This window comes from Apodemus sylvaticus, chromosome 7 (genome assembly GCF_947179515.1).
Source record: "Apodemus sylvaticus chromosome 7, mApoSyl1.1, whole genome shotgun sequence".
NCBI lineage: Eukaryota > Metazoa > Chordata > Mammalia > Rodentia > Muridae > Apodemus > Apodemus sylvaticus.
This window is the reverse complement of record NC_067478.1, coordinates 71,112,180-71,182,093: the sequence shown is the minus strand read 5'-3', so window position 1 is coordinate 71,182,093 and position 69,914 is coordinate 71,112,180. Positions and strand designations below refer to the sequence as shown.

General features: G+C 48.8%; 2 protein-coding genes across 8 annotated transcripts; both read left to right on the top strand.

Annotated features, from left to right (window-relative positions):
• The first annotated feature begins 9,351 nt into the window (after window positions 1-9,351).
• Window positions 9,352-27,851, top strand: Ubl7 (ubiquitin like 7). Of its 7 annotated transcripts, none has more exons than XM_052188212.1 (12): window positions 9,421-9,488; window positions 10,176-10,214; window positions 10,917-11,129; window positions 12,757-12,876; window positions 17,215-17,297; window positions 17,942-18,026; window positions 18,405-18,462; window positions 19,363-19,496; window positions 19,713-19,762; window positions 19,986-20,153; window positions 20,693-20,815; window positions 27,597-27,851. In XM_052188212.1, the coding sequence occupies exons 3-12, from the start codon at window positions 10,946-10,948 to the stop codon at window positions 27,732-27,734; spliced, it is 1,143 nt and encodes a 380-aa protein (XP_052044172.1). In that variant the 5' UTR covers window positions 9,421-9,488; window positions 10,176-10,214; window positions 10,917-10,945; the 3' UTR covers window positions 27,735-27,851. The 7 variants fall into 7 exon arrangements, with proteins under 7 accessions (XP_052044167.1, XP_052044174.1, XP_052044172.1 ...); XM_052188208.1 differs by having other exon boundaries at window positions 10,176-10,290; XM_052188209.1 differs by lacking the exon at window positions 9,421-9,488 and adding an exon at window positions 9,505-9,596 and having other exon boundaries at window positions 10,176-10,290.
• Window positions 27,852-37,845: 9,994 nt separating this feature from the next.
• Sema7a (semaphorin 7A (John Milton Hagen blood group)) lies at window positions 37,846-59,791 on the top strand. Its single transcript, XM_052188206.1, has 14 exons — window positions 37,846-38,074; window positions 50,986-51,128; window positions 51,605-51,646; window positions 51,938-52,030; window positions 52,236-52,323; window positions 52,469-52,579; window positions 53,148-53,287; window positions 53,745-53,929; window positions 54,701-54,809; window positions 54,899-55,097; window positions 57,773-57,900; window positions 58,080-58,234; window positions 58,379-58,440; window positions 58,780-59,791. Exons 1-14 carry the CDS (start codon window positions 37,897-37,899, stop codon window positions 59,139-59,141), a joined length of 1,995 nt encoding a protein of 664 aa, XP_052044166.1. The 5' UTR covers window positions 37,846-37,896; the 3' UTR covers window positions 59,142-59,791.
• The last annotated feature ends 10,123 nt before the right edge of the window (window positions 59,792-69,914 follow it).

Genomic DNA, 69,914 nt, shown 5'->3' with positions numbered 1-69,914 from the left:
GACATCCTAGTGTTTGTAAGAAATGTTACTTATGCTGATTAGTCATAATGAATATGGAAATGAAAACATCAGATATTTCATACTTGTTGGAATCAATAGAATTTAGTGGGCATGGTGGCACATGCCTGTAATCCCAGCATTTTAGAAGACTGAGGCATAATTGCTACTTTAATGCTGCTCAGGCTCCATTACAAGTGTCTTAGTGTGGGGGCTGGAGAGATGGCTCAGTGGTTAAGAGCACTGACTGCTCTTCTAAAGATCCTGAGTTCAAATCCCAGCAACCACATGGTGGCTTACAACCATCTGTAATGAGATCTGAAGCCCTCTTCTGGGGTGTCTGAAGACAGCTACACTGTACTTACATATAATAAATAAATAAATCTTTTTAAAAAAAGTGTCTTAGTGTTTCTATTGCTGTGACAAAACACCATGACCAAAAAGCAAGTTAGGGAGGAAATGGCTTATTTAGCTTACATAGATCACAATCCATCACTGGAGGAATTCAAGACAGGAACTCAAGCAGGAGCTCCTGTAGGCAGGAGCTGATGCAGAGACTATGGAAGGATGCTGCTTACTGGCTTGCCCAGCTAGGACTACCAGCCTAGGGATGGCACCACTCCCACTGATCACCAGTTGAGAAAATGCCTTACAGCTGGATCTCATGGAGATATTTCCTCAGCTGAGGCTCCTTTTTCTCTGATGACTCTAACTTGTGTCAAGTTGACACAGAACACCAGTCAATACAGCAAGTTTCAGAACAGCATTAGGTTACAGAGCAAGACCCTATTAAACAAAACCAAGCCAATAACTTTTAATAATGCCAAGTATTGGTAGACTTTAGAGAAATGGGAGTGCAAACAACTTGGAAAGCAGATTTGGCAGTAATTACTAAGTTTGACCAATTGAATACCCTTATTCAACAACCCAGTAATTAATTTCCTAAGTACTTAGTTTTGTTTCTACTGCTTTGATAAAGACCATGACCAAAAGCAACTTGGGAAGAAGGACGGTTTTATTTGGCTTACACATTTCAGTCACAGTCTATCATAAATAAGTCAGAACTGAAACTCAGGCTGTGGAGGAACACTGGTTAATGGCTTGCTTAGTTTTTTTTTGTTGTTGTTGTTGTTGTTGTATTTTCTAAACCGGGTTTCTCTGTATAGCCCTGGCTGTCCTGGAACTCACTCTGTAGACCAGGCTGGCCTTGAACTCAGAAATCCACCTGCCTCTGCCTCCCAAGTGCTGGTATTAAAGGCGTGTGCCACCACTGCCCGGCTTTTAGCTACCTTTCTTATGCAAACTAGGACCACCTCCCCAGGGGTAGGACTGTCAACTTTGGGCTGGGCCCTCCCACATTAAACAGTAAATCAAGACAAAGTCCCACAGACTTGCCTACAGGCAAATGGTGGTGGCATTTTCTCAATTGAGGATTCCTCAAAGGACTCTAGCTTGTGTTAGTGTAACAAAAAAACCAGCACAACCGCATTGTAGGGTGCAACAGCCATGCACTGATAAGCTCACCCAAACACACACGTATTAGAGTTTTTATTATTCATAATAGCTTTAGGTAGGAAATAATCCAAATGTATACCAACATGAGAAGTATACATTTTATTATATTTGTATACAAAAGCATACTAAATTGTATATTATAAAGCATGAAAAAAGAAAGTGTTAAGATTCACAACGAACTGGAAGCATCTCATTGCCATTGTGTTGCATGTGGGCAGTGCAGTGACAGCGTGCTCACCAGTATGTGTGAGACCCTACATTTGATCTCTTGCACTACAATTAAAAAAATATTGATGAATGAAAGCCAGACACAGGCCGGGCAGTGGTGGCACACGCCTTTGATCCCAGCACTTGGGAGGCAGAGGCAAGCGGATTTCTGACTTCGAGGCCAGCCTGGTCTACAAAGTGAGTTCCAGGACAGCCAGGGCTATACAGAGAAACCCTGTCTCGAAAAAAGAAAAACAAAAACAAAGAAAAAGGAAAGCTAGACACAAAAGTCTATGTGTAAATGGTATTATTCCAGCTAGAACATGTTCAAGAATAAACAAAATAAATGACAGTGTTAAAAGTCATGATCAGGGCTGGAGAGATAGCACAGTGGTTAAGAGTACTTACTGATTGCTCTTCCAGAGGTCCTGAGTTCAATTCCCAGCAACCACATGGTGGCTCACAACCATCTGTAATGGGATCCAATGCACTCTCCTGGTGTATGTCTGCAGACAGCTACAGTGTACTCATATACATAAAAATAAATAAACTTAAAAAAAAAGTCATGATCATTACCCTCCCCTCACTATCTCTTACCACTCATGGTAGGTGCAAAGCTGGCCCTTAGGTCATGAGAGTGGGAGAGCTGGCCCTTGATCTTACCAGCTGCAGCACTCGGGAAAAGGGCCCTGCACCTCCCCTAGGAAGCACAATAAATCTGGCCCTGCTGGTGTGGATGAGGGTGAGCTGATCCCAAGGACATGAGAGCTGGAACTGCTCCTTGCTGGCTCCAGCACTGGGTGAGCTAGCTGGGGCAATGCTCACCCTAGTGGTGTGGGTGTGGGAGACCTGGCTAGCTGACCAAGCACAGCTATCACTCAGGGCTTTGAGTTGGCCCACCTCAACATCTACCTCATTTATGAACTGCTGAAGCAAGTGAAAAGGCTGGTCCTACAGATCGAATTCTGCCTGATCTCCATGACACAGGGCAACAGCAGATCTGAGAGGAGTCCTGGTGAGGAGCCAGTATTGACAGTAGTGTAGCAGAAGCCAGAGGCCTCCAAGCAGACCAATGACTTATTGCAAAGAACATTTGCAAGCAGAAAAGTATGAACAAAAGGGTACTGTACTGTGGGACACACTGGGACACACACACCAGAGCTTCCACAAGAGATTTCTTTTTTCATTAGGAGCAGAGGAGGAGGCTGCAAGGATGGAGGGAGGGATGAAGGAATGGGGAGATGAGTAGAATTGGGGTGCATGATGTGAAATTCACATAGAATCAATGGATTTTTTTTAAATCACGGATCATATTTGCCTTTGATGGAGGCCTGAGTAATGGCGACCGGCAGCATTGGAAGAGCTTCTCAGGTATTAAAGTTCTCTGTTTTTATCTTTGCAGTGATTATATGAATGTGTTCATTTGGTGAAGACTACTAAAATTGGATAATTATAATCTGTTCACTTTTCTTGGCTGGGGCTCCTCATATAGCTACATGAGGTCTGGCAAGCACCTAACCCTAGGGGCCTTTTGCTGGGGCAAATCGGGAGATTTTTAGCTTTCCAACTTGTGTCTTTCTTGTTCTGATGGTGACAGTTGAGATGCAAATGGACACCTCCCAGTGTGAAGTCCTTTTCAAAACTCTGCTTCTATCATATCTGCCAGCAAAGCATTGGCCAAAGCAAGCCACAACATGGGAGGGGATTACGGTGTGGGGCAGAATACTCCACTTATGATGGGAGCACCATGCTTTGTCATATGGTAAAGGGAACAAATATAAAGAGGGTGATAATTTGGCCATCAACACAATCTACCACAATGCAGAAGGAAAGGGAATAATTAAGACAGTACAACAAAAACCACCTAATAATTAGCAGAGAGCACTTGAGGGGCATAGAATAGGGCATGCTCCAAAGTTTGTAGTTCTGAGGATAGAATCCATTATTTCATCTCATATTAAAATTATTCATTCAAAAATGTGTGTGGATGTGTCCCTTTCAGGGCCATAAAAGCTCTAGTTTGTGCTTCATTTCCACATTTCTTCCCTGCCCCCTTTTCTTTCTTTTTTACAGTTCCTGGAACAATGCCTTGCCCAGAACAGACAGGCACCTGGACTTTTTTGGGTAATAAAATGCCACCCAAAAGGCAGTCATTATGTCTTTGCCCATTTTATTTCCAACTCCAGAAGAAAGAGACCCACATACACAGCAAGGCCTGTCTTTGTATTTTATAAACATCTCTGAAATCTCCAGCTTACTTTCAGGCTAGACCCAACCAAAAGAAGAACCAGTAGATCTAGCCCCTGACTGATAAGTGCCATTGCCAAACTCTGAAGAGCTTATGTTCATTGTGTTTCTTTTATAAACATGGTAAAATACACATAACATAAAACATATCATTTAAATAATTTTCGCTGAATAGCAGTGCACTGGCATTAACAGATCACAGTGATATGTTACTGTCACCTATCCCTTCTTCTTCTTCTTCTTCTTCTTCTTCTTCTTCTTCTTCTTCTTCTTCTCCTTCTTTTTTTTTTTTTTTTTTTTTGGTTTTTTTTTCCGAGAAAGGGTTTCTCTGTATAGCCCTGACTGTTCTGGAACTCACTTCAGCCTGTAAGACCAGGCTGGCCTTGAACTCAGAAATCTACCTGCCTCTGCCTCCCAAGTGCTGGAATTAAAGGCATGTGCCACCACTGCCTGGCCTATCCCTTACTTCTAATGTGATTCTGAGGGTTCATATTGTACACTAGAGTATGTCTTGATTTCCAGAAAACAATGGAAATATTTGAGAAATGATGAAACATCATATTTATAACTTGTTCTCAGAATGAATATATCTATATATGTGAGGAGGGGGAGGCCAGGGATGTGGTTTAGTGGTGGAACACTTGCCTAAGATATATGAAGAAAGGATGAGGGGCTGGAGAGATGGCTCAGAGGTTAAGAGCACTGGCTGCTCTTCCAGGGGTCCTGAGTTTAATTCCCAGTAACCACATGGTGACTCACAACCACCTGTAATGGGATCTGATCCCTCTTCTGGTGTGTCTGAAGACAGCTACAGTGCACTCATACACACGAAAGAAAGAAAGAAAGAAAGAAAGAAAGAAAGAGAAAAAGAAAAAGAAAGAATGATAAGAAAAATGTAAAATAGTAACCGTTGGGACTTTGGGTAAAGGGCAGGAAGGAGGTATTTTGTACAATTTTTAAAACATTTTATTTTTATGTGTATGAATGTTTGTGTGCTTTGTATTATGTGGGACTTGTACCTGCAGACATCAGAAGAAGGTGTCAGATCCTCTAGAAGTGGAGTTTGGATTGTTATAAGTCATCATATGGTTGCTAGGAACTGAACTCTAGTCCTCTGCAGGAACAGCAAGTGCTCTTAACCATTGAGCCACCTCTGCAGCCCCCATTATACAAAAATGTATAATTTTTGTAACTTTACTATCAACTTGAAATAACTTGGAAATAGTAAAAGCATCACTTTTTCAAAAGACAATTTCAGCATGTGTGAAAATATTCGAGCTAAGTGAAATATGTAGATTACTAAACAAATGTGCAGTTTAAATTTTGTTGATTGCATATATTTAGTTGGATATATTGCTCATGCATGGTTAGTTCAAAAATATAGTTCATATATATTTTAGGAGCTTTAAAAAAAGTAACAATTGTCATCTGTTGGTAAGAAATAGCCATGCCCAACTTAGAACAAAAGAAAGTTGGCAAGAATTTGTGTTACCAGTTATCAAGGCCTACTTTAAAGGTATGTGGATTGGGGATTGGAGAGATGGCTCAGTGGTTAAGGGCTCTTTCTGAGACGCAGGTTCAACTTCCAGCACCAATATGGCAGCTAACAATCACCTGTGACTTTAGTCCCAGAGGGTCAGATGCTCTTTTCTGGCTTCCTCCAGCACTGCATGCATGTGGTTTACAGACATACAGACAGACAAAAAACATCTGCATGCATAAAATATTTTTAAATATTTCTTAAAAAGAAAAAAGGTATTTGGGCTGGAGAGATGGCTCAGCAGTTAAGAGCACTGACTGGTCTTCCAGAAGACCCAGGTATAATTCCAGAATCCATACAGTGGCTTACAACCCTATGTAACCAATCTCAAGACAGCTGTTCTGTTGTCTTCAGCCCTCCAAGGACCAGGTAAGCATGTGGTGCAAAAACATGTGCAGACAGAACACCAATACATATAACAAAAAATTTAAAAACTCACAATGTTATATAAAATAATTTATCAAAAGTCACACAGCTGTGCTTACAGGAAATCAAGGAAATCCTCAGGTGCCAATGGAAAAAGAGGAACTGAAAAGCTCAGGGAGGTTGAGTTGATGAGACCCTCTCTGGAAGACCCGTGCTTCTGGTCGTCTCGCTTGGGAGTTTTTGGTTTGGGGGCCTGGGGACTTTCAGATCATCTCAGCATGAAGTGGAAACCCTAAAAATATTTGCAAACATTTAGTAATCTGAAAGATCAGATTACTAAAAAAAAAATAATTATGTACTACAAGAAAAGAAAGAAAGTTTTCTCTGCTTGTTGAGGCTTTGAGGATCTGGAAAGGGCCATTGTGTGACAAGGTTCCTCCCTTAGAATGTGAAACCTCAAGCTTGCATTTTGCATAAGTTCGAGGTCAAACTTCTTAATATCATTCAGTAATATCCACAGTTTGTCCCATGGATCTTGACAAACTCAGTCCTCATTCACTGGGACAGCACTAGCAATGCCCATACCATTGAAAGAAGCGCCATAAACAAAAACAGTCATAGAAATAATGGACTGTTTAAAAAAAAAAAGAGCAGGGCTGGAGAGATGGCTCAGTGGTTAAGAGCACTGACTGTTCTTCTAAAGGTCCTGAGTTCAATTCCCAGCAACCACATGGTGGCTCACAACCATCTGTAATGGGAATCTGATGTTCTCTTCTGGTGTGTCTGAAGAGAGTGACAGTGTACTCACATACATAAAGTAAAATTTTTTAAAAAGCAGAAAAATGCATCTCCTCAAAAAATTGTCACCAGGAAAATAATAGTCAACAGTAAAAACTGTAAAATAAATCAATGTAAATGAAAACAAAAGTGTGAAGACACCGATGGAGACAGTAAGCCTCTGAGAGTAAGATACAGCCACTGCTCTTGACCACTGACTTATTTCTGCAGTCCCATCATTTGTGTTTGTAGCAGGAGCTGCTGTAAATGAGTGTCATTCACTTACCTGTGAGGCTCAGAAATCCTCATATTTGTATAAGTTTGTTAAACATCATTTCAAAACTAAAAGTGTTGAGCTGGGGAGATGGCTTAGTAGGTAAAGGTACTTGCTTTCTACAAAAGCTTGACTCCCTGAATTTTAGATTTCCAGAACCCACAGGAAAGACAGAGAGGCAGTAGTGGAATCCCAGAACACCCCTACAAGGGATGGGAAGAGGAATCAGGAGACCGTACAGAAGACCCTGGGCCATCGAGCTGGTTTTCATAGCATTGAGGAGAATCTGTTTCAAACAAGATGCCAAGGTGAGGGTCAACACCTGGAGGCTGTTGCCTGACTCTAGGCTTTTATCAGGGCACACACCCACCTACACCCATTGCCATGGGCACTCATGCACTCCTGCAGAATAATACTAATAAAAATTTAAATGCCAATTCTTACAACTCGTTTCTCAATAGAATTCTTGATTAGGCCAAATAATCTCTTGAACATTTAATGAATGATCATGCATCACTTTCTTAGAGCTGACAGGGACATCAATGTTTCCAAATATGAAGTGGCTAAAGGACCCGGTTTTGGACTCTCTTGCCAAATGTCTATCTTTGTCTTGTTTCCAGGCCTCTCCTTCCTTTCCGAGGACCTGACCTCTGCTTAGGAGCACGGTACTTATTTGCTAACTGGGTTTACACAGAGCCTGTCTGGTTGATCCTAGCTTATTCCTTCATTAATTTGCCCATTTGCAACATCATCATTTTGCAATGAGATCTCCTCTTTCAAGAACAAAAGGCTATATATACAATAAGGCAGTCATATTTGATAAATAGCTTTGGCCTGGATTATTCATTTGAGACCTATTTATTGCTAACCTGCTATGTTTCAGGTAAAGATCAACTATGGAAGACAAACAAGGTGGTCAGGGGCCATTTTCCCATGCAGATTATGATGACAGCAAACCAGAGAACCTCACGAGCATGCTCCATTGTGAGAACACAAAAAGAGGTCGGATTCCTGACATCTCCGGCAAAACAGTTAAGACGTAGTACTGAACAAAATTTGATGAAATAAAGTATGGAGTATAAGTGTCAGTACTTTAGTAGATAGAAAATTGGCTAAAAGGATGGCTGGCCACTTAATTCCTGAAAGAGGGGCTGTATTTAAAAATGGACAGGATAGGGAAGGACTTTGGGAACTGTGAAACTTCTCTACCAGCATGCATATTTTATAAGACTGGGGGTGGGGAGGGGGGTAATTATGTATGTGCAGTCTGCTTTTCCTCTGTCAAGCTATCTTACTCAGTTGCTACCAAGTTCTGTCCTATAGTGGACTGTACAAGAAAACAGCTTTTACATTTATGTACATAGAATCGGTATTTAGCTATTGCGAACTTTTAAAAAAAGATTTATGTATTTTATACACTGTCACTGTCTTCAGACACACCAGAAGAGGGCATCGGATCCCATTACAGATGGTTGTGAGTCACCATGTGGTTGCTGGAAATTGAACTCAAGACCTCTGGAAGAACACTCAGTGCTCTTAACTGCTGAGCCATCTCTCCAGCCTGAACTTTATTTTTTTTAATTACATTTATTGTGTGTGTGTGTGTGCGCGCGCACGTGCGCGTGATTATGTGGTCAGTTTTGGGGAATCAGTTCAATCCTTCCACCATTTGGTTCCTGGGGGATTGTATTAAGGTCCTCAGGTTTGAATCCAAATGCCTTTACCTGCTGAGCCATCTCACCGGTCCCTCACCTTCACAGTTTTAAAGTAGGTTGTTTTGGTTATTGTTTTCCTTAGTTTTGGAATTAATTTTCTGAGATCAATCAGTACTCTCTTGTGTTTAGCTAATTTTAACTTTTGTTTAAACACAATACAATTTGATTGTACGGAAGTTTCTCAGTCATCTAAAACAGGCAGTGTCTCTACAAAAGTTCAGTGGAAATTCCCCTCCCCAAACTGATTCCATGAATGACTGTGTTATAAACCCCATTATTGCATGTTCACGGTGGGCCAGAAACCCTTATGGACTCAACTTTTGGAGCTCTGGTGCCCTGCCACAAGGTAGGTTTCCTGGGAGAAAGGAGCAAGAAGCACAGGAGGCTGACTACGTGGAAGAACTGCGGTTTCATCGGAAGGGCCGCGGGGCCGCCGGTCCACGTAGGAACCAGTCCCCCTCGGAGAAGGTTCGCCCTCCCACCAGGGCCCATCCAAACCCGGGACAGCCAACAGGCTTCAAATACATCCCGGGAGAGCGCGGGAATCAACGGGCTGTTGACTGCTTTCGAAAACCCCACATAGAGTATCCCTACCTCAGGTGGTACAATTTTGTCTGACAGAAAGCTACAGCCTTCTAGCTCCTAGTATCTCAAACTGTTCGAACTTACGCCTCCTAGGAACCAGCAGGAAGCATTGCCCTAGCTACTAAACGGCCATTTATAAGGGGCGGGGCCTCCTGAAAACTATAGCCCCCAGAATGCAGCGCGGAGTTTCCGGTTTCCGGCAAGAGGACCAGAGTGAGTGTTTACACCGGCGGCTCGCTGCGGCCGGGTTCCTTCCGCGGGACGGGTGAGGGCGCTGGGCCCCCTGGGCGCGCGGGGCTCTCGTGGGTCCGGAGTAGCTAACTGGTCCCACGAGAGAGGTGGGGTTGTCAACATTGCCCCTACTCACGACTAGGTATCTGTCTGTGACCTTGGGCCAAGTGACTTAAGCTTTCTGAGTCTTGATTGCTGATCTGTAAAATAAGGATAATGATGCCAGTTTAAGGAAACAGTTGTGAGGATCGAGATCGGTATACAAAAAGTCCAACTCCTTCCTCGCTTTAAACATGAAAGTGGATAGTACCTTAAAGTCGACTGGGTCGCATCACAGCTTTTTCTAAGCCTTTTTACTGCAGGAGACCTCTTTGGAAGAAATAGTGTCTATAAAAGTCTTGTCTTGCGGTGCAAGGCTCTTGCACCCTTTGAGTTTTTAGATTTATTTTGTGGGCGTCCATATATGTCAGGCTTGGGGACAGTGAATTAGAAAATCTAGTCTTGACTTTCAAGACTTCAAGAATGGCGGCGGCGGGGGGGTTGGATGTGGTGCGGGTGTGGTGCGGGTCACAAGTATGAGGGGATCGATGAGAAATTGAGAAGTAAATACGTTTTACAAGGAAAAAGAAAAGAGAAGATAGCTTTTTTAGGTTGGCATCTGGTAATGAAGTCGGCTGACTTCCTCAAATCTATTGATTTCTGTTGCTCTTTTGCCTTGAAGGAACAGGGAATGTGTGACCAAGAAGAGAGCATGGAAACGGTGTGTTTGTGTGGGTCTTGGTAGGAGTTTGCTAAGAGGCCAAAAAGGGAAGAGAACTTATATGCAAAGACAGGAGGTGAGAAGAGTTATATATAAGGGACAACTTTGTTATGAGTATACTTACCTGTGTTGGTATAAAGGGGACAGGACTGGGTCTGTTGAAGAAAGCTGGTAGGAGTCAGAATAAATGGGTTTGTAATCAGGCTGTGGAGTTAACATCTGTTCATAGAGGTGCTTTGGGACCAATGAAGGCGTTCTAAGCAGTTAAGTTTGTTAGATCTGTGCTTTAACAATAAGGCATTGGTTGGCACTATAGATCTCTGATGGGGGCAGGCAGGAGAGGCAAGGGCTCCTTAAAGTGTTGTAATAGCTAAATCAAAAGTTGAAGAAGAAAACCAGAAATCAGTGTGTAAAAGGGAGAGGGGTTGGGTGATCTTGCTTGAACTTCACAACATTCCTGTCCAATTGGTTGGTCTTTTGTGTCCACTTTAAAGGTGAAAAAACTGAGGCATAGAGAAATTCCTTGTTGGCCACCAGAGAAAGAATTAAGGAAGGACACTAGGTTCTAGTTCTAGCCCCTTAATGTTACACCTATGCTTCTCTAGTGGTATTGCTCTGAAATTATCTTTTATTCTTGTTGCAGGGAGAGATGAGTAGGAGGGTGGGTTGTCTTTTAACCGTTAATACCTTACTGTTTTACAGGGAGAAAGAGAGAGCGCGAAAGAGAGAGGATGTCTCTCTCAGACTGGCATCTGGCAGTGAAACTGGCTGACCAGCCACTTGCTCCCAAATCTATTCTTCAGTTGCCAGAGACAGAACTGGGAGAGTATTCCCTAGGGGGCTATAGCATTTCCTTTCTAAAGCAGCTTATTGCTGGCAAGCTCCAGGAATCTGTTCCAGACCCGGAGCTGATAGGTGAGTCCAAGCAAGCAGGAGCTGGCTTGCTGTTCTTGCCTCTGAGAAAGGAGGTAAAAAGGGCTTGTTGCCTCATTCCAGAGTAAGTGTTACATGAGTAGAAACACAAAACATAACAAAACTATTGTTTGCCACTTTAGTCTCTTGTTACACTGAACTTTGTTATTATTTAAGACTCTTCTCTGGGCAGTGGTGGTACAGCCTGTAATCCCAGCACTCTGGGAGGCAGAGGCAGGCGGATTTCTCAGTTTGAGGCCAGCCTGGTCTACAGAGTGAGTTCCAGGACAGCCAGGGCTATACAGAGAAATCTTGTCTCGGAAAAAAAAAAAACAAATCCAAAAAAACCAAAAAAAAAAAAAAAAAAAAAAAGAAAGACTCTTCACCATGATGTTGTTGAGGTCTTTCTCAACATTTGAGAGAACAAAATTAGCAGAGTTGCAGATGAGACAAGACCCTTCAATCTAGCACATAAGACTTAGGGGATAATTAGAAGGATTTTTTTGTTTGTCTTGATGGCTGATTAAAGGGAAGGTAGCAAAATAGAAAATGAGGTTGGCAGTGTATTGTTAGTGGAGGACTTAAGTGGAGTACAGCCAGATTAGATTAGGAACGGAATTTCCGACAGCCAGGGGTTCTCCCCGTGAAGACGTCCCTGTTACAGGTGGATCAGCTCCATCCTTTTTGTTGTTATATTTTCCCCACTTATTTGGATTAAACACTCTCTACAGTATTGATCTCTATAGGAGTTCTGTGGATATATTTCTTAAATAAGCATTTGTACTTGATAAAGTTGTTTTAAATGTTGGGGTTTGTTTTGTTTTGAGACAGGGTCTCACTTTGTAGCTCTGGCTGGCCTGGGACTTACGATTTACTCCAGGCGGGTCCAAACTCACCACTTATATCTGCTTCTTGAATGCTGGGATAAAAAGTGTGTGCTAGCACACCTGGCAAGAATGTATTTCTTAATGTCCCGCAAAACACATAGGTGCTGATTATTGAATCTAGGGTCTTATATATTACCAGTCTGCCACTGAACTGTACCAAAACCCACTATATGACTTTTTTATTTTAAAGCAAGATCTTAATAAATTGCCCAGGCTGGCCTTAAATTTGCTTCAGCCTCTCAAATATCTGAGATTAGAGATGTGTGCCACTGCTCCTGGGAGAGTGTCTTCTTTTGTATGTATGTGGTGCATACATGTGAGTGTGCAGAAGTATGCACTCGTGCATGTATAAGAAGAGACCTGAACAGGATATCAGGTGTCCCCCCTCTCTCATCTACTTTATTTCCTCGAGATGAGATCTTGCACTGAACTGGAAGCTTCTTCCAGTTTAGGTTAGACCGATGGCCTGCAGGTTCTTGGTGTCAGCGTGCTCTCTGCCGTTAGCCACTGGTATTATAGGCATGTGCAGCCGTGCCTGGCTTTGTATGTGGGAGCTGGGGACTTGAACTTAGGTCCTAATGCTTGCAGAGTAAGTGTTCTTTACTGCTGAGCTGTTTCCCTGTCTCCTGAGAGCTGTCTAAATTAAAATAAGATTCTCAGGGGATAGAAACGAAATTGTTTTGAGAAACAAAATATAAATGGGCAGGGTTTTGTTTGTTTGTTTGTTTGTGTTTTCTTTGTAGATTTGATCTACTGTGGCCGGAAGCTAAAAGATGACCAGACCCTTGACTTCTATGGCATTCAGCCTGGGTCCACAGTCCATGTTCTCCGAAAATCTTGGCCTGAGCCTGATCAGAAACCTGGTAAGTATGGGTTTGTCCTCAGTTTCATGGGCAGAACTTTCTAGTATCTCCAAGGGAAGAGCTTGTGTGTTCCTGAGATACAGTAAGTCCTGGGTGATTTACTGAGATGGTGCTATCTTTATCCATATTGGATTAGATTCCCATTAATAAGTTAAGATGTGGCATTATTACTGTCAGCAACACTAATAATAGATGTTTTTGTTTTGTTTTGTTTTGTTTACTTAATAAGTTCATCGACCATTGTTTTCTAACCATGGATCTATTTAAACTCTTTTAACAGTTTATTTTTCAGTAAACTTTACATTCTTTTATTATTTTTGCTCTGTTCATTAGACAGAAGCCAGAAACTTACTTTGTTTTTGTAATGCTACCATTTGTTCTCGGTTACCAAATCTTCCCACAAATTCTCTCAGGTGGTGATCTGTTCAGTAAGTTAACTACTCCTGCTGAGCTCATAACTTATTTGCAGAAATATTCCACCAGCATTCAAGTAGCTCTTGGAAAAACTACACAAAACCGAAAGCCCTTTGAGTTTATTGATGGAAGTTGCTGCTTGGAATTTACAATATAGATTTTGTGTTTGTGTTTTAAAATTGTTTCTACGTATAAAGCTAAGCTATGTAAAAGAGATCAGCTTTGTTAAACTAGCAGTTTGACATATTTTTATTTTGTCTGTGTCTGTTATGAGTAGTTACCAATTTGAAAGTTACCTTTTCAATTCTAAATGTCTTTTGGATTCATATGAGAGGTGAGAGAGGAAATCAGCCTGGCATCCTGGGATTTGTCTGATGCTCACAGGCAGACTTTGGAGCCCCACTGTCAGAAGGTTCACCGTGATCAGTCAAGGACATTCTGAGACCACCATGGGTCAGGTGGGAAATCAGAGCCTTGCTGTTGTTGACCAGAGACAAAGCCTGTTCATTGTCCAAACACAGGGCTGGAGAAATGGCTCAGCGGTCAAGAGCACTGACTGCTCTACCAGAGATCCTGAGTTCAATTCCCAGCAACCACATGGTGGCTCACAACCATCTGTAATGGGGATCCGATGCCCTATTCTGGTGTGTCTGAAGAGAGTGACAATGTACTCATTGTTCAAACACAGGAGAGCACACACCACTTCCCCGGGTGATGAGCGTGACATGCCTCTTCCATTTTGACCTCTTACCTCTCTTGGGTTTGCCTTTTTTTCTTGAATAAGGCAAATATTCAAAGCCTAAGGGTAAAATTGACCCCAGAGCAAAATTGTGTTTTCCGTAGACTCATCCATCCAAGCCCAGACCTCTGACTTTTCTAATATCCTCTGATTGAGCTGCTCCAGAGTTCTTGGGGTACGTATTCTCCCCTACATGCTGAGCACTGAACCCAGCTTGTTAGGACAGGTCCCTCTCTGTCCTTCAACTAGAGGACATTGACTGAAGAAAACGAACAGTTATGGTTTCTGCAAGCTAGTTTTGTTTGTTTTTCCCCCTTCAGTGTTACATAATCAGGACTTGGTAGATAAATAACACTCTAGCACTTTATAGATAAAAATAAGATGGAAGGATATCAGTTCAAGGTTAACTAATTAATACGAATGTTAGAACTAGGATATGAACCCAGATTATTCAGGGTTTTCTTTTGGCCTGACTGCCTCTTTTTTCCCCCACAGGGTGTTACAGTGACACCCAGTACTCTTAGTAGCTTGTGCCTTAGGACATTTAGAGCCTTTTTCTCCCTGTGTCATCTGCAGGTTTATTTTTGAAACAAATGGAATATTTATTGGGAGGTGAATGTAAATTTAGTTCTGAAAAGAAAGTTTTTAAATGATAGTTGAGATATTTTCTTCTTCCAAAATGAGGTGGATTTGATGATACACTTCCGTAGTCCTAGAATAACAGGCCAAGGGGGGAGGTTGCTCACTGAAAGCCAGCCTGGTTCAAAAAGTAAGATTCGGTCCCAGATCACAGGAACGAAGCAAACAGTAGAACCCGCCCTAGAGTTGATGCGTTTCTGTAGGAGGAGAATCTGCTAGCCTCCCTTCTTATGCCTGGCTCACTGTGTGTGTGTGTGTGTGTGGGGGGGGGGGGGGTTCTCCACTGCAGACTGTGTGTGTGTGTATACACATTAACCAGGACCTTGCTTTTGTAACCTAGAACTTGTATTCTTTCCTCTTCTTCTAGAAACCAGGATTAGAAGCACATGCTGCCACACCCAGCTTAACTTTATGTGTGTATGTTTATGTGTGTTTGTTTGTCAGCAGTGTTCAGATCAAGCATCCTACCGCTGAGCCATACTCTCAGCCAAGAATCTTACTCTAGCTTTCAATTGGAGCGGAGATATTACCCCGGTCTCCAGCCACAAAAAGCTATTTGATGTTCCCTCAAAGCACCTCCTCCTCAATTCTCTTTCTGTGTATTTTCACATAGTCTTTGAAGACCTTCTGCAGTAACATTTACTCTGCCTTAACCTCCCTTCTTGGATGGTCTCCTAGGAGTCCTACCTTGGGTCCTAGTCTTACTCGTATTGATGCCTAGTCAGTTAACCAAATTCAGCTTAGAACATTGCTAGACTTTCCTGTGTGTAGAATACAGTATCCAGAAATCAAAAGAGAAGTTGCTACTTTTTAAAAAAATATTTACTTATTTTGTGTATGAGTACATTATTGCTTTCTTCAGACACATCAAAAGAGGGCATCAGATTCTATTACAGATGGTTGTGAGCCACCATGTGGTTTCTGGGAATTGAACTCAGCACCTCTGGAAGAGCAGTCAGTAGTGCTATTAATCGCTGAGCCATCTCTACAGCCCCAGTTCAGAACTTTCAAATACCTTGAAGACCTTATTTCCCTAATCCTTACTGCAATTCTTTACTGGGATGTCCTTACTGGCATCTGTGTCTCTGCCCAGAGCTTCAATATGGTATTTTATGATTGTCTGTTTTAGTTTCATTTCTCCTACTGCCCCAAGAGTTTTTAATGGGAAGGACTCTTGTTTTTGTGTGTGTGTGACTTGCCCAAAGCTAGATTCAAGATGAGTGCTTGGTTAGGTAATTTACTTGTATCTATTTTTCAAAGGAGACAGCCCTCATAATCATGATGATATAATTGTTATGCTGACCTCCAAGCATAGAGTTCACTTTGCTTCCAGAGCAGCGTCTATAGAGTTGGATGATATGACCTAGATTATCCTAAGGATAGCACACTGAAGTGTGGCCCAGGATGAACTTCTGGCTTCTTCCTATCCCTCAGATTTCCTCCCCTATGAAATGGGTAGTGATAGTCAGGTAACCAAATGCAGTTTAGACCCCTTCTAGATTTCTCTGTATGTGGAGTACAGTATTCAAAAATCCAAAGAGAAGTTGCTATTTGGCATATGGTAAAAGTTTATTCAGAGGTTTCAAGTGCCTTGCACTTCCTTAATCCTTACTGGGATTCTTTTTTATTGCAGTTTGTTATTTGTTTGTTTATTAGGATCAAATGCAGGGCTTACCAGGTTGTAGGGCACAGACTTTCCCTAGCCCAATTTGTCTATCTTTTTATGAATCAAAAAAAAAAATTTATAGGAGCTACAGAAATGGCTCAGAGGTTAATTTCACTTTCTGCTCTTCCAGAGTACCCTGGTTCAGTTCCCAGCACTGACATGTAGCTCACAGCCAACTGTACCTGCAGTCCTAGGCCATCTGGTGGTCAGGTACTCCTGTGGCACACAGGCATGCAGGTAGAACACTCATACATATAAAATAATTATTAAGGAATAGAAAGGTAAAGGAGCCTAAAATATATTATAGAAATTCAAAAAAATAACAAAGAATGACCCATGGGGCTGTTCCTCTAAGAAAATGTTACTCTTTATCGTGCTCCTTCCAGCCTTGGACCATATGCAGACTGACATATTTTGCATAGTTTTACCAGAGAATGCACATCCAACTTTGTGTTCTATTTCTTTCTCTTAACATATTGTGTCAGCATAGTGTTATATCGTTAAGATGGCTTGGCGTACATTTATTTTAAGTTTCTACATAAGAGGCCACTAAATTGATTATACATTCTTTCTTTTCAAATATAAGAAGTCTAGAATTTCAGCAATGGGTTGTTGATCAGAAGAGCCTCTTTCGTGTGACAAGATCCCCCTCTGTTGGAACTTTGTTTTATGTACTGAAGAGAATTCATTGAGCATGTAAATTCAAATTTGTGACACAAATGTTTTTGTTGTTGTTGTTGTTGTTGTTTTGAGGTGGTGCTCACATTCTTAGAGGGTGACAAGGGAAGGGATTCTGTAGACCAAGTTGAAATGATTTTGCCCACATTTGTGATAATGACAGAGCCTGGGATGTAAGATAACTAAGTATCTTGTCTTCCAGAACCTGTGGACAAAGTGGCTGCCCTGAGAGAGTTCCGGGTCCTGCACACTGCCCTGCACAGCAGCTCTTCCTACAGAGAGGCGGTGAGTTTGAGCTAAGACTGCAGGAGTGATGTGAGCACTGGTTGTTTAGCATAGGAACTGACAGCACATTGCCATGGCAACCTAGAGTTCCTCTGGGAGGAGGTTTTTTTGCCAAGTCTTTGGGCCTCAGTAGACTCCCCATCTTTCCCCAAAGAGCCTGTCTCAGTCAGACATTGGTTGTAGATTCCCTATGATGATAATTATACAACCTCTTCTCAGACTGGCCTTATGGACTGACTATGGTTGCAGCTACAGAATCTATACACTTTTTCTGATGGGACTAGATCTTTGAGTTTTGGTGAACTGCCTATCACCTCTTAAGCATGGATTTCTCAAGTGGAAAAATGGAGAATTAATACAGCTGTGAACTTCCTAATGTATATAAGCGTGAAGCAGTCATTGTATGGAGATTGGAAGGGGCTTCAGGGAGCTGGAGAAATTGTTACTGGGCTGTGAAGAGAGCATTTGTTTCAGAAGTATTACAAATAGGGATGGTGGGAGTGAGCCACAGAGGCTGTTCCATTGTGTGGTGGTCTGTAGACAGCCCTGTATAAGCACTCAAATGGAGGAAGTCAGGAAGGGTGTGGGCGTGTGACGACTGTAATGCTAGCGGGTGTGCTAAGCCAGCCTGGTTTCTCCCACAGGTTTTTAAGATGCTCAGCAATAAAGAATCTCTGGATCAGATCATTGTGGCCACCCCAGGCCTCAGCAGTGACCCCATTGCTCTTGGTAAGTACACGAAAAGACTTAAAGAAATAGGAGGTTCTGGAAAAGGAGAAACCAGGAGCAAAAACGGGCTGCGGCCATGCTTTGAAGAGGCACTGCTGTTGAGGGGTGAGGGAGCATAGTCAAGCTTCCTTCCACAAACCTACCCCCTAAGGGCGCTCAGTCCTCCTTTGTGGCGACTGTGTGGCCCAACTTCAGGAAAATGTGGGGAGGAGGGAGCATTCCCACTGGAACAAGATACCTATGACTTTGTTTTCTCCTCTTCTCAGGAGGGCTGGTTTGGGATCCAGTTGAGTTGCTTGCTTTGAGATTTAATGCTGCTGCTGCTTCCTGGATCTTGCCAGAGTTCCACTGTCTAAGAGAAATCTTGGTCTCTTCCAGGGGTTCTCCAGGATAAGGACCTCTTCTCTGTCTTTGCTGATCCCAACATGCTAGATACGTAAGTACAACCATCATTTTATAGAGTACCATTGCTCATGCGGTCAGGCTAGAAACCTGGTTGTTGCCCTGGGATCTTTTTTTGGAGGCCAGTTCAGTCTATCGCCAGGTCTGCTTTCTAAATGTGTCAAGGTGTAAGAAGCAGCAAGGGCTGCTTAAGGAATAGAAAAGCCCAGGGGTGGGAGCATGGGAAGTTTGTCACGATGAAGCAGCGTGGAGAGAGCGAGCTTTGTGTGCCAGGTTGATTTCATTTAGTAAATGTCAGGGGTTTTAAGCTCAGGGAAGAGGACATAGGTATATAGGGCATAAAATGTTAGAGCTGGAAGGACAGGAGTGGCTCTGTCCCCTTGTTTTACAAGTGAAGAAGTTAAGTCTGCTCTAGGAAGAGAAAGGAGTCTTTAGAGGCTGCCCACTATATAACTGGGTGTCTGGACCCACTTCTGAACCTTGAGCCTGCCGGACTGTATGTTCCCATATCCCATCAAGCCTTGCTGTAGTTTTCCTTTTTTGTCTGTGTGATGGGTTTCCAGTGGATCTTATAAACGGAGCCTTTCTGACCCTTCTAAGGGAAGATCATCAAGATAACAGAACTTCCTGGCACAAGATGCTGAAGCGTGGGCTAAATGTGGGGCACACCCCTGAAATCCCAGAACTCAGGTGGCAGAGGCTAGCACAGTAAATCAGAGGCTAGCTTGGCACAGAAAGCAAGTTGTCTAGGGTAACAGCCAGCCAGAGATACACATAGAGGCTCAAAGTCCAAATCCAAACTAAAACACAACGAATCTGTGCTGAAAACTAAGGGCGTAAGGGCAGGCCTGGGGTGCTCTGCTTTAATGGCCACCCGCACTGTCAAGGACAAGGGCACCTTTTCCTTAGTCTTTGTTTTCTACCCCTCTTCTAGATTGGTGCCTGCCCACCCAGCGCTAGTCAATGCCATCATCCTGGTCCTGCACTCCGTAGCAGGCAGCACCCCAATGCCAGGAGCTGACTCCTCCTCCCGGAGTATGCCCTCCAGCTCTTACCGAGATATGCCAGGTGAGGCCCTCGGGAGCTGGTCACGGCTCAGGGATTGGCTTCACTCAGAAGCTATGTATAGTGTTGGCATAGGGCATGAGTCAGGAAGTGCATCTGTCCTGTAATTTTCCGAGGGGAGAAATGAAATATGAATTTGGAGCATAACTTGAACTGAGATCTGGAGCTGCGCCGGTGCTTTTCTGTTCTTCCTCCTGGAATCTGTTCACTCTCCTCCAGGTGGTTTCCTGTTTGATGGGCTCTCAGATGACGAGGACGACTTTCACCCAGTGAGTGGCATGGCAGCCTGCCCCTTGGGGGAGATGGTTCTGGGAACTAGCTTCTTCTTAGTACCTGCTATTCCCAAGGCTGGGACCTGGTCACAAGGACCTTTGGGGACCAAGGCCATGTCATAGTATTCCTTTAGAAAGGTGGGGCCTTAGGAAGTCTTCCTGGGAACTGGGGTGTGGGATGTGGTTCTTTTGTCCTAATTCTGGATGCCTCTTTTTCCAGAGCACTCGGTCCACACCCTCTAGCAGTACACCCAGCTCCCGCCCTGCCTCCCTGGGATACAGTGGAGCTGCAGGGCCCCGCCCCATCACCCAGAGTGAGCTGGCCACTGCCCTGGCCCTGGCCAGTACTCCAGAGAGCAGTTCTCATACACCAACTCCTGGCACCCAGGTATGGAAAGAGGGTTGGCAACATTAGGCCAGGCTGCCAAGAGTGAACTCCCCTGTGGTAGATATGATTACCTACACCCTGGTGGCAGATCTCTTGGCACTGAACCATGGGGCCCTGGTAGGAATTTCTCACCTGTGATTCAGGTGACTCCTCTTTTTACTTACTTGCCTTTTAGGGCTTAGAAGTCCACTTTTAGCACAGGCCTGAGTGTTTCCTCTTGCCTCCAATAAAGACTAGATAGCACTAGAGTAAGGTTCTTGCTGATGATTTGCTCCATCTCCAAAGCTACCTCTCTCAGTATTGGGGGTCTTAGGTTGGGCCTGGGGCCTCAGAGTTCTTCTCTCTGGAATAAAAGAGAATGAGACCTTTTCTGCCCACATAAATTACATTTAGGTACTCCATAATCCAGTGTAGTTGTCTAACAGGCCCCTGTTGGAAAGCAGGAGTTAGGAACCCCAGGAGTAGTGTGGGGTTATGTGACTATCTGCTGTGAAACTAAGGCTGCTCTGGGCTAACACTGACTATTTCTTTGAATATAGGGCCATTCTTCAGGCACCTCGCCAATGTCCTCTGGTGTCCAGTCAGGGACACCCATCACCAATGATCTTTTTAGCCAAGCCCTCCAGCATGCCCTGCAGGCCTCTGGGCAGCCCAGCCTTCAGGTGAGTTTCCCCACCTCCAAGTTTTCATGCTGAGTTTGATGTGCTGAGCCTTTTTCTGTACACTGGAGGTCTTGGTTCCCTCTAGGAACACCAAGGGCAAATATATGGTAGTTTGACAGGTGAGCCTTCCCAGAAAGGGCAAATTGTTCTTGTGGCTTCCTATTTTTGCCTGAATAACTGTAGCCTGACTCCTGTGATCTTCGGGAAGTTTTAGATAATCATTCATTCATTCAGTGAGCATTGACTGAGCTGCTAGAACGCAAAGTGAGCAGGTCCTTTGCCCTGCCATGGGAGGCCACCGGGTAGGCACACTTGGGAAGCATCTTGGTTAGAAGCATAGCTGCTTAGGGTAAGAGCCTAAGCCAGCAGAACTGAGAGAGGATTAAGCTGACTGGTAGAGGCCAGTTTGATAAGCCAGGTAATAGAATGGTTTTTTGATGGAGAAGAGACAACTGCCTGATGGAACAGATGTGTATAGGTAGTGTATATGATATACTCAAAACTATATGGTTAGAATGCAGTGCCAGCAGAGCATCCTGAGATGGGGTCAGAAAGAGGGTAGTAGTCTAGGTGGAAGGGGCCTTGAGTGTCAGTCCGAGGAGGTTAGATTGGATCTGGTAGTTAGTAGGAGTTCTTGAGAAGCTTTAAGGAGAAAGGGGTCAGCTCTGTGGAGAGTCCGAGTCTCAGCATTGCATCTCTCCTTCACTTATGAGCTGTTTGTGCAGACCCACAGTGAATCTGCGGCACGTATCACTCTGAACTTGCTTGGGTCCCATAGCTCTGAAGTAGGAAAACCCTTCATTAAAAAAGAGGGACAAACCTTTGTAGTTTTCACCTCTGTGTGGTGAGGCTCATCGGTGAGGTGGACAGCCTGTGGTCATCTCCAGCCAGGGGCCTTTCCACTAGGCTCCAAGGCTCCAGGCTTTCATTGGCTCTGCCTGCTGTGAAGCAAAGTTGAGATGATGTGTTCATTCATGTCTCTGCCTTCCACAGCTTTCCCCTGCCTACCTCTGTCTTCCCAGTTCCTTCTCCTTATATATAAAGTTTTCCATAAGTTGTACATTTCTTTTCTGTGAAAAGACAGACAGTAATGAAATTATGAAATGCTAGAAGAAAGTTCAGGTAAATTTCTTTCAATCTTTACATCAGGGAAAGCTTCTCATGGCTGAAATTCAAAGTCCAGGAGCCATTATATACAGTCATTCTAAATTTTGAGTTTGACAAAGTGAAAATGTATTCCTGGAAAACCACAGCTTAAAAAACAACAACAACAACAACAACAACCCCCCCCCCCAAAAAAACAGCAGTAAAAACTAAGCAAAGTCTTAAGGCTAACAATTGTAACCCTATCAGACAAGTGGCACATCTCCCTGAAAAGAGAAATGTAAGACCCAGCACTTCCTAGGAAAGCAGGAAAGGGTATGAATAGATTGTTCTCAGAACAGACTCTCATATGTGCAGGACTCCTAAGAGTCCCAGTTCTTGGAAATTGTCCCAGAAGTGTTTGTGTAGATAGAAAATGAAAGTTTCATGGCACCAAAAGAGTCACAGTAGCATTGTGTGTAATGGCAGAAGATTGTAAACAGTCAACCAAGGGCTAGAATATTATATTATATGCTTACTAAAAAGTTTTTTGTAGTAGGGCATAGTGGTATTCTGTCATCTCAGCATTTACCAGGTTGACGTAGGAATATTATGAGTTGGTTAATTAACCTATGCATAGTTGGTTAACTAACCTGTGCTATATAGCAAAACTCTTTTTAAAAAATTATGTATTTTTATGTTTATGTCAACTTGACACAAGGCAGAGTTATCTGAGAGAAGGGAGTCTCAATTGAGAAATTCCTTCTGTATGATGAGGCTGTGGGCAAGTCAGTATGGCATTTTCTTAGTGCTTGAAGTGGGAGAACCTAGTCCATGTGGGCTGCTTTACCCCTGGGCCGGTGTCCTGGGTTCTATAAGAAAGCAACTGAGCAAATCATGAGAACAAACCAGTAACTGGCATGTCTCCATGGACTCTGCCTCAGCTCCTGCCTCCAGATTCCTACCTTGCTCCAGAGTTCCTGCCCTGGTTCTCCTCAGTGATTAACTTTGTCAAAGGCCAGCTTTGAATACCACAGGGTAAACTGAGTCAGGCAGTGAGGTACGGTGGGGTCAGCACTAAGAGGGGCTGATGGGGGTCAGTCCTGATAGCAACTGACAGGGACTGCTACCTATGACAGCTAGTGATTAGAGAAAAGGAAAGGGGAAAATCTCTCTCTCTCTCTCTCTCTCTCTCTCTCTCTCTCTCTCTTTTTCTCTCTCTCACACACACACACACACACACACACACAGTGATTGAAGCAAAGGCAGGCTCCAGCATTTTTTTTTCTCTTATCCCATTTTATACCCCTTAAGACAAAGTGTTTCTGTGTGAGAAAATTACTGGGGCTGGAGAGATGGCTCAGTGGTTAAGAGCACTGACTGCTCTTCCAGAGGTCCTGAGTTCAATTCCCAGCAACCACATGGTGGCTCACAACCATCTATAATGGGATCTCATGCCCTCTTCTGGTGTATCTGAAGACAGCAACAGTGACAGTGCACTCACATATATAAATATATAATAAATCTTTTTTTTTTTTTAAAGAAAATTACCTCATAGCCACAAGTTACACATTCTCTAAAATTAATCACCACAAAAGCATATTCTTCAAAAACATTAAAATCATGACATAAGAGGAAATTATGACAGGATTATTGGTTATGTATCCCTTTTTTGAAACTTTTATCTAACTAAATAATTCTTTCTCTCTTTTTTTTTTTTAAGATTTATTTTACTTTAGGAATATGAGTACACTGTAGCTGTCTTTAGACACACCAGAAGAGGGCATCGGATCCCATTACAGATGGTTGTGAACCACCATGCTGGGAATTGAACTCAGGACCTCTGGAAGAGCAGACAGTGCTCTTAATCACTGAACCATCTCTCCAGCTCTCTCATCTATCTTTCTTTCTACAAGTTTATTGTAACCCCAAAGCATTAATTCTTTTGTCCTAGATTAACAAAGTTTAAACAGGCCGAGTCTGTAGAAGCAGGTTTCTCCCTGTGCTTGATTGACAGCAATCTGTACTTACTAAGGAACAGGACATCTATCTTACATCTTATTTTTGAAGTCTTGATCAGCTAGACTGGCTAATCATCTGTTCTCTGTCCTTATACTCAGAATTGTTTATTCTTTATTCATAATCTTTCTATTTCATGGTGCACACCAAAACCTGTTACCACATCCCTAGATCACAAGACCAAGGAACGCAGGCCCAGCCTAGAGTGAATGCTTTCTTTTATCATTAACTTGTCCCAAGCCTGTTTTTCTTGTTGCTACAATTTCGTGCTTGCAGTGCTTGGGCTCTCCCTGTGCTCCTTCCTCTCACTCGTGTAACTCCTGCCAGTCTGTGAGGAAGGGGCACAGTCTATTCTTGATTCTAACATTAAACTTTCTATCAACTATCCTAACTTCCCAAAATTACTTAAGTCAAGCTAACTTCCTAAAACTACTTAAATCAGGAATTCCATAAAATCCTTAATTCATCTAAACAGGATTCTATCTCAGGAACTTTCATCTTCATGCTTATCTGCAGAAAACTTGCCTGATAGAGTGGGCTATCGCCCAGGAAGTAATTATAGCAGGCTCTAGGCAGAGAGGGTCTCCCAGTGTCCACTTACACCAAGCCAGATGGATGAGGAGAATGGCAGTGACAAACACGAGAAAGCACATAAGTCGCAAGGAATCCTGGGAGAAGTCTCCGGGGCCACGCCTTTCCAGAGTGCACATCTTCGCTCTCAGGAGCTCACTCGGCCACTGTAGCTCTCCCTGCATGGTGCCACCAGAACTTAAAAGCTATAAGGTGAAATAAACCTTTTTCTTTTCAAGTTAGTTTTGATCATAGTATTTTATCCCAGTGGCAGAAACCCTGACTTACACAGTGTAATAACATAGAAAGATCACTTTCCACTACATATCATGGTAAACAAAACTTTTAAGCTAGGGGTGATGATGTGTATCTATAATCTTGGCACTTAGAAGGTAGAATGTGGAGTTCAAGGCCATCCTCGACTATATAATAGTAAGTTTGAGGCCAACTTAGGCTGCATGAGATCCTCTATCAAACATTCAAAAACAAAAGAGAAAGTAAAACCAAAACTAGAACACAGCTTTAATTTATTTTTGTTGGTTTTGCTCTTTGACAGTTTCATACGTGTGTTGTATGTAATTGATTTTGATTACCTGCCTCACCCTCTTCATAGCCCCCTCGTCCCTATCAAATCCTTCCTAACACCACTGGTCTCCTTCCCAGACTGATGACTATTGGGTTTGTTTTCTGTCCCATTAGTTTGATCAGGCCTTCTGTATAAGCATTGGATTGGAACTATCCACTGGAGCCTGGTGGGGTCACCAGTGGGCACAAAACTGAAGGCAATGACCCTCCTCTCCTTGACTCTATCAGTAGTAAATGGTTCAGCAGGAGGGATGCCCCCAGCCCCTCCTCCACCCATGTCTGACTAGCAGCAGGCCTATTGTTTTGCCTTTGTTTTTACAGTATTTAACTTATTTATTTCTCTCTCTCTCTCTCTCTCTCTCTGTGTGTGTGTGTGTGTATGTGTGTGTGTGTATGTGGGGGGGTACCATTGTATGGATCCCAGACTCAGATCACCTAATTCACAAGGCAAGCATTTTTACCCACCTAGTCATCTTGCCAGTCAGTTCCCATGGGCCATTCTGGGAAGACTCAGTCAGAGCAGGCATCCACAGCTGCTGTGAATTCAGTTTTGCAAGGGTTGTCTCTTGCCCAGAGAGAGGCATTTTGTAGCTCTTCTTCTAGAGTCTTCACTTCCACTTCCTCTTCCAAAATATTCTCTGAACTTTGAAGGGATCGTGTGAGTATCTTGTTTTAGGGATGAGCACTAAAGCACCATGTACAGTTGTGAATCTTCATCACCATTCACTGGAAAGAGACACTTCTCTAATTGAAGCTGAGAGGAACATACGTCTGTGTGTATAAACAGATATTAAGAAGGCAATTTGGTGCAGTGCCAATTTTACTAGACAACATCATTCAGTCACCTTTCCCTTCAGGCTTTTGGTCAGATTTGTCATACTAGACATAGAGTCCCTTCTGTAGAGCAGGCCTCAAAGCCAATCATAGAACAGTTATTTACAGCTATAACAGCAGTGCCACTGTTGTACAAGTGGGGCTTCTTACCTGGTAAGAGGTCTCATAATTTGTGGGGTTCACAGGTGGATAAGATCTTTTCTCCTTCAGTAGCCTGCATAGAACCTTTTGGGATTGTGAAAGCTATCCATCAGGGGAATTGTCCAGTTCAATTCCAGTGTTACTTCTCTGTATCATGCTACCAAAGTGTGTTGTCTTCATCGATAAGGTTTTATTGTCTAGTTCTGTTTGTTTAGTTTTGTTTTTCGAGACAGGGTTTCTCTATGTAGCACTGGCTATCCTGAAACTTAATCTGTAGACCAGGCTGGCCTGGAACTCAGAAATCCATCTGCCTCTGCCTCCCAAGTGCTGGGATTAATATTGTCTAGTTCTGGTGGGCAACCAGGAGCAATGGAAAGAAGCTGTATTGTTTGGTGGAGCTGTGGAGCCTCCGTGACCAGTTATTCCTTAGTAAGTATCCCTCCCTTGGCACTGCTGCTTGGTTTAATAATCTACAGCTTCTGGGAGCATCTTTTCCCAACCATGAAAGGCATATTTAATAGGTTTCTATGTGACTTTTCATACTGCCTTTGTTTTGGGTATGTTAGCATAGCTACCCTCCTTGTTTCTTGTTTCAACACCTACCTCTTCCTTGCTTAAACCTTTCCATTCCAGTGTCCCACATCTCTACTTCCACAGTACCTACATTCTACTTTATTCCTCTCTTAAGGCAGCTTCCTCCCAATGGCCTATTTATACTTTCCTGATGTCTGCAGTTTCTCTCTCTCTCTCTCTCTCTCTCTCTCTCTCTCTCTCTCTCTCTCTCTCTCTCTCTCTCTTTTAAATAAAAGACTCACTGGACTTGAATTAGAAATGCCCTGTATTGGGGTTGGAGAGATTAAGAGGTTAAGAGCACTGACTGCTCTTCCAGAGGTCCTGAGTTCAATTCCTAGCAACCTCATGGTGGCTCACAACCATCTGTAATGGATCTGATGCCCTCGTCTGGTGTGTCTGAAGAGAGTGATAGTATACTCATATACATAAAATAAATAAATATTTAAAAAAAGAAAAAGAAAAGAAGTGCCCTGTATTGACCTCCTGAAGGGAAGAACCATCACACCTGTCTCACAGCTAATTTCAAAATGTATTGCTTTGTGTGTGTGTGTGTGTACAAGTTTTTAGAATTTAGACATTGAATAATTTATGCCTTCTCTTTACTATTAAACTTCACGGGCTAGAGAGATGTCTCAATAGTTAAGAGCACCAGCTGCTCTCCCAAAGATCCTGAGTTCAATTCCTAGCAACCTCATAGTGGCTTACAACCATCTGTAATAGGATCCGATGCCCTCTTCTGGTGTGTCTGATGACAGATTCAGTGTGCTCACATACGTAAAAACAACAAACTTCATTTGTTTTCTTTACATTCAAGTGTATCTTCAGTCTTTGTGAAGCCCCTATGCTATGGCCCTGAACATCAGTAGTTTTGCTGTGCATCTTCTCTTTTTCCTTTCTATTCTGAAAACACAACCTCTAAGTTTGTGACTTCATCAGGAGCCTTGCTAATACCTCTGCCCACCCTGTCTTTCCACAGAGCCAATGGCAGCCTCAGCTGCAGCAGTTGCGTGACATGGGCATCCAGGATGACGAGCTGAGCCTCCGGGCCCTTCAGGCCACTGGAGGTGACATCCAAGCAGCCCTGGAACTCATCTTTGCTGGAGGAGCCCCATGAACTACTCATACCTGAACACCTAGCAAATTGCAGAGGCTATTCCCAGCAGGAGGCACTTGGGAAGTTGCTTCTAGATTCCTCACCCAACCCTACCCCAATATAGCAGATGCTCCCCTCGCCTGCTGTGTCCAGTGCTTGGCCTTCCTATTGATCTTAGCTGGTGGGAGCAGCTTGGCAAACAAATGGATGGTTTTGGTGCTGCAGAATCAGGGTTCAGGTTGATCCTTACTTGGTTTACATCTGAGTAGGACATTTGGGGCCTGTGTCATGGGAGTGCTGTGTAATACCCATGTACACCTTAGACAAGTCCCTAACAATAGCCCTCATCTATTTTGGTGCTTTAGAGCCTGAGGCTGAAGCGAGCTACAACCCAGTCTTCAGGGTAGTTGCTGAGTTACAGAGACGGCCAGAAGAGACTATGACCTCTGATAAAAGTCTAGGAAATGACCAGGTGAATTGTGGATATGGCAGGAGAGAATATTTGTCAGATGATTCTGTGTCCCTATACTGGCTGTGTCTCATCAAACATCCTTTGATATATGTTCTGTAATTCAGGACTCAAACTGTGCCAGGAAATGTGTCCCTTTCCTGTGTCCTAAAGGCATAAAGACAAGAGCAGTTAAAAATAATACTAGTACTAGCAGTACAAACAGCTGAACTTTAATACTGAGGAGAACCCAGCTGCTGCTTATCTGTCTGTGCTCTGCTTCTGAGGTAGTTCCTGCAGCAGCATAGACATGTCCAAGTTGACAAAGTGGGTTTCATGTGCTTCAGATCTGTTAGGGTAAAAATGTCTATCCCTTCAATAGCTCTCACATTCATTTAGAGCTGATGTGGTAGGCAGGAGCTCAGAAGGCTGTCCCAGCTGTGGTGTTGGCAGACATTCCATTCACACCACCTCTAGTCATGGCCATGTGGCCTCTGCTTGTCCCCTCTTGGGACAGAAGGTTTCCCATGAAATTATCTATGATCCTTTCCACCTCAAGGAGCTACATGGAACTGGTCTGCACTATTTCTCCAGCTGTAATTTAGTTACTTGGTGATTCCAAGTGTCCCTTTGACTCATCCTCCTGATCTTGGTCCCCAGCACATCATGGTCTGTATGACCTTTGATTAGTAATGGTCTTAAAGGGAGGTACTCAGAAGAAGACCTTCCAGATATGCCCTCAGCAGCCCATTGTCAATTTTTGAAGTTTCTGCATTTCCTTCACAATCCTGAGTTGATGTTGAGAAGTATTACAGTCAGAACAAAGGCCAGGGGCCAGTGGTGGTCACATGGTGCTGATGCTGCCCCTCCTGTGCAGGCGAAAGCTCACCCCCTCGGTTCTCTTACTCTGCTCAAGGCTCCTGAACTCATGCGTCCCTTCTTCTGCACAGCATTTGGGTGTCTTTGCTCTTTCTGGAACAACTCTTGGTACCTGTTACACAGCTTCCCAGAATTGAGCTGAACACGGTTTCCCTTGTTTGTCAGGTCTTTCCTCCATGGGCTTGGCACATTGGCTGTGCTTCCTGTGGTCATATTTTAAACAGTCCATGTTGGGTCTGATAAGTGCCCCCACTGAGCCCGGGGCTTTCCATGGGCTGAGGGCTCCTTCCTTGCCATTGTGCTTTTCACTCTTTCAACAAACAGTGAGCCTCTGTGTCATGTAAACATGGTGGCCTCCTTGCGCCTGAGGAACTGTGCTACTGGTAAGACAGGTAGACCTTGCCCACTAAACCCCGATGAAAGCTGAGCCAGACAAGGCCAAGATTGAGTGGGCAACTCATGGGGAAGGAAGCTCACTTAGATTAGTAGTGTGTGTGCTAAGAGAAGCTGCCTGGAGAAAGTGGTATTAGAGCTAGATTGGAAGGTTAAGGAAGGAAACGTATGTGCTGTGTGGCTAGCTGTGGAGAGGGAATGTCAGCGTGGACCTGCTGGTGTGGAAAGCAAGTCCAGGACCACAGGAAGTCAGAATTTTAACTGGGGAAGCAGCTCTGTATCTTAGGTCATTCTGGCTTCGGGTTGGTGAATAGATTGGCGATAGACAAGGGAGAAGAGTGGAAAGGTTGAGGCAGTGGGCCACTTCGGTTGGCAGAGGTCTGGCTGGCAATAAAGGGGAGCTTGGGGGAGAGTTGCCATGGTTAAAACAGACTCCAGTGTGGGGAGAGTGTTCTACTAGCCTTGCCATTAAACAGATGGAACAAGGTTAGAGGGGAAATCCTGTTAATGACAGGAGTTCATGGTTAGGAAGTGGACAGCTAGAAACTGACTCTGGTGTAGTTTTTTCTGTAGCTGTGGTCTTTGAGATGGGAGGAGTAGGTAACGAAGGCTGTCAGCAGGCTAAAGAGCTCTGGCTTTCTCCTGAGGGAGAAAGCCCTCACTATCCCAGAGATGCCCCAGCAGCCTATAGTTCTTTACCTACTCTGCAAAAAATTTTTAAGTTTCCACATTTCCAGTCTTGGGTTGGTGTTGAGGAGTATTTGCCTTGGCAACCAAAACTCTCTAGGCTTCTGGGTGCCAAGCCTTTTGTGCCTCAGTAATCTGCCTGGAGCCCTGCCTTGTGGAGTGTCTATGCAGGACAGTGGGGTGGGGTGGGGTGGGGGTGGGGTACCAGATTTGTATGTGAGATAATCTGACAGCTGTGTGGAGGCTGGATTTGTGGGAAGTGAGACTGAGGATGGGTAAACCAGTGAGAAGGTTCGTTATCTCCAGATGGGACACTAGGACCTGCAACCAAAGCTGCAGCAGGGGAGCTCAGAGGAGGGGAGGGCTGTGAGGTGTGAAGGGCAGACCAGATCTGGGGGTGGGGAAGAGGGGAAAGGCAGGATGTGAGTAGGTAGATGTTGGTGCTGCTGAGAATAAGGAACCAACCGGGGTTAACATTGATAATGCAAGACCAGTGTGAACATACCAAGCTTGAGGTACTCCGAGACAGCCGGGCAGTGGCCTTTGGCCTGAGGTAGTCATCAGGAAATTTAAGGTTCAAGGTTGTGTTGGCATCATATGAGGAAATCTTCTCTCCAGGAAAATGTGGGAGAAATACATGTCCACAAAGGAGTTAGGCTTTATGGGAAATGGTGACTAGGAGATGTGGGAAGGAGATCTACTTCTGGGAAGGAGAAGGGATCACCAAAGTGGGGTGGAAGGAAGCAGACAGGGCATGGTCAGTGGTGTCAGCCACCAGGCAAGCCTAGTCACAAAATGCCTACTTTGCACTTGGGGACTTATGCCTCGGTGACCTTGAGGAGATGCTACACTGGAGCTCAAGCTCACTTGCTGGAACTGGCCCTGAATAAGTAGTGGGCAGTGGAGGCCAGGAGGTCAAGGATCCTAGTGAGAGAAAGGAGGTGGATGGAGTGAGCATTTGCAGTTCAACAGAGGTGAAGTTGGAATTGATGATGAGAACTTTTCTAGGAAGCTAAGGGGAAAAAAAGGAAAAGAGACCCCAAAATAGAATATGCAAATATGCAGAGATGGGTGAGCTTTCTGAACAGATCTCTCTCCTGATATAACTCAAATTTGGCTGGGCTGACATGGACCGGGCTGGCTCAGCTTGCTGGGCACATGGGCCTGGGTTCTGCTCCTCGCCTCAGCCCCATCTGGCCTGGGCCCCAGACCAAGCTCTCAGATCCCTACCCTGAGGTGGCTTCTCATTTCCTCTGCCACAGGCCTTGGCAGTGCCTGTTTGGTGAGGATGTTGGGGGAATTTATTGACATGCCTCTCTGTTTGCCTCCCCTCACTCCCATGGTTTGGCCTTCTCTGGCTCTGGGATGTATTCATGTCAGCTTAGTTACACTCATTCCCGTGGGCTTGGCCATGTCTCGGTCCCATATATTTTTTCTGCAGTTGCTGGTAACAGAATTCAGCCTTCCCCAGGCCAGAAATGCCTTTTCACAACGACCCAGGCTTCTGCCTCAGCAAAGCCAGCTCCAGCAGTGCCATGCAGTAATGCTCATTTATTGGGCATTCAGTGCTGGGATTGAGCTTGGGGACCCATGGTGCCATCTTAGTGCATTCTCATAACAACCTTGAAAAACAGGGTTTTATTATCCTGTGCCCATGAGTGCTGCCCGTTAGGAGACGTGACTATGTGTTGGGAAACCAGCCTTACCAGGGCTTGGGTGAGAAAGTGTATCCAACAGAATCCCATTCTTACTGTCCCCTAGGCTCTGTCCCCGCCCACAGTCTGGAAGCTACCCGGGCTGAAGACAGTATTAAACCCTCACCCTGGGAGTGGCAGTTTAGGCATGGGAGGGGAACAGGCTTCTAAGTCAGAACAACCAAAGGTTAGATCACTTCCACACATGGCTTGTATTCTGGGAGCCTCAGCTGTGTTTGACATTTTATTCCAAGTCTGTAGGTACTGACAGTATGTGTATCTGAGATACAAGGCACTCCAAAGCTGGGTTGGGAACTATTCAAGGAGTTGGAATCCTACCACGTAAGGTAGCACAAGGGAAATCTAAGGTGGAGGACTAGAATAAGCCTTTCATTGAAGACCAAAAATCCAGTTGTTAAGGGGCTGAAGAGATGGCTCATTGGTTCAGAGCACTGAATGCTCTTCAGAGGTCCTAAGTTCAATTCCTAGCAGCCACATGGTGGCTCACAGCCATCTGTAATGGGATTCGATGCCCCCTTCTGATGTGTCTGAAGACAGATACAGTGCTTACATTTAATAAATAAATAAATAAATAAATAAATAAATAAATAAATCCTGGCTTCAAAAAAGACATCTAAAAAAACAACAAAATCCCGCAAATTTGGGGTTGAAGAGATGGTTCAGTGGTTACTTAAGTATTCAATTCACAGCTGTCTGTAACTGTAGCTCCAGGGAATCTCACTCCTCTGTCTTCTGAGGGTATCTGTACACACACACACACACACACACACACACACACACACACCACATACACAAAGATTTAAAAGAATGTGACTTAAATTTGTGAAGGGACTGTATTCTAGAAAGAGTGAATAGACAGGATTGTGTAGCTTTAGAGGGCAAATTTTGGACCACTATTTGGCAGTCTTCCAGAAGAAGAAATCTTTGCACAGAGCTCAAGAAGATGGAAAGGGGTCCTCCATGATGGAATACATTGTCACTAGAGGCATGTGCTTAGAGGCTGTCTGAGGCCATGAGGGCTGTGGGAAGAAGCTCCCAAGTTAGACCGCATGCATGCCTTTTGAGTACTGCTTTTGGTCCCAAGAAGTGTGATTTTGGTCCCAAGAAGTTCTTACATTCATGAGAAAAGGTGAGTGATTTGGGGGAGCATCAGTCTACATCTGGTCTTCTCATTGACAGGGTCCTAGCAAACCCAAGGATCATATCAGCTGGGAGGATCCTGGCACCCTATCCTATGTAAAGCATAGTAAAAGTGCATGTAGTCCAGTGTCCAAGCAAGAAGGAACTACAGAAGGTGGGGTGAGAATCAGCGAGGTTAGGTAAACAACTGCATTAGCTCTCCTCTTTCATTTTGTGAATAAACCATGATGGCTTACTTCTGTGATCCCAGTGCTCAAGAGGCTAAAGCAGGGGAATTGCTCTAAGTTTGAGACAAACCTGGAGTATAAGAGAGTAAGACCCTGTCAAGAAAAATAAGAGATGGAGGAAGGGGAGGAGGAGGAAGTGGAAGAGAAGGATAAGGAAAAAGAAGAAGAGAAGGAAGAAGAAGGAAGAAGGAAAGAAGAAAGAATCAGAGTTGGCCTGGGACAGGGCCTTGCCAAATAATGGCTGCCAAGCTGAGATAGGAGCCTTCCAGATCCATCTAGTCAGGAGACTTTGATAGAACTGATGGGTCCCATGTGACTTCATGTGATTGTATCTATTCCAGACCAAGAATGGAAGGTCAGAGATGGGTCTGTGGCCTGGCAATGGGCTGGAGGGAGGAGCTTTCTCTGGAAAGTTTCTGTCCTGTCCTTAAGATTTGTCGGCTCTAGAGCAGACACCAGGTGGCGCTCCCGCCACAAGCCCCGTGCCATCTCAGGATGCTGAACTGTCTCAGCCAGTCATACTTGAGCTGACAGCCTTAACGGAAGGTGAAAAGGTCTAGCTCTTCTCTGCCTGTCCTCACTAAATATTCCTCTGTGGATTCTCACATTTTGATCTCATTGAATTTTTAACAATTTAGGGTAGAGATCAAATAAAAATGTATGTATGGTGACAGATACAGGTATAGGCTGGCACCGAGCAGGGCAGACCAGGGGCTAAGTAGTGGGTGTGATTTTGGAGTCTTGCAATCAGAGTCGGTAGCTGGTAGGCTCTGACCTGGCTTAGGGAGAGAAAGCAGGAGCTTGAGAAGAAAGCTGGCGACGGTTTGGAGATGTGTGCAGTGGTGAGATGCAGTACTGGGATCTGTAGAGCCTAAGGAGCTCTGTCCTCACTCCTTCCCAGGCTCACCCAGGCTCTCTGTCTTCTAGGCACAAAGCTATTGCGCCATGCTTGTGAGACAGACAGGCATGGTGTGCAGAATGGCCCAGATATGGCCTAAAACCTGTTTAGTTTTCTTAAAACTTTAATTTCTATTTATTTATGTATTCATTCATTCATTCATTCATTCATTTATTTTTCTGTGTATATGGGTGTTTTGCCTGCTCACACGTCTGTGCACCATATGTATGCAGTGCTATCAGATCCCCTGGAACTGGAGTTATAGTCAGTTGCGAGCTCCCATGTGGGTACTGGGAACAGAATGTGGGTCCTCTGGAGGAGCAGCCAGTGCTCTTAACCATCAAGCTATCTCTCTAGCTCCTAAAACCTGGCCTCATGCATTTGTGTTAACTTTTTTGGATCATTTGGTGATGCTTTTATTTGATGATCTCTTTAAACCAGAGAGTTTGAGCAAAGACTTAACTTTCCACTTCACTGGAAAAGCCAGGCAGTCTATCTGTTGTCTTTTCTGTGGCTCCCATGGTCTAGAGCTGAGTAGCAGCTGTGCTGCAAACAGCATTCCACTCATGACCTGCCTGGTCTGCGTGCCTCTGACAATTAGGAGTCATGACGATGAGTAAAGAGTTCCTGTCGTTAGAGGCAGGCCTGGGTGGAGACTTAATGGCAGGGATGGAATCCCTTATGAGGAGGCTACTCAAATGCCTGGAGTTATTAATAATCCTGAGAATTTAGGTTCTTAGGTCATTGTATCTATGAAAATTAGTATGATGGTCAACACGTGTATGTTGATTGTCCTCACTGAATCCTTGGGCCCTTGTTGGGGTCGGTCATGCCGGCAAGGTCGCGCCATGGAATGAAGGCTGAGGAGAGCTTGGGAACAGAAGCAGACTGAGTTTGGCCCGGAATGGGAAGAGACTCTGTTGAATATTGCGATGGCCCCAGGACCTCCGCTGGTTCTGGGTCACGACGCTCCGATCTTTATGTGTCCAAATCCTTTGATTTCTCAAGGACATTTGTTGGATGTGGCTGCACCTTCTCTGCCCACAGGGTGCAGGCCGACATCCTTTCTAGTAGTCTTGTCTCCCACTCCTCCAGAGGAAGCAGAGGTGTGTCTCCTCTGCAGCCTTGTCATCACCTGCATCTGCTGCTGCTGCTGCTTCTGGTGCATTTCCCATCACTGCTCATGAGGGCGGGATATGACTTAGTCCAGGCTCAAGAGCCAGCTTTGGGTTCTAAGGAGGAAGCAAGCCTGTCACTACCTGTACTGTTTTGATTTCCCTGTGTTACTTGAGTCAGGAACCCCTAAACCATTGCCGATACCTGCACCCTTCTGTTGCTTTTCCCTCTATAGGTCCACGGAGCAGGCTGCCATCTGGCCGGGCCCTTTGTCCCGGGGTCTTGGAGAAGAGATGGCCGGCCTTCAGCACCATTTCTCACTCTAGCATGCAGCCTTGAAAAACTGCTTTGGCTTCTACCCCTAGTTTCCATCTGTTCCCTATTGCTTAGGAGGTTGAGTCTGGCCCCTGGCCTGCCCTTCTGCTCAGCACGTGGTAACCTAGCTCTGTCTGGGTCCTTCTGAGGAGTGTTTGGACTCAGACTGCAGCCAAGTACCAAAGGCAGCATGCAAAGCTTTCAATGCTGGAAGGTGTTGGCCCCAGAGAGACCACCTGAGTTAAAGTCCCAGCCCTGTCTCCATCCACCTGAGTGAGTTTAGTTATATTGCATCACCTCTCTATGCCTTAATTCCCCTGCTTATATATAGAGAGAAACTATAGCACCTAGCTCCTAGGATCACGAAGTCTGCATTAAAAATGAGGCAGTAAAAAGTTAATAGCATGTAATAGTAACCACACTATTGGCAATTGTTATTAGAGTCAGAAAACTTGGCTTTCTGTCTCCATTCACTCATTTCCAATTGATCTCAAACAGACCCTTGTTGTCCTGGATGCCTCAGTTTCTTCCCTAAGATGGAATTATGCTTCCTTACTCAGAGGCAAAAAATGTAGGTCTGGCAGGAATGATGTAGGCGGAAGTGGGTTGCATTTTATGAGTTACTGTGCACATGGGTAATGTTTTCATTTCAGATGCACTTGATTTCTTGGTTCTTAAAGGCAGGGATGGGTGACTTCTTAACTTGCCTCAATCATTTATAGAAATGAAGATACTAGAGGGCATAACTGTCCAGAAAATGAGTCACCGGGCTAGAAAGCAAGTATCTTTCTTAGAAGCTATGTTGGCCTGGTCAGTTTGCCAGCTTTAGGGCCACAAGATTCAGTGCAGGCCAGGGAAGGAGTTCTTGGGCTGTCGATCACCTTTTCTCTCTGGGGTTGTGCCCCTAGGCATCGTGAAGCCAGTGACTCCTCGAACAGTGTAAGGAAGCTAGCCCTGCAGTGTCTCCATTCCCCTCCTCACAGAGAGATCTGGAAGAATTCATCTCAGTGATGAGGGTACCTTGAGGCTTTTAGGAATGGAGAAAACAGCTAGAAGCAGAACGTGCAATTGGCAGAGCTAAGATTCACAGTATCAAAACTTCCCTGCCTATGGAGCAGTGACGAGGACTGGCTCTGAGGTCAGGGCATCCTGCCCAGGGTCTGCCTGTGTCTGAAGCATGCTCAGGATGTCTGGATCTGTGGGGTTTGAAGGTCAAGTCTTTGTTTACTTCTGTTCTCTCTTCTCCACCCTGTCTCTTCTTGGTGCAGCACACCTTAGACCACATATACAGTAAGCAGTAGATAAGGACATGCTGACCTGGATGGAGTCCCCAGTCATAGGTTTTTTGGGGTACAAGCAGAGGTAGGGTGTCTGTCTAAGGGACATGGGAGACCCTTTTACAAAGGGCAGACAAAGTGGCTCTGAGATCATAAGCCAATGACAGGGTTCCCTAGATTGTTTAGGTTGCAGAGGGGCTGGGGCCTGGATTCTGATGGAGCTACTGCCGAGTGATCAGGCTGCCCTTGGCAGTAGCGGAGCCTTAGGCAGAGAAAGAGATCCCTTCAACTGGTCTGACCTTCCCTCTCTGACTATGAGTCTTGTGCCCCTCACTTTCTTCTTGGGGAAGGGGCCTTCCTAATTATATCCCCCTCAGCGCACATGGAAATGAGTTTGGATTTTCTGAGCATACACCAGCTGGCTGGGGGGAGGCAGCCCAGAAGGCTGCTGGCTGGGGAAGGGAAGAGAAAGGAGAGGGTGAGGAGGGAGCCAGGCCAAGATGAAAAATTCCCAGTGTTCTCTCAGGCAGAGCAATAGTGGGGCGTTGTGGGCACCCCACACATCATAGACCTCCCCTCTCTCCCCCACAGAGGAAAGCATCTTGCTCTGGCTGATAGGATCAGCAGAGAGCTGAGTCCCACTCTTCAAGCTCATTCTCTGAGAATGGTTCTCTGACTACAAACCACTTAGCTGGCAGTAAGAGGGTTGTCCGGTGTTAGACTCATCCATGCGCTGAGAGATCCTTACGGATTTCCTAGGCCTTTCTTTCCACTGGGGCGAGGGAAGTGGAACTGAAGCCCAGAGGAGGAATGGGATCTGCCCCTCATGACAGATCACAAGTCTGTCTTCTTTGCAGCTGGGTTCTCCCGGTGGAGTTGCCTGCGTGCGGGTAGCGAAGGTTCTCCTGGCAGCGGTCACCGCACAAGCTAGGGGCCACCGGCAAAGCTAGAAAAGGCTGCGAGGGGCGGGGGGGGGAGGGGTGGGGTGGGGTCAGGCGCTTGACTCCGCCTCCTGGCGCTAGGTTCTGCCTGCGGCCGGGCGCTGGCTCAGTCTCGGCTGCTTGCCGCTGTCGCTCCGGGGCTGCGGGATGACGCCTCCTCCTCCCGGACGTGCCGCCCCCAGCGCACCGCGCGCCCGCGTCCTCAGCCTGCCGGCTCCGTTCGGGCTCCCGCTGTGGCTGCGGCTGCTGCTGGTGTTCTGGGTGGCTGCAGCCTCCGCCCAAGGCCACTCGAGGAGCGGACCCCGCATCTCCGCCGTCTGGAAAGGTAGGCGGCGCCGCGCGGCCGGCGGGGCGCGGGATCGGACGCTGTGCGGGGCGGGTGCAGAGTGTGCGGCACCCGGAGAGAGTGCGTGTGCGCAGCTCTGCGGGTCTTAGGCTGGCCCCGGAGGGAGCGTGTAGATCCCGGTGAGTGTATGCGAGTGTACGTACTGTCACGCCGGAGCGAGCTGGAGCGGTGCAGCGTGCGAGCGAGTGGCTGGGGCCCGGGCCCAGCTAAGTGGCGCTCCAAGTCCAACGACAGCTCTGAGCCTGAGCCGCAGCGCCCGAGCGCGGGGGGAGGCTGCGGGCCCCTGCCTCGCCGAGGCTCTTTGGCTCTCCGCCAAGGGGTCTACTATACAGGACCCTTCTTTCCCCTGGCCAGCTTCCTCACCCCGATCTCCTCCTTGCGGGCTGCCGGCTCTGCTGGCACGCGGGGCTCAGGCTCGGCTAGTGAAGGGGGCGCGGACCCATTGCCGCCGCCGCTGCGCTCGGGCTGCGGGAACAAAGACCCCGCCGCCTGCCCCCGCCCCCGCCCCGGCCCGGAGCGCGGGCCAGGCAAGGGGGTGGGCACCCTGCGGTGATCCGGGACAAGGTGCGGTGCAGTGGCTCCTAGCACCTGGGCGCTGTCTCCGTAATGCTAGGACCAGCCGCTCCCCCCTTGCCCGCACGTGGCAGTTGTCACCAGTAATCGGCATTAGCACGGGGAGGGGGGACAGTGCCCATTGGGTGGGGCGAGGCCATTGGGACCCCCCAAGCGGCGTATCTGGGGAGGATTGTGCAGCCTTAGGACTGTAGTGCATATGAGAACCTGAGGGACTGGAGTCTTTCCTTGGGGCATCTCAGTTTAGACCCAGGGACCGTGGGACAGAAAGCTGGCTAGGTTGGGGTTGGAGGCTTTCTGCCACTAGGGACTGAGCTCCCCTCCCTGCATTGCACACAAATGCCTCCCCGCCCCCAGGCAAACTCAGCTCTGTACCCAAATTTGGCATCTCTGCAGCCCCTCCCCTAGTGGTGATGGGGGACACACACCGGGGGCTGGGGGTACTTGTCCTGCCTGTCCTTACTGTCCCTTTGATGCCTTGGCAGTTTGCAGGGATTGCGGAAGTCTAAGCCTTATCTGGGGCAGGTATTCTTAGCGGGGGGGGGGGGGGATCCCACATAAAATGAGTGGCCTGAACTGCGGCAGCAGCTCAGAGAATATGACTTGCCCAAGGTCACTGGGCAGTGTGGGCACTCACTGTGCAGGAGGGGACTCTGATCTGACCCTAGATCTGTCCTGGGCCAGGTGAGGGAAAGGAGAAGGATTTAGATCGTTCTCCAACCATAAACGTGGTACTCTGGTCTCCAACTCCGCCATCCAGCCAGAGGTGTACCTGGTGGAAGACGAGCAGCTTATCTGGACCTCTGGATGTCCCGTTCATGGGGGACACCTGCGCCATCCACAGTCGCACTGCTTCAGCCTCTCCTTCTCTGTCCCTGCCAGCATTTTAACTTCCTCCGTCCGCTAGTGTCTTGGACAGCACAGCACATGAGCATACCAGAGGAGACAAACGGTTATGTCTGAGTGTTCTGGAATCTCCCTCTGTATCAAACGCTTTTCGTTTGATTGCGCTCGTCCCCCCAAATCCTTCCTTGACCTCCCGCCACATACTTAATGCATGCCCACTTGTTAGCACTTAATGCATGCTTCTCCATCCCTGGCACTTTGTCTTTCCTTACCCTGAGACTATTTAAAGCTGCTTTCAGCCCTCTTAGCCACTTTCCTTACCCATCTCTCCTTGTCCGTGCCACGTCCCTTTCCTGCACTTCACTGTGTGACCACACTGGTAATGCACTATTGACCCCCTCTGGCTGGGATCCACCAGACACTCACCAATCTTGTCCAAGGACAGTCTGCAGTCTCCTTCACAAGTGCCAGGTGCCCCACTGGCCAGACAGGCCCTGCCATTCACCTGCCCCTAAGCCCCCAGGGCCACCAGCTGGTGATGGTGTGCCCGGCTGACAGCTGCCTCCTGTCTCCTATGGGGTAACACATGGCAGTTGGATAGTAAGGAGTTTGGCTAGGGCCAACCCAGGCACACACACACACACACACACACACACACACACACAGAGAGAGAGAGAGAGAGAGAGAGACAGAGACAGAGAGAGACAGAGAGAGACAGAGAGACAGAGAGAGAGAGAGAGAGACTACCAGTGGATGGGACATAGCAACCTTCAGGGCTGACTAGACTATACAGATGGTGGTAACCCCACATGCATACCTTTCTCTATAAGATATAGATTTAGAGTTTAGTTTTGAGTCAGGGACAGAATAGGGACTGGGACAAGTATAGAAATGTCTTTATGTTTTTTGCTTGGTTCCCATCCTCATCCCCAAGTCTTAGCGAAAGATTAAAGGAGGGACTCTGAGAGGGTTCCAGGCTGCAGTTGTTTGCAACCAAATGAAAGCTTGGTGCAGAACAGCATGGGCCAGGAAGGTGGGTGCTCTGTCACAGACTGCTGGGTACCCTGAGCTCTGCACCTGTCTCCCTCCCAGAGGTTGCCAGAGCAGGAAGAGCTCTGGAGGTAGTCCCCACGGGGTGTCACTAACTTGTGAGTCAGTCAACAGTGTAAACGTGTGACTCTGATCTTCCTTCAAGCCAGGGCGGGAGACTGCGGATGGCAGGTAAGGGCACAGTGGGGCAAGACATTGGCATACTGTACATGCTGTGTACTTCTCCCCAAGAGTTGGAGAAGGAGAAGCCCATGGAGGTCCTGACCCCCAAGTCAGAGTGATCCAGCCTGTCCACAGAAGGGAAGCAGTCCAGACTCTCACTGCCCAGCTGCCTCTTCCCCTCTGGCCCAATTAAACAACAGGATGTTATTGTTGACTTAGGAGCTGCTGGGTAGCTATTAAGGTGCCACTCCCCAGAGTAGGGGGTTGTTGTCACCTCCTCCAGGGGATGAGGTCACAGCTGGGGCTCCCCAAGCATCAGCATTTCCAGTGGAAATCCCTGCTCCTTTGGGGGACTTAGATGAATTCATCATTTAAAAGGTGAACCCCTGCAGAACTGAGGGGGGCAATCCCCTAGAGGAAAGGGGGGTTTCCTAAGCTTTGAGAGATGCTTGGTGATGTCCCCAGAAGCACCCTGCCAAGTTCTGTGATGGTTCCATACTGAACTTGAAGATTCTGAGAGTAGGTATTGGGGATGGAGCTGCAGATCTGAGTTGGCACAGATCCGAGTAGACTCTGGCACCTCAGGTGGGAAGTCAGGGATGCCTGGTTCTGGCCTAAGTATTCTGCCATCATTTACTCTGTGACTGGGTGAGTCTTTGCCTTTTTGTGAGCCTCAGTTTCCTTAGCTTAGGGAGGTGGGGTGGGATGGGGAGAAGGGACTCTCATTCCCTGCTGGGCCACGGTTCCTCCAGATTCCTTTTTCCTTAGGATGAGGAGGGGCAAAGCAGAGGCTGTAGTGGCCAGTTTAGATCTTGGTGTTAAGTAACTGAAACCTAGGCAGTCAGGGGAAATCCTTGGGTCTTGCTTCCTTTTTCTCTTTCTTATTATAGGCTGAAAGTCAAGGATCAGTTGCAGGGAATAGACTGTTGGCGTATGACCTCAAGGGTGGATGCACGTTTAACAGGCACTTTCTGAGTTCAGCTTTGTTCTAGATTGAACTCAAGGAGAAACCCAGCAGATTGAACCCAGCAGAGAAACTAAATGAGTTAGTGTCCTTGTAGATAGGAAGCCCGCGCAGAGAAACCTGTCCATATACTGACAGGACCTGCAACAGAGAGCAGTCATGGGGCTGTAGAAGTCTGCGTGGCCAGCGGATGAGGAAGCAAAGCTGAGATGACAGAGGTGGGAATTGGCTGGGTGAGGAAGGGACAAGGGAAACACCTGTCTGACAGGGTTGAATCATTTTTGGCCAGCAAGGTAACCCACTATAACCTCCACCCCTACCCCCCACTGTGTAGCCCCAACTGGCCTGGAACTTTCTATGTAGTCTAGTGTGGCCTTGAACTCACATAAATCTACCTGTCTCCGCCTCCCTAGTGCTGGGACTAAAGGCCTGCACATCACCATACCTGACTTCAGCCAGTTTCTTGGAGATGATATGTGAGCTGGCTTCTTGTCACTGGATGGGCAGCCTTTTAGAGAAAGACAGTGGCAGGCAAGACTGTTCTAGATCCCTGAGGGAAGTTGGGCTAGAGTTCAGGGCCACTAGGACATCCCCATCAGCTCCTGACTAAAGGAGGATTCCTCATGTAGAAGGCCTGCTGTGCCCTTTCTCTGCATGTAAGATAGAAGAAACCCCCTTGTATCCCAACCCTCTATTGCAGACAGGGCAGGCACGATTCATCTGACCAGTTTCCCCTTCCCCTTCCCTTGGTCCCTTTTGAGAGTAGATAATTTTCTTGGTTGAATATGATGTTTTCTGACTTGTGAGAAGTAAACTAACTGTTCCCTTGTTTAGACCAGGTGGTCTGTGAGGCTCAGCCTGCAGGGGGCAGTCATGAGAACAATGACCCTAGAGGCCCTGCTAGAATTGCAGCTGACAGCCTGGCCTCTTCTATAGCTCTCATTGGACCCCAATTCAGAGTGGCTGTGTCTCACAGAGACTCACCTCACTTCCCTGACACTTACTAGCAGCTCCGAACCAAAAGGCTTCCGCTTCTTAGGTTCCTTTTTGGGTCACCTCAGAAACCTTGCTCCTCTTCAGGGACAGGAGAGACAGGCTCTTGATTTGTCTGCCCTGGCCGTGCAAGAAGGACCAGCTGTCAGATGTATGAACATCTGGCTGTCAGTGAGCCAGGCAGACCAGAGAAAAAGGAGAGCGTAAAGAACCACGGTCCTGGAACCATAGAGTCCAGAGACTTCTTTCTACCTTCCCTAGCCAGCCCAGGTTCCACGTTGTTGCCCTGCCACAGGAGACGGTTCTCCAAGCCTTTCCCTCCGTCAGGCCTTCGCCCTGGCTGCACTGTCCCATATGTAGCTTGTACTCGGACCTCCTCAGTGTCCATCCCTCCGGGACACTGTACTGTGTATTCTACCCAGAGCACACAGCCGCTCAGGGCACTGCGTCCTCAGAGCCTGGTGGTTGCTTTCTGGCTCTTCTCCCCATCCTTCCAGGCACCCAGTGCTCCCCAGGGCATCTTCCCTGTACCTTCCCTACCCTCCTCCTCAACCCCCTCCTCCTGCCTGTTGATTCTTTCTCAGTTCCATTGAGGAACCATCTGAGATGACCTCAGTTTACCCAGCCTGATGGCATAGAGCTCAGTGTTGAGAAAAGAAATGTCAGAGAGAAGCTGGGCGAACCACACTGGCCCCAGATGGGGAAACTAAGGCCCAGAGACAGCAGAGCAGACTCAAGGTCACTGGCAAAGTGGCAGAATAGTGTCAGGGCTGTGTTTTTCTGCCCTGAGTTTATGGGTGGCCTAGCTTTCTGCCCCTTCCCAAAGTCCTGTCTACTGTCATGATTTTCTGGCCTTTCTGAGCACAGCTTGGGGCGGGGGGGGGGGGGGGGCGCGGCGGCGGGGGGGGGGGGGGGGGGGGGGCTGCTCTGTGTCATGGCTCAGGCTAATCTGGGTTTAACCACAACAGCAGCCTGGGGATTAGGCCGATCCTTTGGGGCCTCCTGTACCCCTGCTTCTAATCAAGACCCTGGGCTTTGGGCCAGCATCCTGGGGTCCCTCACTGTAGAGGGCAGCCAGCCCTTGACCCCTGACTGCACCTCTCAGCTCCTGGGAGAAGGAAAGCAGGAGAAGCCCTGTGCTGGCCCCGAGAGAGCTGTTAGTGATGGAAAAGGGTCCCCTGGGAAGTGAGGAGTGCACAGTGAGACTGTGACAGGCTTGGTGTGGGTGATACAGTCAGGAAGGAGAAGGAAAGACCTAGGGATGGGGACACAAGCTGTAGCTGCTGCTGTGCCTCCACATCCCGAGTAAGGTCACCGCGATAAGCACTGTGCCCCATAGGCGGCTCAGGAACCTCCTCTAAAATGTCTGCTCCTCTGAAGAGCGGTAGGAGGCTACCCCTCCTAATGGCTGGACCTTCCTGTCTTGCCCAGCTCTGGCAATGGATGATGGGCCCTCCTTCGCAGCACCTCACATATCTGGTGAGGTGATCTGAGACACAGTGTGATCTGAGAGAAGAGAGCATGTCAGATAGTGGATGGGACACAATCAGAGAGCGCAGGGCAGAGTGTGAGGACCGAGCATCGGGAACACTTCCTGGAGCCAGGGGGTTTGGGCTAGATGTTCAGGGACAAGCGAGATCCACGTGCAGCAGAGAAAGGACAGGGCAGTGAGCACTGGCCGTGTGTACGTGGGAATCAGGCATAGTGGGGATGGATGCTCAGAGACGGGCGAGCCCTGACTGTCCTGCTTTGGGGACTCGTCCCTGCTGGGATGTCAGTCTGGGAGCTGTGGTGGGATCCTGAGCTTAGAGCCAGGGTGGAGATGAATGCTACAGTGAGTGCTGACTGTCTGGGAGCCTGGGTGGAGGATGTACAATAGCAAAGGGCTGCTATGCATACCCAGCTCAACCGCTTCCTAGTAAGACAAGAGATCCCAGATTTATCTTCCCAGTTTGTCATACTGGCTAGCATTTAGGGTGAGGGTGACACATACTGCACCCGAGATTCCTGCCCCACCTGCAGGCATACTCATGCTCACTCAGACACACTTGTCAAGGTGTCACAAGAGGTCAGGTGGTGGAAAGTAGCCTTTGTCTGGACTCGAGCCTCCCTTGACTTCAGTTTCCTCAGCACTACAGAAGGGGCTGCCCTGAAAGTCCCTGAGAGTCCATCTCTGGAGTACAGTAGGAGGGTCCAGAGTTCAGGTTCCAGAGTTAGTCAGTCGGTGTCAGGCTCTGCTTATATCAAGCTGTGTGATTCTGGATAAGTTGCTTAGCTTCTCTGTGCCTCACATCCTTCTCTGTGAAGCAGAGCTAGTAAGAGACCAGACAGCTTAAGAGCTTAGTGATTTGCTGAGTTAATAGCTCTAAAAACCACTTGAGACAGCACCTGGCAGATCCTGCTGAGGGCTAGCCTCATCATTGCCATCCAAGTCCCTCTTTCCTCTTCCCTCCCCCTTTGCGGCCCCTCCCCCCTCCTGCAGCATCTCTGCTTTCTCATGGAATGCAGTTCTGCAGTTCTGGCACCCCAGACCCTGCCTTAGCTATGCTGGCTGCCTGCCCTCACACTGTGTCCCCTGCTGGTCCAGGCCAAAGCTGAGGCTGGGAACCTTCTGTCTCACCATAGTCATCCACCTGTCTCTCTCCCTGCTGGGCTGAGGTAGGCATCCTCTGCCTTCTTGCCACCCCTGCCCTGGCTCTGAGCCCAGGAGCAGACGCTGTCCTTTTTGCCCGGTTACTGCTTTGAAGTAGCCATTGGCTGACCTTTAGGGCTTTGGGAACCTGCTTGGCCAAAGAACAGCTAGGAGTGAGTGGTAGAGTGTGAGCCCAGAACCTCTCCCAAATGTACTTATCCCCAGAACTTTGTCCCAGCCTCTTTGTCTAGCAGTCCAGACCCTCTGGTCACAGTGATGTATGCAAGTGGTCCCGGCCTTTGGGTGGTTTGGAAGGGCCTTTGTTTTCCAATCTCTAAAATGGGGATGCAGATGTTTGTCTTGCCTTCTTTGTGGGGTGGTGGGGATTTGCTGGGCTGGCCAGTGGAGGCAGTCGAGTTTGTAGCTTTTACGATTCCTCTCTGCTTTCAGAAGGTTGTCACTAATGTCTTTAGCATGCACACTCGTGTTTTCTCCTAACGACCCACGAACTTAAACCTTGACTGCTTTGTGCTTGTTCCTGGAATCATGATGGGTCATAAAACCCATGCCGGAACAAACCAGTAACCCCCATCTCCATCAGCCACAGAAGGGGAAACTGAACTCAGGGAGGCCCTGCCCCAGTTCACAAACAACAGCCAGATGCCTGTATGCTGAAGAGAGTGGGTGGTTCCTTAGAGGCAGGGCTGAACCAACACCTGAGATATCTTCTCCTCCCACCCATGGCTGACCTTGGCGCAGTGAGTGTAGGCTTGCTGATAATGAGGGTAAACGTCTCATTACTCCATGAGGGACACTACATATTAGGGTCTTGCTACCCGTGCTGGCACGGCACTTGTCTGGCAACTGTCAGAACCCAGCCCTGAACAGGTGTCACCAGAGCCCTGACAGTAGCTGTAATCTGCTCATAACACCGGGTCAGTGCCATCTGGAAATGGCCATATCAGAGGCAGAGCGAGGGAAACATCTGTCCCCGTGCGTCTGCCACCAATGGGAGGGGTTCTCCTCTCCACCCCGTGTTCCATTAGTCATGCCTTTGGGTTACCGAAGGCCCTTGGGAGATCAGGGCCCTACCTTGCAGGTGGATGGGTGATTCCCTTCCTTTATCAAGTTAGCGACTCTGTGCCTGGTGACTAAGGCCGGAGGCTTAGGGAGAGGGTAACGGGGAAGAATGGAAGTCTCAGCAGCTCTCTCACGACAGTCTCTCAGAGAGGTCCTGAGTGAGGGTGGCTTGAGAGAGATGCAGTGGCATCCCGAGTCTGTGAGCCTCCCTTGAGTGTGTGTTTGCCTTTGGAACAAAGCCACAGCCTCGATGGCCCCCCTAGTCTCCCAGCTTGGTGGCTGTCTGGGTACCTGCTGTGGTGTGTATTATGTGAGACTCCAGAGGGCGGAGGGACTGCAGGTTAGCTCCTGAGCGCCACCTGGCTCTTCATTCTTTTCTCTGAGGTTGAGGGTGTGAGTGGGCCTATAAATGCAAAATGGGGCACAAGTGAGGGAGGAGGTCCCTGCCAGATATGGCCGGGTCCCCAGTCTGTGGTTGGCCACAGGCCCTTGCTCCTTGGTGACCTAGCTCAGGCATTTCCTCCTGGGATGCCCACATTCTTGCCATTCTCTGCCCACTTTCCAAGGGCTTCTGGAGGTTAGCATTCAAAGCCGATGGGTTCAGTGGGTCAAGGACCAGCCCTTGCTGTTCTCTTTGTAGGCGGGAACCCTCACTCTACCCTTCCCAGCCTGCCCTCCTCTTTCACAAGCATCCAGGCTATGGGGAATGACAGGAGCAGATGGCACAGCATCCAGAGTGAACACGAGGAGGACGGATCCTTCATTAGGCAGGCCTGCTTTGAGAAAACTCAAAGAAAGCGTCCCTACTTACTGCAGTCAGCCGACTGTTGACTGTTGGGACGGTGCTGGAAGGATGGCTCCCCAAAGGAATCAGGCCTGCTTTTTTTTTTTTTTTCTTTTGCAATAGAATCAAGGCTTTGTGGGCACCTTGTCTGGAGTGCTGTGTCTGCATGGGCACTTCCTGTAGTCTTCCTAACACTTTCATCTGACTAGGACTGGGTCTAGGTCTTGTGAACCCTATACTGCGAGGAGTCGGGGGTGGGGTGGGGTGGGGTGGGGTGGTGTCAGGGACCGTGGACCAGCTAGCTATGGGACCTCCTGGGGACTCTGCTCAGGAGAGCCATGGTTGGCTTTGAATCACATGGGTTGGGGCTGGCCATTCTTGTGCCTAGCTTGCCTTGAGGCCATGTCCTTTCTGCGTGCCCCTAGCCCCCTCCCCTGCCTGAACCCCTGGTTATTCTGGGAGCTTTTAGCTACCACTTAGTCAGCCACTAATGCGTCAGGCCGGGGAGTGAGGGGGGAGACACCGTGCCAGACGGTGCTCCTTTTAGACACACAGGATGGAAAGGAAGCAGGGGGAGCCGGAGCCAGGAGGTGAGGGACTGCCAGTGGATTGGGAGACATCCCCACTCCTGGCCCCGCTCCTTGGTAGCAGGCAGTAGGAGAGACTGATGGTCAATATGTCCTTGGGCTATCTGTGCCTTCCTTGCCCCACCACTAAGGCCTAACCTTCTGGATTCTTCTTTCACTAATTCTCAGTCAGGTGGAAGCCCTCTACGACCGTACACTCAGCTTTGTCCATGCTGTCTCCTCTGCTTGTCCATCCCTTCCCCATTTCTGGCCAGGCTTTTATCTGCCTCCCTATCTCTTTGGATTCCCAAGACAGCAAAAAGGAAGTGTTTAGCCTAGACCTTTTAGAGGTAGACTCCAGTTTGCTCTGCCCCTGTCTAGGCAGGGCCTTGAATTCATCCTTTCCTCTGGCCCAACTCTCTCTGAGGTGATTCTGGCCAAAAGGGCTTGCCGCTGCCTTCACTTCCAGGCAGCCTTCCTGCCCAGTGCCCCCCGCACCCCCCCATGCCCTGAACAAAGATTTCTTTCATGTATTCATGGAGCTGCTGCTCTGACACTTCCTGGGCACAATCAGTCCCTTTGAGGGCCTCGGGCAGTGCCGGGAGCCTGGGCTGGGGCCGGGGTGGAGAATGGGCCAAGGTCTTGTCCTGGGGCTGAGCTGGTGCCATCTCCTTCCTCTCCCTCGTTCCTAGCACATCGCCAGGCACAGATCTGGGAGGAGCAGAAACCTGAGGGGCGTCAGAGGGTTGGTCCTAAGTTTCTGTTTGTTCTGCGAAATGGGGCCAGCAGTCCTTGCCTTCCCTCATTCTGACCTTGCCTAGGCTTGAGGGGGACAGGCTTGCAGATCAGCAGAGTGCTGCCCTGGCTGTATCGTCTGACACCCTCCCCTGCCCTTCAAAGCTTCTGAGGGTCTTCTGGAAGCAGCCCGGGCTCCCTCCCAGGACTCACTGCTTAGTGAACTTCCTGTGGTGTGGGTGCCTCTTAGCTACACTCCTGAGGAGAGCCACATATTCGCCCTGTTCCCGCCACACTGGGCCTTCACTTCAGGACTGCTCTTTGACAGCCCTGCTACCTCCAGACAAAGGCTCCCTCCATGGTCCCCTCTGGTGCCATTTTCCCCTTGAGTTAACTTGTACATTAACCTTGCCTGTCCCTTCTTGTACATCTCTTCCCCATTTCTGGCTGATCTAGTTTTTATCTGCCTCCCCATCTCTGAATCCACAAGACAACAAAGAGAAAGTGTTTCATGAAGTAAACACTTAGACCAGACCTTTTAAAGGTAAACTCCAGTTTGCCCAGCCTCTGTATATAGGCAGAGCCTTGACGGTATCATACCTTCAAAAAGCAGTAGGAATGGGGAACAGGAATGGGGAAGGGGTGGTGAGACTTCTTTGGGGTCCAGGGTGTTGATGCAGCTGCTTGGGAGCTAAGGAGACCGGTGGAGTGGGCAGCACAGCGAGAGTGCTTCTTTTTCTTGGCTTTGTGGCTGTAGGTCTCAGTAGCCCAGCATCCCCAGGCACAGATGTGGACCTTTTTTCCCCCCATCTCCCAGTCTGGCTGCTACGGAAGTGTGAGGGAAGTTGTGCTGCCCGGGACCTGGGCTGTGGGCTGCTCATGTTGCTGCTTAGGCTATGGATGGAAGGAAAGCCGTGAGTCCGGAAGCCCAAGCCTCTGCTGAGCCCAGCTTTGCAGTTTTCTCCCAGCGGGAAGAGAGCTGGAGGGCAGTGCCCACGCTCTCTATCCAGAAAGCAGCACAGAGCCGGGCTCTCAGCCCCTGCCCTGCACAGCTGGGGCTAATCTAACGAGAGAGGCAGCTTTGGGGTCCAGGGTGTGAGAGGTAGGGTTCCTGGCTCTCCGTTCCCACCCTCATTGCTGGATCAGGCTGTTTGTGCTGTGCCCCAGGAGAACCAGGTCAGGCAGGAGGCAGCGGACTCAGCACTTCAGTCTGGACCCAGCCAGGCTCACATCTCCAGGAATGTTCTTGAGAACTGATACTGTCCGGATGAAACATTCTGCCCTGCTTGCTGATGTGACCTTGGGCCAGGCTTGTCCCCAAGAGGGCCTCGGTTTCCTCCTCTACACAGTGAGCCAGGCCACAGCAGAGATGCAGAATCTGAATTATTCCCACTGTCTGTGGGAATCAATTGGCTGTGGAGAAGTGTGTGTTCCTGCCATTCCTTGCCTCTGATGGATACAAGATCATTAGGAATGGCTTAAGTAGCAGCAAGAAAGATTTAGGGCAGCCCTTGAGGAACTGGCAGTTTTGTTTTTGTCTGGATTGGTTCATGTACTACTTGGGTGTCACTGCCAAACTGGCTGTCCCAAAGTTTGCTGCAGCTAAAAAAAAAACCAGTGGTCAGTCCAGGTTCCGGGGTGAGGCCCAGGCTAATCAGAGGTGAGGGGACAGTGGCTATGGTTGATTGCTGAGGGCATGGCCATAAGCCATCCCATCCCTGTAATTTAGTCCTGCAACCAGGACAACCTCAACAATGTCACTAGAGATGAGACAGCTTCTCCCTGGAGGCGATGGTTGCAGACAGTTTCTTTTTTGGGCAAAACTGCCCTGGTCAGCCCTTCTGCTGAAAGGCGTAGGCTGTATTTTTTGAAGGTCCCCTGTCCCAGGGTTGCTGGGACAGAGAGCTGAGTCTCAGAAGGGGCTGGCATCTGGGCAGGTGAAATTAGGCTAGAGATTAGCTTTGAAGTCAGAAGCGGGGGTGGGGGGACCAGGGGAACTGATTTAGAGCCCGTTCCCCACCTGCTTTGCCATGTTTGTGTCTCTGTTCCCTGGCCTGTTTTCCCAACTGTATACTGGAAAGGAATAAATGTTGAGATCTGTTCTAGTTCCAAAATGGGCCTGGGGTAAGCCAGGAGGGGTTGGAGACAATTTCTCAGCTGTGAATAAAATGGCAGCCTTGGGATCCGAACCCTAACGGGAGCTGCAAAGTTCTGTTGTTTGCCTCCGGAGAGACTGAGGTGGAGGACTTAGGGACTGGTTTCCCTAAGATCCCTAAAGTGACAACGCACACTGCAGGGAAGGGACTGTGGCTTTGGGTGAGGACGGGTGATTGCTGGAGTCCCAGCCGGCCATTCCTTACTTCTCAGGTCTGTCTAAACCACACCTCAGTCTCTGACCCTCCAGTGCCCCAGGCTTGAAGCATTAATTAGCCAGCAGGGTCTTGTGCCAGCGGGGACTCCAGCCTCCTCTCTGCTCAGGGTGTCTTTCTCCTTCATGCTGCACAGGGCAGGACCATGTGGACTTTGGCCAGCCTGAGCCACACACCGTGCTTTTCCATGAACCGGGCAGCTTCTCTGTCTGGGTGGGTGGACGTGGCAAGGTCTACCTCTTCAACTTCCCGGAGGGCAAGAATGCATCTGTGCGCTCGGTGAGCTTGGGCCCCGCCCCCGCCCTCCCTTTTCCTTCTTCTTCCTTGTCCGCTGGTCCTAGAGATGACCCTTATGGAGAAGGAAGGAACTGGCCCATCTTTCTGCATGTGGCCTTCTATCTCCAGAACCTCACACACGGGGCCTGGGGGAGGCTTCTACACTAGTCCGCATTGGAGTGGGGAGTCAGGCTATGAGGAGAGGAATTGGGAGCTCACACACATGGCCAGGCAGTGCTGATGGGGGACTCCAGAATCCATAACCTGCCTTTCGCAGTTGCTAGGCTCTGCTCCTGGTATCAGACAAAGAGCATATGTGACCTTGGGAAATGTGCTTACCCTCGCCAAGTCTCAGTTACATCTGTGGAAGATGGAAAAGATAATAGTCTCATCCAGAGCTTGCCCTGGGGCTGTGTGGGCAGCATTTCAGGGGCATCTCACCCCTGGAAGGGGGATTAATGCTTCTCCCCTTCCTCCAGGTGAACATTGGCTCCACAAAGGGGTCCTGTCAGGACAAACAGGTGAGTCCGGGGAGGGACCATGGGAAGAGGGGGAAGATCCTGAGAGTCAAGGAAGGGAGGGAGCATGGGTTTGCCCTGTGACCTCTAGACTTACGTCCAGTCTTTGGGCCCCTAGACAGAGGGGGAGAGATAGGCTCCTGACGTAGGCCTTGCTCACAGGGGGACAGAGTCAGCTGCCCTGGGCGGCTGCTGTCTATGCTCAGCCCTTTTGGATATCTTCTTTCCTAAGACCTCAGACCTTAGTCTCTTCTGGGCCTACCCACCCGCCTAATTCTCTCCTTCCCTACCTAGGACTGTGAGAATTACATCACTCTTCTAGAGAGGCGGGGTAATGGGTTGCTGGTCTGCGGCACCAATGCCCGGAAGCCCAGCTGCTGGAACTTGGTAAGAACTCTTCTCATGTGCCTGAGCAGTTCCCATTCCTGGGTGGGCGTCAGCCCCTCATGACCAGACAGAGGTGAGAGATTCTGAAACTGGCATTACCCTAAGCAGAATCTCTGGGAGAATAGGCTCCTGGCTGGGAGACTGACCCTCACAGGGTGCAGTGGCTGGTGGTCATGTAGCCATCTGCACCTCTGATCTCCTCCAGGTGAATGACAGTATGGTGACGTCACTTGGTGAGATGAAAGGCTATGCTCCCTTCAGCCCGGATGAGAACTCCCTGGTTCTGTTTGAAGGTAGAACAAACAACATTGGGCAGGAGCCCCGGGAGGGTGCTGCTGCACCAGGCTCGGGGTAGGAGGGTCAGCCCCTTGTTCAGGGGCCCGAGTCTGGTCTTATAGAAGATGTTGCTCTTCCCCACATGTCCTCCTACCATCCCAGGGGATGAAGTGTACTCTACAATCCGGAAGCAGGAATATAATGGGAAGATCCCTCGGTTTCGCCGCATTCGGGGCGAGAGTGAACTGTACACAAGTGATACTGTCATGCAGAGTGAGTCAGATCCTGATTGGGCTGAGGGTGGACCGAGGGGTACGAATGCCCAGGCTGGCAGATATCTCCTGATGTGTCCCAGGAGGACTTCCTAAGAGGCACAGATCTGAACAGTCAGCACTGAGGAGTCTGAGTTGTGAGAGAGGAGGAACCGCAGAGAAAAAGGTGTAGAGGCCAGACAGGTCTGAATAACTCTGGGAGCAAACCCCGAGGAAGCCGAGACCTAGCATGAGGCCCAGAGAGCCGAAGTTCATCTTTCTCATGAACCCGTGTGGGTCAATGGCCCCATCTTCCTCATTAAGGCTCTGTTGATTAGGCAGAAGTGACACAGGCACCCCAGGGACTTTCCTACAGTCCCCAGGCATGAAGTCATTGCTCCTGGGCCTATGACATCTTTGTAGAGGAGGCCATAACAGGTGTGGGGTATTGCTTTAGAGCTGAGGGCCCCATGGGGCCTTAAGCGCTGTTCTGAGTTCACGTCCATGAATGTTTGGGAGAGGCATGCAAGGCCAAGTGGCCACCACACGGAGTTTCTAGCTTCATGCTTTATCACCCATGTCCCTGGCAGACCCACAGTTCATCAAGGCCACCATTGTGCACCAAGACCAAGCCTATGACGATAAGATCTACTACTTCTTCCGAGAAGACAACCCTGACAAGAACCCAGAGGCTCCTCTCAATGTGTCCCGAGTGGCCCAGTTATGCAGGGTGAGCCAGCTCTGTGAGGGGTGGCTGGGTGAATGAGTGTGTCTGTATATATACAATAGGAGTGCGTGTGCATGTGCACAGGCTATCACGGGCCTGTGAGTAAATGTGGTTTAGCTCTGTATGCATCTTGTATGAACAAACGTGAGTATATAAGTACATGAGTGTTTACCTGTGCTGTGTTTGTGCAAATTAGCTGTATTGTGTGTTTATGTACAAGGGTGCATAGGTGAACGTAGCAGATGTGTGTCTGATCCTGTCTGCTATGGAGCACCCGGAATGTTCATCTGCAGGGCCCCAGTGTGGGCCCTGGGCAACACCGAGCTGGCGCCACCCGAAAGCCTGCCTAGATCTCCACAGATTTCAGCCCCTTGAAGCCTGCCCTGGTCCGGGTACTCCGGGTGCCTCTGGTGTGTCAGGTAGATGCTGAGGGGATTCATCTGCCTTCTTGTCCTTCCAGGGGGACCAGGGTGGTGAGAGTTCATTGTCTGTCTCCAAGTGGAACACCTTCCTGAAGGCCATGCTGGTTTGCAGCGACGCAGCCACCAACAGGAACTTCAATCGGCTGCAAGATGTCTTCCTGCTCCCTGACCCCAGTGGCCAGTGGAGAGACACCAGGGTCTATGGCGTTTTCTCCAACCCCTGGTGAGGAGCAGTTCATAGCATTAGCACCAGGTGCTAGGCTCGAGTTGTTACTGGGTGTGTGCAGTAGTGGTGGCTGGCAGTGTGGTGTGATGTATTTTTTGCCTCTGTGTACATGGTGTGTGGCCACAGGTCATGTGCACACTCCTGCCTATGGGTTCTGCCATATGTGTGCCCAAAGCTGATACTAGGCCTGGGAAAGGCTGGGGTGCTGGGTGTGATCACAGCTGCTCAAACACTGCCTGATAATTCACACTTTTTAATCATTTTCATTGATTGAAAATAAAGCAGGCAAGTGTTGGGGTGGAGAAAGACCCCGTTCTGGCCCTTAGGCGCATGGAGCCACAGATTGGGCAGGACCTGAAGGTTTGGGCTCCTGAGGCTTCAGCACCATGCAGCCTGTGTCTGCGGAGCTGGGGGCAGGGCAGAGAATGACTCAGGCTGTGATGAGGTTCCTTTTTCTCTCGGTAGGGCAGAACAGGTGGCCTGTGAACTCAAAAATGCTGTAACAGAACCCAAGGTTGTGGTTTTAGATTGCAGTGGGGAGAACTTTGTAGTTGAGCTTCCCTCCTTCCTTCCCTCCCTTCTGTCCCTCCCCTGTTAAAACCTTGTTTGATATGCTAGGCCCTGCTTCTGCTCCAGTAATAGTCCTGGCTTGAAGAGTTTGCAGGCAGAGTGCTGTGATTGTGGCCTGGCTGGCATAGCGCTGGCCAGGGTACGTGGAGGTGGGTGCATCCTGGGCACCTTACTGAGGGGGTTTGTATATCCCTGCAGGAACTACTCAGCTGTCTGCGTGTATTCGCTTGGTGACATTGACAGAGTCTTCCGTACCTCCTCACTCAAAGGCTACCACATGGGCCTTCCCAACCCTCGGCCTGGCATGGTGAGCTCTTGACAGAGCACAGCCCAGACTCCAGTCCTTCATGGTCTCACCTCCCAGTCACCACTGACCTACTCTGTTCTCTTCCCCAGTGCCTCCCAAAAAAGCAGCCCATACCCACGGAAACCTTCCAGGTAGCTGATAGTCACCCAGAGGTGGCCCAGAGGGTGGAACCCATGGGGCCACTGAAGACACCATTGTTCCACTCTAAATACCATTACCAGAAAGTGGTCGTCCACCGCATGCAAGCCAGCAATGGAGAGACCTTCCATGTGCTTTACCTAACCACAGGTGATGGGCTCTCTCAGAACCCCCACCCCCCTTTTTTTTTAACTTTGTAAAAACAGATTTGAACCAGATGTGGTGGCACATGTCTTTAATCTTAAGAGGCAGTGGCAGGTGGATATCTGTGAGTTCAGGGTCAGCTTGGTCTACAGAGTGAGTTCTAGACCAGCCAAGGTTACTTGGTGAGACAAAGCAAAACAAAAGACCTGGAAGAGACAAAGAACCATGTAGGTCACATTTGCTTGGGTCTTTAGGTGTACATGGAGAATTGAGTGTCAGAGCTGTTGGGGGTTAGTGTGTGCAGCTGCGGAAGCTCAGGCAGGGCCTCCTAGAGGACATGAGGCAGAGGGGAGAAAAGAGAAATCGTCCTGAGTTTACAGAAGAGCATGCACTAGTTCTCAAGTTCTAGTGCAGAAATGCAGTGGGTGGGCAAAACCAGGCGCTGCTTACACCCAGTGTCTCACTCTGTGGAGAGGGCATAGGAAAAGACATGGAAAGCGGGAAGGCTTGGGCCCTGGGCCTCCTGGGAGTCTCTGCCATTCGGAATAAGAACCATGGGCCTTCTATTAGTCTTTGGGGTTATGCAAATGAGAAGAACAATTTGAAAAGTTGGTAGGACACAAAGAATTTGATGCCCAGAAAAGGAGTTTCAGGTGGCAAAACCTCACAGAGGCCCGAGACACCCTCTCCCCTCTCTTTTCCTGGGGGTGGGGGTGGGGGTGGGTTCCCTGGAGGAGGCTCTAGAAAGCCTTGGTGCACCTGAGCTTAGTTTGTGTCTACCTCATCTCCAGTCTCATTCACAGTGCAATCCCTTGGGAGGCCATTGTGGGCCTAGCCAGAGGCCTTCCTGGAAACTGGAAAGGACCCTATACCACTGGGACCATTCATCAGGGCCCAGGCTCCATCCCTCCATTGTTCAAACTCCCTCCAGTAGCTTCCTGTTGCTGCTCCACTTTGGGGCTTCCTTGGCCATGTTGGCCTGGTTTGAAGCTAGAGACCTGGGGTCATTGTTTGGATCCTGGAAATCTCAAAGAGAGGATTTTCCCACAGGACATTGGGGCCGAGGGAAGGGAGGTCACACAGTGCAGGACAGGGAAGGCTGGCCAAGAGCCCTGTTACTCCCTTCCTACATGTCTGGGTTACACACACACACACACACACACACACACACACACACACACAGGGATTATGGAGGACAGTCTCTTATCTTCCCTGTGGCCCATGGGAGAGACACCAGATTAGAGCCTGCAGCATTTAGAAATAATGGGGCCAGATAAAAATAAAGAATTCTCTAGGTTCTCAACAGAATAGAAGCTCTTACAGTGGGAACTGGGGTCTGTTTGCCTGTTTGTGTTTGTCTGTGTCTGTACTGGATAAGGTCAGGGGCCGTGTTGGGGGTTTGTCAGGTTTGGGTGGTCATTGGCCACATCTCAAAGCTTGCGGGTTGAAATACTGAGCCTGGAGGAACGCTCTCAGGTAGACATCATCTGACTGCTTTTTTGGGGCAGATGACTCCCTGGGAAATGGGGGGTGGAAGGAGAGAAGGAAAAGGCTATTCTAGAAACTGGGACAGCAGTTGAGGTGGGATTAGGAAGACCAGGGTCAGGGTACCCTTTAGTCCCCAACAGGTGCCAATGGAGAGAAAGCCGCTCTAGCAGACAGGCTGCTTATGTGACCTTGGGAGCCCTCATATGGAATCTAAGGTTCTTTTCAGATCTAAGGTTTTATAGAAATTAAAATATCCCTTAAGACCGAGTGCAACATGGAATCCTGGATTGACTCCGGGAACAAAAGGACTCAGTGGAAAAACCCAAGAAACCCAAATGAAGTCTGTAGCTGAGTGAATAGGGACACATGGCATCAACTGCTTAGTTGTGACGATTTACTCTGGTTATGTAACATTTTCAGCTGGGGTAACTGGGAGAAGGCTAGAATGGGACTCTGTATACTGTCACAACTTTGCTGAAAACCTAAAATAAACAATTAAAGACAATATATCCCCTAGGAACTTGTGAGGAAAGGCCAGAGGTGAGGTTCTGACCTGTCTGGGTTCCAATTTGTTCCCTGCCTTTCGTGGGCTGTGTGACCTTGAGCAAATTGCATAGCTTTTCTACCCCTCCCTTATCTGCAGAGTAAGGGAGATAACGCCTACCTCAAAGGGCAGAGGAGGGAAGGGGTAACCAAGGTCATGCCAGGCAATGAGCCCGGCTTGCCTTTTAGTTTTGCAGCCTCCAGTAAGCCTTTGGCATATTGGGGGCACTCACTGAGGGCATGGCTTTCGGGGATCAGCCTTGGAAACTTCCAGGCTGTCCTTGGGCTCTCTGTTCCTTTTCGGTCAGCTGTCCTCACCCTACCCTACCTCTGTCCTGTGACACTCACCTGAGCCATGACTCCCAAACCCTCCCTGCCCAGTGTCTTTTCCTGATAGCCCAGCCTTGAAGAAGGCTGTTGACCGAGGTGGGCTTCTGTCTTTTGTTTGTTTGTTTGTTTTGTTTTGTTTTGTTTTTCGAGACAGGGTTTCTCTGTATAGCCCTGGCTGTCCTGGAACTCACTCTGTAGACCAGGCTGAACTCAGAAATCCACCTGCCTCTGCCTCCCAGAGTGCTGGGATTAAAAGTGTGCTCCACCATTGCCCGGCTGGCTTCTGTCTATTGACTCTCTGTTCTGCTCACTGCCCGCAGACAGGGGCACCATTCACAAGGTGGTGGAATCAGGGGACCAGGAACACAGCTTTGTCTTCAACATCATGGAGATCCAGCCCTTTCACCGTGCGGCTGCCATCCAGGCTATATCATTGGATGCTGACCGGGTGAGCATCCCACCCTACTCTGTACCCTTGGGGCCACCCAGACAGCCGGCAGAGGAGAGGGCTACTCTGTTTGCAGTTTACATGCCCTTTCAAGGACTCCAGGGTGTCAGAGTCCCTTCTTCAGAGCTTGAGAACTCAGTGGAGGGCTCTGGCCTGACCTGGTCTTGCTCTCTTTCCAGCGGAAGCTCTATGTGACCTCCCAGTGGGAAGTGAGCCAGGTACCCCTGGACATGTGTGAGGTCTACAGTGGAGGCTGCCACGGCTGCCTCATGTCCCGAGATCCCTACTGTGGCTGGGATCAGGACCGCTGCGTGTCTATCTACAGCTCCCAAAGGTACTTTCACCCCCAAGGAAGGCAGACCTTAAAATGGAGTACATTGAAGGGCTACAGAAGGATCATTCCGGGGTCATATGAGGAGAGGTGGGGTGCTCAGTTGCAGCCTCTCAGCTGCTGATGTTTTGCTCCTCCTAATTCTAGGCCAGTGCTGCAGTCCATTAATCCAGCTGAGCCACACAGAGAGTGTCCCAACCCTAAACCAGGTATCTCATCTAGCCCTACCCTTGGCCCCAGGCTGGTGAAGGAAGCCCTGCTATGCCTCAGTCACCTTGATCTGCCAAAGGCATGACCTTGATCTGCCAGGGACCTGAGGCCCCTGGTCAAGGATATCCTGCTGAGGGAACTCCCATGATGTCGGGTGCTTATGAGAGGGCTGGGGATGTGGGAGAATAGGAGAAAAAAACCAAACAAATAAAAATCAGGATTCGCCCCGTCTCCACCATGTTCCATTAGCCTTGCTCTAGAAGCCACGTCTGCAGAACTCTGAGGCTACCAAGCGACCTTGACCACCTCCTCATGCCTGTTCCCTCCTCCTTTCTCAGATGAGGCTCCATTGCAGAAGGTTTCCCTGGCTCGGAACTCGAGATACTACCTGACCTGCCCCATGGAGTCCCGCCACGCCACCTACTCATGGCGCCACGAGGAGAATGTGGAACAGAGCTGTGAGCCAGGCCACCAAAGCCCTAGCTGCATCCTGTTCATAGAGAACCTCACGGCCCGTCAGTATGGCCACTACCGCTGCGAGGCCCAAGAGGGCTCCTACCTCCGTGAGGCTCAACACTGGGAGCTGCTGCCGGAGGACAGAGCACTGGCCGAACAGCTGATGGGCCATGCCCGGGCCCTGGCAGCCTCCTTCTGGCTGGGGGTCCTGCCCACACTCATACTTGGTCTGCTGGTTCACTAGGGCTTCTTGGAGCTGGGTGTAGCCCAGGCTTTCTGTAGCCCAGGAGTTCTAGAAAAATGTCACACTCAGCCGGCCGGCCCGGAGCTCCCTGTCCACTGATTCTTCCAGGGGTACTGAATAATCCAGTGGGGGACAAAGGGCCTGGAGATGTCCAGCCGCAGGCGGCTGCTGGGGCCCAGGTGGGTTAGGGACGGCGAGGGACTGCAAGGTGCAGGTGGCGCCGACTGCAAAGCTGGGCCTCAGCAACTCAAGACTTTATCTTCTCGAGAATATTTTTCGAAATCTCCTCACACTTGACTTCATGCAGTGATGCACCTGGCCCGAGAGCCCATCTGCCTGGCAGTGGGCTTTGGGAAGGAGAGCTGGGACCCCATGTCTGGACCTTGGGGCTGAGTCCTTTGGGACCCTCTGTACCCAGCTGCGTCCTTCCCTGCTGCACTGCTGGGTGGCCAGTGTCCCTGCAGACCCGGGCTGCTCCTCTGTACCTCCGTCACAGCCTGGGTCCCACCGGACAGCGCCTTGCATGTTTATTGAAGGATGTTTGCTTTCCGGACGGAAGGGCGGGAAGAGCTCTATTTTTATGTTAGGCTTATTACATGTATAGCTACTTCTGACTGCATCTGTATGAAAATACCAAAACTACATGCTGGGGGGGGGGCGGGTAGAGGGAGGGTCTGGGAAGGGGGGGTGGGGCTGATCCCAGGCTGGGGCTCCCTGGGATAGGATCAGAGTCCAGGGACAGGCATGGGTTTGAAGAGAGCGGCATGAGCTGGCTCTGCCCTGGGAGCCCAGTCTGAGGGCATGAGCCTCCGGTGTGGGGTGGTAATGGGAGGGGTGGGTGAGGGAGACAGGGGAGAGCGAAGAAGAAAACTGAGCCCTAGGTAGATTTGCCGTGGTCATTTTGAAGGAGGAGCCGGGTCCACAGGGGGAGGTTCTAGGACTCTGCCCTTGGCATTGTGGGTTGGGGGGCAGGGGGAGTCTCCTCCCTTCCCCCCAGCCCCCTTCCCCAGGGGCTGTGCTTCCATGCTCCTAACCTCCCACCTTCAGCTCAGGACATGTCCTAACTTAGGCTAAACTGTGAAAATTCCCGTGGAGATGGCCCAGGCCGAGCTTTCCAAGTGGGCCTCCCAGCCCCCAGTCCATAGATTTCAGCAGAGAGCTGACCCTTCTCCAGCTGTGTCTGGGGCGGGGCCTGGGGCCGGGGGCCTTCCAGCTTCCGCCCCTTATCTCTTCTCAATGCACTTTAATAATGTAACATATTACTAATAAACAAGCTATTTATTTATCTGTGTCTGTGCCCTGTCTTCCATGCCTGTGGTGATGTGGGACTCCTGCTTGTCACTCAGTACCTCCTGCCTGTGTGAACATCACCGTCACCGCCTCAGCTTCCCCTGGTGATCCTGCTGGCAGGCGGGCTCAGAGGACCTCAGGCTAGAGAGGGTCAGGGATGGGAATGTGAAGCAACCTCTCAGCAAAACTAGAGCCTGCAGCCCCTCCCCTCCCATAGCTCCACCCCTCCCCTTCCCTTCCTGTGGGTGGATTGGCTAGATCCCTCTAGAGGCAGTCACCAGGCCTCCCTAAGTTCAAGGGTGGCCCATATGAGGGGAACTGACCAATGAGAACACTGGGTGATAGAAGGATGTGTGCAGGACTGGTGATGCCAAGATAGGACCAAGGAATGGTTGGTTGCTCTTGGCCAGGCTGCTAGGAAAGAAAAGAGAGGGCATTGGGACAGAGGAGGCTGCGTGCCATTCCGTCTCCATCTTGAGCATCCCCTGTTGGAGAAAGGGTTGGAGCAGAGGCAGGTGAGAAATGGCAGGGCTGCTCAGTGGATGGAGGTCAGGATTAGGGACAGTGGCAACAGGACAGATGTGGGGTAATGCCTGACAGCTCAGCACAGATGTTCCCCCAGGGACCTTCCAGTTTTCTCTGTCCCAGTAAAAATGTATTATATATATATATATAGTTTTATTTAAATAAATCACATTTTATAATTTGTTTTTATGATTTTAAAATATATAAATTATTGTTTTATAAATATATAATTTATATTTATAAAGTTTATGTTATTTTATGTATATGGGTGTTTTGTCTGAATGAATGTCTGTGCATCATGTCCATGCTTAGTGCATGCGGGAACCTGAAGAGGGTGTAACTCCACTGGAAGTGAAGTTACAGATGGTAGTAAACCAACATGTAGGTGCTGGGAATCGAACCTGGGTCCTTGAAGAGCAGCCATGCTTTCAACCACTACACTATCTCTTCAGTCCTCTTTAGGGACCCAGGCCTTTGGAGTTTCTTAGCTTTTCTGTTGGAGGAGTGACCGCTAGAGAAGGGTGCATGGCCAGCTGGGGACTGTTTCCTTGAATTGGCCAAGCTTCCAGTGTGCTATGGAAGAGTCCCTAAGACGGGGATAGCCCTCACCCACAGCACTTCCTGCTCATTTGGACTAGCCTAGGGCTTATGATTAGGACATTTTTTCTTCTTAATCTTCCCAGGGTGGCAAAACTAGTGAAAATGGTAGGGGCTACAGGCCTTGAGGCATCTGAGGGACCAGATCTGTGGCTGGAGCAGAGTCCTCAGCTGCCAGTGCCTACTGTGGTCTGGGGCAGACTCCTCCCCTCCAGAGCTTCACAGGGTCTAGTTCAGTCTATTTGTCCTCCACCTTATAGTTAGCAGCAGCAGATGACTTCACAGCCTCCGCAGAGAGACCTCAGATGAAGGAAGGAAAGAAATTGACTTCAGTCCCCAAGTGAGCAGAGCAACTGGTGGGGAATGTGAGTCTAACCCTGACCCTTTCCAGGTCACTGGGAGACCTCTAGGGTGATCCCCGCCTCCCTCTTCCCTTTGGGAATGCTCAGGGTATCCTGATGAGTGTGTAAGAGGCACTTGAGTGATTAAGCACACTCCTTTGTCTCTACAAAGGCACCAGGAAAGGTCCAGCCAGGCAGGAGCCTTGTGTATCCCGGCATGGTAAGAGTCCATGTAGATCCCATGTAAATGAGCCATCCGACACAGGCAGCTTGGGAACAAAGCTCTTGTCTGTTTGCCCTGATGGGTGATCAGCACCAGGGGCCTCGGTCCGGCAGTGGGTGGGTAGGACTGTTAAGCTAGGCTCAGTGGCAAGCAGATCTGTTGCTAGGATGGCCACTGGATATCCATGATGCCGAGGATGCTGGGATGGGAGTGAGCCTCATCCCTCCACCTCTGCCTTATGCATTCTCTCTTGGAAGCAAAGGAAGGGCAAAGTCTGCTTAGGACCAAAGGCTAGCCCCTGGGGAGCTCACCTGGAGATCCCTGTTTCCTGTCATTCCTGGGCCCCTGGCAGGCAACAGAGGCCAGTTTGTCTCTAAAATCCCTGTAGCCACTCCCTCTACCTGCTGGCCCATGAACCCTGAGCTACCCTCATCCCTTATGATCCCACTCTTCGGTCTTCCATCTACTGTTCCTGGAACTCCCACGCCTTGATCCCTGTGATTTGTCTCCCTGGGATACAGGAAGGAGGATGCGTCCAGATGGGGATTTCCTGATGACCCACAGTGAGGATCTCTGGGCTCATCACTCCGCAGCTTGCTTGCTCCAGAGGCTAGAAGAAACATTTGGAAGAATGTGTGTAGATGTCAGGCCCTAGGAGAAAAGGCACTGTAGGGGACAGAAGCTAGGACCATTGATGAGATGACCCCAGGTCAGAGGGGTGGGTCACCCAATCTACCTGGCATGCTCAGAAAAGGCTTTAGAGGGTATATAACCTCCCCTGCCCCAAGAAGAGTATGGCAATTGGAGAGAAAGAAGCCATTTTGCCAAGGAAGGGACAGGGGTGTATGGGCTTGTGGGCCAGGCTATGAAGTACAGTGAACTCCACAAAGGCCAGAAGCCTCGCCAGTGCGTCTCACAGCTATATCCCCAACACCTGGACCAGTGCCTAGTCCCAGGAGGCACTCCACACACTTGGATGAATATATCAGATGAGAGGATGGAATGTCAGGATTGGACAACTTCACCACGTGCCAGACCCTGCGAGCTGAGGCCCCAGGTCTCTAACCTGCAGGTGCTAAGGAGTCATTGCAGGACAGGGCATGGGGAGAGGGGGGAGGGGGGAGGGGGGAAGGGGAATGGGTGGGTGGGGGGATGGTAATGAGGAGGATAAGAGGGGGAGGGTTGGGGGAGGGGGAGGGGGGAAGGGGAATGGGTGGGTGGGGGGATGGTAATGAGGAGGATAAGAGGGGTGGAGCCTGAGGTCTAGTTAGTTCTCATACTTGATCTTTACCTGCTTCAACCAAAACACCACACTCTTCCTTTGGTGTTCAGAACTCCTTCCGAAGCCTAATTTTAGTCTGTTATTATCTAGCTGAGGAAGAATATGGAGGCATCCCAGCTCGGGTGGGTGATCCCAGTGAGGGTGCCAGACAGGAGGTCTGTGGGTGTGGGCTCGTGGAAAGCAATCTGAAACAGCTATATCAGCCTCAGGAAGTTCTTTTATGTTGGTACTGGTTAGCTGGGGAGGAAGAAACTTTGGGGAGAAAACAAACATATTGTCAGGGTCACCAGTGGCAGGGAGCCAGCCCCACAAAGGGAACGACACAGGACCACATCCTGGAGGCACTTGGTGCCAGAACCGCTGGCCTTGACCCTGACAAGGGCTCTGCGTTTAGACAGGCAGTTGTTCCAGGTTAAGCAGAGGGCATGGTCTTGGAGAGGCACAGGGAAGGGCCCTTAAGGTTGGGCCTGCATCACCCTGGATAGACACAGGCCTGCCACTTGACCTAGCTACTGTTCCTGCAGCTACAGATGTCAGTTATCAACTATGGCATTTCTTTCTCCGGATTCAGATGAGTGTTTTCTTCTACAACTCTACCCTTCCGGGGTTACTATGCCCTCCAAATGTGACTTATCTGATTTAGGATGTCTAGCAATGGTAAAAGACACACTAGACTTCAAAAAAATCTAAATACGGGACAGGCATTTATCTTAAATTGCTATGTGGACAACACATTGCAATGATAGGTTTGGTTTGTTATTATTGTTATTTTGGGTTTTGTTTTGTTTTGGTTTGGTTTTTCGAGACAGGGTTTCTCTGTGTAGCCCTGGCTGTCCTGGAACTCATTCTGTAGACCAGACTGGCCTAGAACTCAGAAATCTGCCTGCCTCTGCCTCCCAGGTACTGGGATTAGAGGTGTGAGCCACCACTGCCCGGCTATTATTTTGTTTTATTTGAGGTGTGTCTGACTGTGTAGCCCTGGCCTGGAACTCACTATATGTACCAGGCTAGCTTCAAATAGATTGCTTACCTCTGCCACCCAAGTGCTAAGATTAAAGGGATGTGCTACTACACCTGGCTATTTTTAAAATCCATTTATTATTTTTGTTCATGTATACACGTATACACCTTCGTGATTGTATGTGCACCTTGTGTGTGGGTGCCCTGGAAGCCAGAGGGTGTTGGATCTCCAGGAACTGGAGTTACAGGTAGTTGTGAACCGCCTGCTTTGGGTACTGGGCAAGGACCCAGGTTCTATGAAAGAACAGTGAGCCTCCTCTCCAGCCCCCCTACAATCTATTTGTTATTTTACTTTTGAGACAGAGTTATACTGTGTAACTCTGATAGGTCTGAAACACCCCATGTAGACCTTGAACTCACAGAGGCTCCTTTTGTCACTGCTGCCGGCTGCTGGGATTACAAGTCTCTATCTCTGCACCCGGCTAATTTCACCCATTTAAAAAAAAAAACAACTTTTTCTTAATGTGGCTTACTAGAAAATTTATAATTATCTATGTGGCTCAATATCACATTCCTACTGGCCAGTGCCAGAGAGTGTGGAGAATTTTGTCTTGTTCGCAACTGATTCTCCAGCAGCTAGAACAGTGTGGAACATATAGTAGGTGTTCAATAAGATGTTCACAGATGGAGCGAGGGAGCCCACGTTCCGCAGGGAGAGACCAGTTCACCCAGTGGAACACATTTGCTGCTCGGCGCCTATGTGGCTCTTCCACCACTGAGCTACCGCCCCCATCTGTCCTTCTTAGCTTGTAGCTCTGCTGCCTCTCAGGAGGGCAGCTCAAGGTGGACTTGGGTGCCTGGGTGAATGCCCTGCTCCCTTGAGAGTTTTCTAAGAAGGGGACTTTCAATTCCTTCTGTTCAGGAAGTCGGGCAGTTTGCAAATAGTATGGAAATCACCTCGACACACAGTGTTTGCATATGGGGTTGATGGAGATGCTTCCAGGCCACTTTCTGTCCCCAACACTGGTCCCTAGGGACAAAAGAGGAAACTCTGAAGGCCTTGAGGTCCCGGTGGGGTTATGGTGACTTACAGGGGAATGGGCCACCTTAGTCTTTCCCCCCAGGGAACAAAGCCTTGTAGCCTGGAGCATCCTCGTCTCTCAAATCGAACAGGAGCCTAAAAATAGTCTGCAGTTCCAGCCTCCCCCACAGCCACCCGCGCCAAGCCGGGCCTCGCGCCGCCAGCTCCTCCGCAATCCAGACTGTCTGCACAATCTGCCCAAGCCACTGGCCGGCGGCTCCTCTGTGTCCTGGCCCTGGGGACCCTGAGTCAGCACTCCTCTCTTAGGCCTGCTGAGGTCTGCCTGCTGTTCTGCCCACCCAAACAAACTGAGCCCACTGGATCCTGGACTTCAGATGATAATGACCTAGCCACTTGGTTCTCGTGGGGACTCAGGCGAACTTCAGGTCCCCGGACCATGGAACCTCTGGGCGAAGCTGAGAGCATCCGAGAGAGCCCGCAGCATGTGGCAGAGAGTAGGAGGCACGGGGTTCCGTGGGGATGCTGGAGCAGGATCGAGGAGAGGAATGAGGCAGTGATGGCGGGTGGCTCCACCCTACATACAGACTCCCCTGGGCAGAGTGGCATCTCTCTCCAGCCATTCATATCTCACGTAGCACTTAGAGTTTCTCCCTATTTTAGGGCTTCCACACTTTTCGGTATGAAGTCTTGTGTCTTCCTGCCTTGAAATTCTTGGACTTTCCACTTTCTGGGTACTGCAGGGAAAAGGGAGGCCTGTTCCCGTAGGCCCAGTGAGGGCAAGTCCTTTGTTTCAGATGTGGGACCAGAGCTCCATATCCTGATTCCCAGCCTTGAGCCTTCCAGCTCTAGTCATGGATGCTGGGTACTGTAAGGAACACAGGCTTAGAGGTTCACTCTCTTTTTTTTTTTTTTTTTTGGCTTTTTCAAGACAGGGTTTCTCTGTGTAGCCCTGGCTGTCCTGGAACTCACTCTGTAGACCAGGCTGGCCTTGAACTCAGAAATCTGCCTGTCTCTGCCTCCCAAGTGCTGGGATTAAAGACATGTGCCACCACCACCCGGCTTAGAGGTTCACTCTTGAGAGAGCTTTCTTGTGGCAGAAATGAGTGAGTGTACAGGTGACACAGCAGAACTGTGAGTTCCTGTGCTCAGAGCTGAGCAGGTCCCTGCCGCAGGAAGTAAACCAGCAGAAGTCACAGTCACCTTCCTCTCCCGGGGACAGCTTTAGGGGAAGGCAAGAGGAAGATACTGAGATCCTGGGGTGGTTCTTCCCATGGCTGATGCCAGAATTCTATCAACAAAGCCCTGTCTTGCCATGTCATTTCCCAGTAGCTCCGGGAGGCAGAGTGATGGTGTAGATTCTACGGTTCCCCCGTCAGACAGACAGGGAGAGGATGCCCGGGAGAACCAGCCTCACTCACAGAATGACCTGACCATCAGAGCCAGGACTGGAAGCCATGACTCCTGACCACCTGTTTCCGCCTACACACAGCCCGCTCCCCCAAGAAAGCAGGGGTGGGCAGAATCTAGAGGGTTCTCATGGAGGTGAAGGTGTGGGGGAAACATTTCAAAATCTTGAGGTTTTCTCACCTCCGCACCACCTCTGCTTCTCAGCAGATGTGAGACCTTTCCACTGTGCACAGTGGCCTCTCAGGATGGGTCAGACAGTTTTAGGACCTTTGCCCCGGCCCTGAGTGCTCCCTCTGTACCCCAGGAGCCCTGACTCACTCTGCATCCTGCATGACTAGGTCTTTATCTAGTCTTAATTTCTTTTTCTGTTGCTGTGAAAGAATATTCTAGACAAAAGTGATTTGAAGGAGATCAAGTTTATTCTGGCGCAAAGTTTCCGGATTAACGTTCATTATGACCAAAAAGTCAGAGGGTAGCAGGAGCCTGGATCAGTTGGTGATGTTGAATAACACACTCAAGAGGCAAAGAAGAATGATGGGATGTTGTCCCAAAGATTCCCCTCTCCACCTATCACCTAGGGTCCCCTGACCAGGCCGTGGTCCCACCTCTAATTAACAAGGTCTTTCCTCATTAGTTAATCTCGTCTCCATTCTCCATAGGCACGCCCAGAGGCCCATCTCTCAGGTGGTTCTAGGTAGTGTCGGGCTGGCAATCAACACCACTACAGGAACCCAGACTCATTCCTCCGCTGGGATAAACTAGCCCTAGGAGAGTTTTCAGACTGGGCCTGGGAGTGAGGAGGCATAGGGCCTGTTGCCTAAGACAGCCCTTCCTGAACTCCACCTGTAGGCTCTTGTCACCTTGTCTGGAGACACCTGCCCCTATCGCAGGCCTAAATACAGGCATAGCAAGAAGAAGATGCAATGGCACCTCTGCCCCCTGTGATCAGGGGCTCGTTTGCTACTGTCTCAGGCTCATTCTCTCTGTGTGTCCCTCTGTTCTCTCTTGAGCCCGTTTTCTTGTTTTTATTCACATGAAACACACACAGGAGAGGGAGGGGCTGCACACACATGCGCAGAAGTGCACAGGCATCAACATCTGGGCTGCTCACTTGAGTAAACACACAGACATCTGTGCACAAGTTCACTTTAGTACTCCTTCCCGGGGTCCTTGGGGGAAGGGTGTGTGTGAAGCTTTCTTTGCGTGCTCGCTGCTAGGAACTGGAAGGCTGAGAACATCCCCAGTACCAGGGCTTTAGTGGGGAACACTGGGCTGTGGTAACCTGCCCACAGAGAGAGTCAGGGGCTCCTTGGAGGCAAAGGTAGAAGTAAGCCTCTGCTGAGGATTTGCTTAGATGCACTGTAGCCTACCTGAGGCTGGGGCCAGGGGAACCACTGGACCACAGTCTGCAGGAAGGAAGCCTGACTATGTGCCCCACCCATGGAAAACTTGGGACTAGATGTCCCTGGGGTGGATGATCATGACGACTAGGGCTCTATGTCTGTCCCCGAAGGACAATGGGCCGGATGAGGCCACACCAGGTGTTCAGGTTTCCTGGGCAGGCTGGAACTTTCCTGGAATGCCCAACCTTCCTGACATCCTAGGACCAAAGGGATTCCACAGAAGCAAAGGGTGGGGGGGAGGGTAAGGGTAAGGGCAGACAGGAAGTCCTTAGAGACAGACACCAGGGACACATTCTGTCCTTGTATCTGGGCTCAGGAGGCACACAGAGCCTATCTCCCACAATGCCCTCTAACATTGCCTGCTGAGAGCTCCGGGGGTTTTTTGTTTTGTTTTGTTTTTGTTTGTGTTGTTTTGGTTTGTCTTTTTGTTTTTGTTTTGTTTTTTTGTTTTTGTTTTTTTGAGACAGGGTTTCTCTGTGTAGCCCTTGCTGTCCTGGAACTCACTCTATAGACCAGGCTGGCCTCGAACTCAGAAATCCGCCTGCCTCTGCCTCCCAAGTGCTGGGATTACAGGTGTGCGCCACCACTGCCCGGCTAGAGCTCCTGTTTTTTACGGCTATGCTGGAAGAGGCCTGTAGGGTCAGGTAGAGCCAAGCGTGGCACCAGGCAAGGGCCACTTCTCTTAAAATCCTCCAGGCCTATTCCAGGTGCTGGGCTGACCCAGCAGAGCCCAGAGAGCATTCTGAAACATGTCACTTACCTCTGACTCTCACCAAAGAGGGACACTAATCAGTCAGCCAGTCTGGCTTCAAAGTATTCAGGTTAACTGCTGTTAAATGAATAGAGGTGAACATATATCCAGTAACACACACCTGTCTGCCTAGGACTGTCCGGAAACACAGCAAGGATGACTCAGTGGGTAGAGGCGCTTGCTGCCAACCTGACAACTTGAGTTCAATTCTCCAGAACCCTTGCGGTAAAAGGGAAGATCTGGTTATCAAAAGTTCTCTTCTGACATTCACAGGCATGCTGAGGCGAGCATCCTTCAAGCATACACAGCCAATTAATGTATGTAAAAATCATTTAAAAAGAGAAATATGACTTATCTTAGAGATTTTTCATAAGTTCTTGGAGATTGGTGCTGACCCCACCTCAACTCCTCTGTGTGTGTGTGTGTGTGTGTGTTACTGAAGACTGAACCTGTGGCTTTACACATGCTATAGGTCCCGCTACATCCTTAGGCATTCTTAGGTCCTCTTCCTCTTCTTCCTGCCTTTTTAAATTTTGAAGCAGGGTCTTGCTAAGTTGCTTAGGCTGGTTTTGAATTGCTCTTCGGCCCAGACTGGCCTGGGGCCTTTGTTCACAGTCACTTTGTCTCAGCCCCTGAAGTTACAGGCTGAGGGTCCACTGTCTCCACAGTCAGTTAAAGGAACTCGGGCCCAGGAAGTTATTTACCAGAGCTTCATGGCTCTAATGTACCTGGGGTTTTAGACTGATTTGCTCACTCTTATTTATAGACTGCATAGCTCCCTACTGAGCATCTCTCACTGCAGAGGCAAGTGGTTAACACAGGGTGTACAGTAGAGATGGAGAAGGGTCACTCTCTGGCAAGATCACTAAGACCAGGCCTGAGGCAGAACCAACTCCAGGGTCAGGGATTCCTAGATACAGTCAGTTAGGACTTAAGGCTTGGTCATCAGATC

Bases quoted from the DNA above. Each gene is read 5' to 3' on its own strand.
- Ubl7 (XM_052188207.1), top strand. From the start codon at position 9,397: ATGCAGCGCGGAGTTTCCGGTTTCCGGCAAGAGGACCAGA. The intron at 9,437-10,916 runs GTGAGTGTTTAC...ACTGTTTTACAG, and splicing joins TTTCCGGCAAGAGGACCAGA to GGAGAAAGAGAGAGCGCGAA. The intron at 19,497-19,712 runs GTGAGGCCCTCG...ACTCTCCTCCAG, and splicing joins CTCTTACCGAGATATGCCAG to GTGGTTTCCTGTTTGATGGG.
- Sema7a (XM_052188206.1), top strand. From the start codon at position 37,897: ATGACGCCTCCTCCTCCCGGACGTGCCGCCCCCAGCGCACCGCGCGCC. The intron at 52,031-52,235 runs GTAAGAACTCTT...GATCTCCTCCAG, and splicing joins AGCCCAGCTGCTGGAACTTG to GTGAATGACAGTATGGTGAC. The intron at 55,098-57,772 runs GTGATGGGCTCT...CACTGCCCGCAG, and splicing joins TGTGCTTTACCTAACCACAG to ACAGGGGCACCATTCACAAG.